Here is a 60,948-nt window from a genome sequence, read left to right on the forward strand (position 1 = left end):
AGAAAATAATTGTAATTCAGGAGAAGAAAAAGATGACTTAATAGACCATGAAGATAATTTTTTAAATAATATTGATGAAATTATTATTCAAAATATATATGATCCAGCACAATGGAAAAATATAAATACCAATTTAATAGATTTATTAGTTGAAAAAGGTCCAATTAGAGAAATCAATATTTCTTTTCCAAATGATGAAAATTCTAGACATTTTTCTATAATTCATTACATTCTAAAATTGCCAAATGGAGAAAAACATGATAGAAAATGATTAATATATTCAAAAGAATTAGATAAAGTATTTTGTTTTTATTGTAAATTATTTAGTCAAAAATCAATTACAGTTCAATTAGCAAATGAAGGATGTCGAGATTGGAAAAATCTTAGTGCCAAACTTAAAAGTCACGAAACAAGCAGTGAACATATTATAAATATGAATATTTGGTTTGATATTGAAATGAGATTGGTTAAAAATAAAACAATTGATCAAAATTTACAAGAAAAAATAAATAAGGAAAAAGAACATTGGAATAATGTATTAATAAGAATTATTGCTATAGTTAAAAATCTTGCAAAAAATAATTTGGCATTTCGTGGTACAAATGAGAAAATTTATCAAGATAACAATGGAAATTTTTTAGGTTTAATTGAAATGATTGCAGAATTTGATCCTATAATGCAAGAATACCTTAAACGTATTCAAAATGATAAAATTCATAATCATTATCTGGGGCATAATATACAAAATGAGTTAATAAATATATTAGGAAAAGAAGTAAATAATATTATAATTAAAAAAATAAAAGAAACAAAATATTTTTCAGTTATACTTGATTGTACTCCTGATGTAAGTCATCAAGAACAAATGTCTCTTATATTAAGATGTGTAGATATTTCAACAAGTCCAATCAAAATAGAAGAATATTTTATAGAATTTTTAAAAGTAGATGATACATCAGGAAAAAGTCTTTTTGATACTCTTATTAATACAATAAAGAAAATTGAACTAGATGTAAATGACATAAGAGGACAAGGATATGATAATGGAGCTAATATGAAAGGTAAACAACAAGGCATACAAAAGAGATTGTTAGATATAAATTCTAGAGCTTTTTATACACCATGTGGTTGTCATAGTCTTAATTTAGTATTATGTGATATGACTAATTCTTGTCCTAGTGCTGTAACATTTTTTGGTGTGATACAACGTATTTACTCATTATTTTCTTCTTCTACAAAAAGATGGAAAATTTTACAAGACCATGTTTCTAATTTAACTCTTAAACCATTATCACAAACACGTTGGGAAAGTCATCTTGAAAGTGTTAAAGCAATAAAATATCAAGCTCCACAGATAAGAGAAGCTTTATATAAACTTAGAGAAACTAGTGATGATCCTAAAACAAAAAGTGAAGCAAATTCTTTAGCAATATATGAGTTTGAAAATTTTGAATTTTTATTAGGTATGGTTATTTGGTATGATATATTATTTGCGGTTAATACTGTCAGTAAATCTTTACAGTATAAAGATATGAATATTACTATTGCATTAGATCAGTTAAAAGGTCTTGTTTCTTTTTTTAATGATTATAGAGAAAATGGATTCATATCTGCTATGATTTCTGCTAAAGAGATTGCAAATGAAATGAATATAGAACAAAAATTTCGTGAAAAACGTGTAATTAGAAGAAATAAACGATTTGATGAGAATAAAATTAATGAGGTGAAGCTTTCACCTGAAGAATCTTTTAAAATTAATTATTTTAATTATATTATTGACCATGCTATTTCTTCACTTCAAAGTAGATTTGAACAATTTAAAATATATGAAGATAATTTTAATTTTTTATATGACATAGAAAATTTAAAATTGCTTGATGATAATTTTTTAAAAATAAAATGTTTAAATCTTGAAACATTTTTAACACATGACATGTTATCTGATATTGATGGTTTAGATTTATTTTTAGAATTAAAAGTTTTAAAAGAAATAATAAATCTAGAATTAAAAACCGCACTTGAGGTATTGAACCTTATAAAAAAATTAAATTCTTTTCCTAATGCATGGATAGCTTATAGAATATTATTAACTATACCGATTAGTGTAGCTTTGGCAGAAAGAAGTTTTTCAAAATTAAAATTAATAAAATCTTATTTACGTTCAACAATGTCTCAAGAAAGATTAAATAATCTAGCAATTTTATCAATTGAAAAAAAATTATTATCAAAACTTGAATATAAAAATTTAATTAATAATTTTGCATCTCAAAAAGTTAGAAAACTAAATTTTATATAAAAAATTACTTTTAAATTAATATTTATTTTTTAAAAAAAAAAATTTTAAACCCGCCATTGTCGGTCCCAAGTCCGAATGAAAAAGGGTGAGGGGAATTTTTTTTAAAAAAAAAATTATTAAAGACCTAATTTTTTTTGGCCTAGGGCCTCATGAAACCTTGAGACGGCCCTGATGAGAAAAGTCAGGAATGTGTATGGTTGAGATCTGTAATATATCACATTCGAGAGACATCTGGTTTACACTTAAATAAGAATGTCGCGACGATATTATATGAGGATAATGTTGCATGCATTGCTCAACTAAAGGAAGACTATATTAAAGGCGATGCAATGAGACACATATCACCAAAATTCTTTTTGACGCATGATCTCCATAAGAGAGGTGATATCTATGTTCAACAAATCTGTTCATCGGATAATTTGGTTGATTTATTGACAAAGGCTTGACTACTTTGATATTTGAAATACTAGTATGTAATATTAGGATGTAGAAATTGAAAGATCTAAAGAGATATGATAAAGAGGGAGAGTAATTGTATTGTACTCCTTTTTCCTTCACCATGATTTTTTTTATTGAGTTTTCTTGGTAAGATTTTTAATAAGACAGTATCATAAATGTCATCTAAGGGGGAGATGTTATGAATATATGTGGATGTCATAAATTTGAATCTATCTTCAACGTTCAATGAATCAAGTGAATGTATCCAAAGTGTAAGACGAATGTATCTAACCAATGTAAGACGAATATATCTCACCAATGCAATGTATATGACTTTTAGAACTGTTAAATTGTATTTAGTTTTAATATTGAACGTATCTACTTACCCTATAAATAGGGAATTGTACACATTATTTTGTTAAGAAACAATAATAAGGATTCCCTCTAGTTTTCCTCTTCTCGTCCTTTTTCTCTTTTTCTAGGGGTTATTATATTACTTTTACGAGAGAAAAGTACTATTTTATGTTTCTAGCACAATGCAAATTATTTGCATCATGTAGTGTTATATTATAAAGTTAAGAAAACACAAGAATTGAAGACAGCGGGTCCCAAGGTGCGGATCACATCTAACGGACGTGATCCTTCCTCGTTGAAAGGGCATAAGACCAATCCTCATTAAAGATACATCCTTCTCGGAACAACAATATTACACTTTAACTAATTAGTACAATTAAAAAAACAATTACTAAAATAGTTGGATGATACTGATACCAAATTATGGTATTATTAAATTTTGGATTTTATCCATCTCCATTAGTGTCATGTACATTGCGTCCCTTGTGAGTCTTTCCCACCGGATGATGACGATCACACTATTGACTCTTCAAAAATATTAAAAGGAAAAAACCAATAACTTGCTCGGTCTGACTTCATGCAATTTCCCATTAATTTCTTTTTCCAAGTGATCATTCTGTTATGCGTTTATTTTATTTGGAAGTCATTTAATTAAAAGCTTCCTGCTGTCAGATCTCCTGATCGGTTCAAGTCTCCGGATCACGAAGTCTCTTTATCAACACGCTGCAGTGACTTTTGATGCAACATAAAACGCCAAACGATGCACAGAAACTTAAATGAATTTAAACGTCAGACGCCAGATAATTGGAATTAAAGTATTTAAGTATGAGAAATTTCCTAGAAAGTTTGTAGCAAGGAAAACTATCAAGTTGAACGTCTTTATTTGAGCTCATCAACCAATCATACGATCGAAGAAATAATGAATACGAGTTGGAAAACTTCTGATTAGACTCATGATGACTTGACAATTGAATGAAGTTCAGATTAATTAAAATTTGATAAAAAAAATCCTAATGAATCAAGGAATTTGATATTAAAAAATTCTTCGATTGGTAAATGGAGATAAATAATTATAGAGGAGAGATTCAGTGAGAAATGTTTTTAGTTGAGTATATAGTAGGTAACGATCCGACTTAGGATTTCAGCGAAACTCAAAGTTAGGACCGGATAGTTCGGAGACTGTCAAATATATTACTCATTTTCATATTATTGTTTATTATGCTAACTTTATGATACAGAAAAGCAAAAGGCTGAAAAAAGGATTCCAAGCGCTCGGATTTAGTCTAAGTGCCCGGAGGTCTGGGTGCCCAGAAGTGGTCCAAGCGTTCGGGCAAGGAGGCGAAGTAGCGGGCGATTGGTTGAGGTGGTGCACACTGGTTGGCCAACACACATCAGGTCCAGGCGTTTGGACTAGTCTGCGTGCCCTGAGATGGATGAAATTTCAGTGATTGAGTTTCGTTGAGGTGCAACCATGTCATCAGCATTCTAGGAGCCTAGGATGGTCTAGGCGCCCGAAAAGAGCCTATAAAAAGGACTTTGACCAGAGTCTTCAGAACAACATTCGCTCTGACTTTCGTTCTTGCGCGCTGCTCCAAGAAGGCTCTGACAACACCGAAAGGCTGCTCCGACAACCGACGATCAAGCAATTGTATTTATACTTCTTTCTTGTCAATAATAATATTTTACAGTTTGTGTACTCAAATTTTGTAACCATATTTTTGAAATGAAAGTGATTACTCTGCAAAAGAACTCAATGAGTGTGGGCCTTGGAGTAGGAGTCATCGAAGGCTCCGAACCATGTAAAAATACTTATTATTAATGTTTATTCTTTGTTCTTTCAGCTTTCTCTTTTTTGCTGTGATTGTTTTAACTCATTATAATTGAAAAAGTGATGAACGATATTCACCTCCCTCTAGTATCTTTTCGATCCTATAAGTAGTATCAGAGCAAGACCGTTCTGAATTGGTGTAATCACTAATCGAGCAGGAGGTGTGTATATATATACACACACACATTGTTTTTGAGTAAAAAATACGTTTTTTTTTCAATTGTGCATTTTTATTTTTTCACTATGAGTTAGAATTGGTGCATCACCTCTTCTGACAAATTTATTATTATTTTATTATTTTTTTCAAAATTAGTATAACACCACTCGAGCCTTATTTCTTTACCTCCCACACTACTTACACCAAGACATAGTCTTGGAATCTTTGTGAGTTTACTTTTTAGTGTTGAAAATAGCGAATAAAGAAATTCTCAGGTGAAATGTTAACGAACTACCATCGTACGATCAAGAAGATTTCAACTACCGGAGGCGAGCAATGGAATGGTTCTTAAGAAGTCTAAATTTTGACAATTTACAAATATTGAAAAAGCCTTCTTAGGACTCATAATTGAACAAAAAGGTAAGTTAATTTGAAATATTTTACCAAACAATGTTATATACAGACTTAAAAGTACCAAGAATTCATATGAGCTTTGGAGCTAGTTGATCAAGATTCACGAGGAGCTATTGAAGCTAGAGGATTAAGTCAAAAATATATACAGACTCGAGTCTAATCCAACGAAGAAACCTACTGAATTAGGGGTTACATTTGAGGTTAGTAATATTTATCAAACTACCTCTATCACTAGTAATTTAAATGACTTACATAATTATGAAAATACCTCTAGTATGGTGCATGCTAGAATAATTCCTTCTTGTAATAACTTAGGTTTGGATGATTTAGTAAATTTGAATACATCAAATTTAATTAAAAATTTAAATTTAAAGAATTAAAATAAATCTGAAAATCTAATTAATAATAATTTAATTGAATCAGAAAATTTAAAATTAAATAAATTAATTATTAAAAATTCAAATGTAATTGATTCATCAAATACATAATTAGATAAATCAATTAATATTTTAGAAAACTCAATTAATAAATCAAATTTTAATTGATAATTCATAAAATAAAATTATTAATTCTAAAAATTTAATTAATTCTGAAACTTCTCAAAATTTAGATTTAATTAATTCAACAAATTCAAATTTAAATAAATTTGTTGATAAAATATTAAAAATTTACAAATAATTAATAATTTAATTAATTCCAACATTAAGATAAATTTAAATTTTAAAAATAATAAAATAGATTTAGATAAAATTAATAAATACCTTAATAAAATAGTTGATAATCTAAGTAATGTCAATATAGAAATTTCTATCCAAAACTGACAATTAATAAAAATTTAAATCTTAAAGATAATAATGTATATAAAACTAATCTAATACATTCAACTAATAATATAAATTTAAAAGGTAAAGAAAATATGAATATAATGATAAATTAAAATACTATCATAAAATCAAAACTAAATCTTATAAATTTGAAATTAAAAAATAATAAAAATGTAAACATTACATATAAACTTTTAAACAAAGATAATTCAAATAATTTAACAAATTAAAAATAAAAAATTATTAAAAACTTAAATATTAAATATAATATTTAAAATAAAGATAATTCAAAAAATTTAACAAATTCAAAATTAAAAATTAATAAAAACTTAAATACTAAATATATTATATTAAACAAAGATAATTCAAATAATTTAATAAATTTAAAATTTAAAATTAATAAAAGGTTAAATATTAAAGTTAATATTTTAAATAGAGATAACAAATTCAAAATTAAAATAAAATTTAAATCTTAAATACACTTTTTAAAGAAATATAATTTAACCAACTCAATTAATTTAAAATTAAAAATAACTTTAAACTACCATTAATTAAACATTAATTAAACTTTAATCAAGTTTAATTGAACTTAAGAAAACAAAATCTACGATTTAGGAGAGACACCAAATTGATTAGCACCTCAAAAATATATTTTAGCCATCTCGGTAGTTAGGACTAGACTAAAATGATACTTTGATTCTTGTCTAACATAGTACCAGGGTAGGGCGAGATGATAGTACGTTTGGAAAATTTGGTCTAGGGAGTCAAGTAGGATAAGACATATCCTACTTGGTCTACATAGCTAAGTGGAACTAACTGAAACTATCTCGCCATATCCTAAACTAGTTAGACTAAGTTTTATCAATAAAAAAATTAAATGTTTAATTTTCTAAAAAGACTTTGTCTAGAAGTGATCATTATTTTGCTATCCAAGAAGACATCTGTGCCTCGCCACAGCCTAGAAGCCGATTTTTTAAATATACATTTAATTAACCCACAGTTAAACATGAATATAACTCAAGGTTAAACTATTTTTAAAATAAAATTTGAAACTAATCATCTTACACAACTGTAGGATACCCTTAGTTGAAAATACAGATCCGGTGAGATGAATAAAGAAAATTAAAAATTAAGTTAAAATTTATTTTTAAAACCTTTTAAAAATTATTTAAAAAATCATTTTAACAATTATTTTAAAAATATTTTTAAAACATTATTTTAAAACTATTTTTAAAATTATTTTAAAAATACTTTCAAAAAATCCTTGAAAAAAATATTTTAAATCCTTTTAAAAACATTTTAAATATTTTTTTAAAAATCCTTTTAACAATTATTTAAAAACCACTTTTAAAAGTATTTTAAAAATATTTTTAAAATTATTTTTAAAAAACTTTTTTACAATTTTTTCAAAAACCCTTTAAAAAAATCTAATTTAAAAATATTTGAAAAAATCCTTTTAAAATTCTTTTAAAAATTCAATCCTAAAATTAATTAAACTTCAATTAAAACGTAAAGATGAAGTAGTTTAAAATTAAATTAAATTAAAATTAATCCTAATTAATTAATTTGAAATTTAAATTTTAATTTACTCAATCTATTAATTCAAAATATATATTAATTTATCCTAACTAACTTAATTGAATTTGAATTAATTAAAGTCATAATTACTAATCAATTAACTTAAATCTTAAATCTCACTATTTTATTAAAAATCTCCCCCTTTACTAACTAACTTCGGTAAAGCCTAAAATAAATTTACGTTAATATCATTTTTTTCTATTTACATTAAAAATAATTCCAAGATTTATTAGTAATTCCACAAGTGAAACAAGAGTTTGAGACTCAGCTGTGGCATATTATTATGAATTTTTCTCATCATTAATTTTCTCTGGTTGTTTTATATAAAAAAAATATAGTTCTCTTTAGTCCCACATCTTGGAATTGGCAATACTATGATTAAATAAGCTTCTATAAATATCTTAGGCCGACAATGTTAAAAAATATATTTTTCTTAGTTTTTTTTACTATTTTACCCTAATGATTCTACTAATGACTCTACTTTAGTATTTAATGCTAAAATGCTTTAATTAATATAATTTCATTATAAAAGGTCAATGTGGTTTTATTATATTACACACGTGTGCACGATCACTAGTCTAAAAAATAACTAAGTATTATTAATCCAAAATAAATAATTAATTTAATTAATTTATAAATTAATTAATTGAATCATACTTAAATTAATTATAATATAATCTTAAATTTAACTTAAATTAAAATGTAATTAAACTTTACTTAATACAATTAAAATTAAATTAATTCAATCAGACTTAAATAAAGTTTAATTAATCTAAATTTAAGTTAATCCAAAATTTATGTTAATTAACTCTAATTCAATTAATCAAATAAGTACTAATTATTAAATTGAGTTATGTAATAATAGTTAATCAATATTGATCATAATCAATCCAATTTAGTTTTTGGTAAAGTATAAATCCAAAAATAAACTTATTTGTTAATCCAAATTAAATGCAATTAATTCGAACACCAGAATTTGAATGCACGAATTTGAAGTTAATTCGAACTTAAAAATTTAAACTTAAGAATTTGAACTTAATTCAAACTTAAAAATTTAAACTTAATTCCAACATAAGAATTTGGACTTAACTTATTCATAACTTAATAAAACATTATTAACCAATTATTTCATTTAGTCTGAAATTTAGTTTTAGTTTAATTAACTTAATCTTAGATTAATTTTTAAGGGATAATGATTAATTTTAATCAAACTTAATGGGTGAATAAAAAAATACTAGTTTTCAAAATAATACATTTTCTGAAAATCTATATCCCCAACACTAAGTCTCTTAGACACTTAGTTAAAGTTCTTTATAGCTAACAAGAATAACTAGAGGTGTTAAGATAAGGGAGAGTGTCAACTGAAGGGGAAGTATTTTGAAAATATGTTAAGAAGGTTAATTAATACACCTTAAACAAACTCAAACCTTAATATAAAATTAAGTGGGAGAAAGTGTTTTAAAAATATGTTGAGAAAGTTAACTAACACATCTTAAACAAATCCAAGTATCAAATTAATGGGCAATGTTAACTAAAAGGGGAGAATATATTAGAAAAGTATTTGCCTAGACAAATATTTTTCTAAGTAAATAATTCTCTTATCTGAAAATTTTATCAAATCTGTTTATCAAAAAATTTTCTACTTGACTACCATTTGCTTAGAAAAGAATTTTCAAAATTCAAACTTTTTAAATTCCCTTACTTAAAATTACTTATTTTGAAAAATACTTTGAAATTTATGTTACAAAATATTTTGAAAATCTTATCTTAAAAGGGATGAAAATTTATATTTATTGAAAATCTTTATTTTGAAAAATGTATTGAAAATACTTTTCCCTAAAACTACTTTTGCAAAGTTAAACATTGAAAATTCATTTGAAAAATTATTTACAAGATTTATATGCCAAATTTTTAATACTTATTTGTAAATTTTTAACATATTTGCAAAACTATATATTACACTCAACTCTCTTATTGGTTTTCTGAATGTAACACTTAAACTCTTTTTGATATGAGAGTAAGTGTAAGGGGTTAAAGTTTAGAAAATCAAATTACATATTTCTTAGACTTAACACATAATATTTTACTTAGAGTTTAGGACTTAATGTATATTTTTTGGACTTAACACATAGTCTTTTACTTAGCCAGAAAAGACTTTATTTCCTAACTTTAACCTAGGTTGTCATTACATCAAAAAGAGAGATTGTTGGTGCAGATTGCACTAATAATCAAACTCAGATTTTGATATATGACAAAAGTCAAAGTTATATTATATTGTGATATGATCCTTTTACCAAGTGTGTAGAGGATCGAAACACCAAGCTAAGTCCAGCTAAGTTGATAGCTAATATGAAGTCCAGATTGGTTGAGATCTAGCAAGAGAAATACCAGTTGGGTTGACAACTAGTTGAAGTCCAGATTGGTTGAGATATGGCAGGAAGTCCTGGTGGATCAATGGACTTGACATCAAGGAAGTCTGCGATGGGTAAGTGGAGGTAAGTAACTGGAGGAGAGATCTAGTGAGGATGCATTCTCGGTTAAGGGAACAGTAGGCGTCGATCCGAACTAAGGTTTCAACGAAACTCAAAGTCAGGACCGGATAGTTCAAAGACTATCAAATATATTACTCATTTTCATATTATTACTTATTATGTTAACTTTATAATACAGGAAAGCAAAAGGCTGAAAAAAGGGTTTCAAACGCTCGGACTTGGTCCAGGCGCTCAGAGGTCTAGGCGCTCGGAGGTGGTCTAGGTGCTCAGGCAAGGAGGCAAAGTAGAGGACAACTAGCTGAGGTGGCTCACATTGGTTGGTCGGCACACTTTAGGTCCAGGCACCCAAACTGGTCTAGGTGCCCGGAGATGGATAAAATTTCAAATATTGAGTTTCGCCGAGGTGCAGCCACCTCGTCAGCATTCCAGGCACTCGGGGGTGGTACAGGGTGCCTGGAAAGAGACTATAAAAAGGACTTCGACCAGAACCTTTAGAACAACATTCGCTCCGACTTTTGTTCTTATGTGCTACTTTGAGAAGATTCTGACAACACCGAAAGGCTTCTCTGACAACAACGATCAAGCAATTGTGTTTACACTTCTTTTTGTCAGTCATCTATTTTATAGTTTGTGTACTCAAATTTTGTAACCATATTTTTGAACTAATAGTGATTTTATAACGAAAGCATTCAGTGAGTGCAGACCTTGGAATAGGCATCGTCGAAAGCTCGGAACCAAGTAAAAATACTTGTGTTAGCACTTGTTCTTTATTCTTTCTCTTTTCCGCTACGTTTGTTTTAACTCGTTATAATTGAAAAAATAATGAACACTATTCACTCCCTCTAGCATCTTTTTTTATCCTACAAGTTGGACCAAATATCAAATAAAAAAAGTCCTGGTTTGTTAATCATACACTAAGCAGAAGAAGAAGTCCAAACATGCCAGCTGGATTGGATGTTTGGCGATTAAGTAAGGTAAGCCCTGGAGAGGCCTTCCAGTTATAAAAGGCAGTGAGAACACATCCCAGTTGGGACAACCTTAAACGTTTATCCGACTAAAGAAACCAACAAAAGTTTCTAAATCGAGATTAGACAGCCTTAACTATCAGTTTGATTCATGCATAATCATCTATTTCTAACTCTATTTTGTAAGTTTATTATTGTTATTCTTGTGATAATTTTATATTGAAGAAAATAAATTATTATGTGATCAAAGAGTTCAGTTGATTGAACAGGAGCACTCAGTAGACCGATGAAAGTAGATAAGAACAAATCAGATTTGGATTGAGACAAGAAGGAAATAAGGGTTCAACTGATCAGGAGAATAGGTCGACCAAACCTATTTGGAATGAACATATCAGATGTGATTGAATAGAATAGTAAAGGAAGTTTTAGAGTTCAGTTGATTGATAAGGGGTATCAGTCAACTAAACAAGCGAATTACATGAGATTGATCTAATCGGATTGGAGAAAGCAAGGAAAGATTAGGGATCCCAGTACAAAAAAAGTTATTTGCAACAAATTTTATAAAAAAAATTGTCACAAAAAAATATTATGATGTATTTTGTGATGAAAAATTTTTCGTCGTGAAAAAGTCGTCACCAAATTCTGCTACGAAATAATATAAATTCGTCATAATTTTGCAACAATTTTTTTTCGTTGCAATTTTGTGACAAAAACAAAATTTCGTTGCACAATTCACATCAAAATTCAACTTGTCCCAAATACAAATCTATGATAAAAAAATGATTTTTATCATAGATTTGTGATGAAATTTGATTTATCATAAATTAGTGATGAAAATGGATTCGTCATAGATGTGCGATGAAACTTATTTTTGCCACAAATATGTGACGAAAACAATTTTCATCACAAATCTATGAAGAAAGTGATTTTGGTCGCAAATTTACTATACAACACTGTATTTATGATAATTCTATGATTAAAATTTTTTGTCGTAAAATTTATTGGAAAACTCAATTTTTTTTCACAGAACTTGCCCATTTATGCATTCTATCGTGTATACAAATAATACAAAAAAACCTGTTTATTTCAAATCAATATATACACAATTACAATTCATACGTTACTACAAATATATACATATAACACAATAACTTTCTCAAGTCATCATATTCATACAACACAAAAATTCAATTTTATCAAAGATACAAATACAAAATAAACAAACTTACATAATCTCAAACACATACAAATTCCAATCTAACATTCTTCAAGTTCAACAAGTCATCATATCCAAAATATCTCATAACAAACGGTCTCAAAATGAGGAAAAGATACAAAAAAAAAAAAAAAGATCATTGTCCTCTTCTTCCTCGACAGACACTTTCTTCTCCTTCCATACTTCCTCTTATTCTTTTCCTACATCAAAAAATAAACAAATAAAAAGTATCATTTTTAATAAGAAAGAAAATCCTATAAACTAACACAAAACTAAATATGTAAAGACTTACTTCTTCCAACATGAATTTTCTATTTCCACCATCTTCCTTGACGTCACCAACCCCACCCTATTCGAAATAAATTAATAATATTAATAAAAAATATAAAAAATAAAGGGTTCACAAACTCAATCAAATAACAAATGTTCAAAAACACTAATTCTGAGACAAATAACATTCATACACAATAAATTTAGGAGGAACCATCACCACCATTATCGTCGTCGTCACCATCATCACCAGAACCAGTTGGAATCTAACTTGGAGCGAAGCCTAACTGAATATGTTTCATTATGAAGTTTTATTGTTAACACAATTCGCTAATTTCCTGATCTGTTTGGCTCATTTCCTGATCCCTTTGCAATATTATCCCCTTCAAAGTACTAACCTATGCAATTAAGTTTTCTTATTTATGGCCTTACTATTGGTGGGGTGGAAGAAGATATACCAGCAACTAGAGTCGTCAATTTGGGTTAGGTCCGTCGGGTTGGCCCGCCCCGCCAAACAATTTAAGTGGGTTGGGTTGGAATTTTATCAACCCAAGCCCGCCACGAGACGACCCGCCTAGGCCCACGACCCGCACGGGTCAGCCCGCGATGGACTTGGGTTGACCCGCGGGTTGAGAAACACATCTAAGCTATGTTTTTTTGCCAATTTATTATCTTTCTTTGTTATAATTTTGAAATAAAAATAGTACTTTTCATCTCACATAACTACTCGTTTGTGTTCATTTATATTTAAAATACATGTTTATGGATACATTTGGTTGATGAAACATTTCCAAAATAAAACGTTGAAAAAATAAAACATTTTTATTTTTTTTTAAAAAAAAATTGATGGGCCCACGGGTTGGCCCGCCAAACCCGCAACCGCCATAGATTGGGTTGGGTTGGAAATTTCTCAACCCGTCAAGTTGACAGGTCGGCCCGCCCCGCCCCGCCCCGCCAAATGGTTGGCCCGTCATGGGTCGACCCGCCCCGCCATGGGTTGACCCGTTTGGCAACTCTACCAGCAACTCTATGGGTTCTGCTAAAGAACTCATTCCTAATATCCTTCTCCCTTTCAACCCACCACTTGCCTCCAGCTATATACTCATATTATTACCAATAGAGGACTTAATTCCATCATTATTATCACTAGCACCCGAACTTCTCTATGCTAGCTCGAGCTCATTATATTTCTCCTGTATTGTCATGAGAAAAATTAAAATATATTATCAATAACAATATAATAGAACGCATATAATCTTGATTAGATATAATAGAAGCACATATAATATAAAGAGAGAGCAAGCACATAACTAATATAATCTAAGTTATAGATTGAGATCCATGATTAATCCCAACCTTAATTACTTTAGCTCTATTCCCGCTCCAAGTCTTCTCTTTTTTTAAAAAAAAATAAAAATATGTAAGCAAAAGTGTCTATGAATAATGGCTCCCTCTCCATTACCTTAGTCTAAAAACACTATTATAAATAATGAAATAGTCTGAAATAGATTAAAAAATTAACGTTTGAAAAAATTTATCAATCTGTGTGTATGCTCATTGATATTTGATTGAGCCTTCCACATATGTCGTAGACAAGTCTTCAGAATTATAAGCTTGATTTGCTTTATTCTATTGATTCCTTTGTTTGCTCTTAGTTTCCTAAAAATTAAAGATTCTGACCTAATTTTCTTCGGTAATGCAATGTTGCTTTTTCCCCCTATTCTTCATATGATTAAGTATATGTCAGATGTTATCGCCGCATTTTTTTCTTAAATTTTTTTCTTATTTCTAACTCTTCATTCATGTCTCAATTGAATGTCCATTGGAATGAAAAAAATAATTAATTATATATTCAATTTAATTTTATGTATAAACTGAAAGGGATATACCTTAAAATCGTTCCACTAGGGCTTTTTGTGGGTGTTGGAGTGCTTGTAAATGTCATTAAAGTCCCTCCCTAATTATTATTCACTATTCTATTAATCTCATGAATAACACGTATAGAATTTATAAATCTATCATAGAATTACAAACAAATAATGTTAAATAATTAAGATAGTTGAAAAAATAAAATATTTTATAGTACCTACGAATCTCCGTAAGGAACTGTAGACTCTTGACTATCTTGCATCACAACAATTGAGTGTTTGGACGAAGGAATTTTTGTGAATACTAGCGAAGATGAATGGGAAGGTACTGACTAAGAATTATGGGAAGGTCATGCAACTGAAGGAGGCATACGTATAGTACCAGGTGTTGAAGCAAACTGGCTAAGAGTACTCCATCTATGGCCATCATGTCGAGACTATCAACTAAAATTGTTAGCATAAAGTAAAATAAAATTTAATACATAATGAAAAATAAGAAAAAAAAACTTACCATATTTAATAACATATCAGAGAGTGTGCGAAACAAAACATTAAGATGTCACCTCTAATGATCTATAGGAAAAAATACAATGCATTAACATATAGAATATATAAATTTAAGAATGAGATAGTATATAGACAACTAATTGAGCTATGAGTTTTAATATCATATTTTTGTTATATTTATACAACAAAACTTATTAATCATCAAAAATCAAAGTCCTCATCGTCATCGTCATCGCTATTATCGTCGTTGTCATCGTCATCATCGTCGTCATTATCATCATCATTATCATCATCATCATCATTATTATCATAAATTTCTCTAGCACCCACATTTATCACTAATCCGCTCGGATCTCGTAACGTTGGAATATTATATTCCTTGGCCTAAAGTGTGTTCGCAACTTCCTCATGTTGATATGCAATGTTTCTCAATTTTTTTCCATGCTTTCATTTTACAAATATCCCACTAATCAATTTTGTCATGTTTCAAACTAAGATACGAAACATAGAATACTTGAATCATTTGTTGTGCCAATACAAATAGTTCATATCTCATATACAATTTCTTATGATTTATTTAAACAAAATTTGCTCATGGATACACCTTCATCCCTCTAACAGGGTCAAACCAACAACACGTAAATTAAATAACTCATATTTTTGGGCCAAGGTATTCTACCTCTATAATTTCATCTAACAAACCATAAAAATCATTACATGCACATCCATCATTGGATGACTGAATACAAACTCTACTATTTTTTGTAGTCTTCCTTATTCTATATTCTTGAGTATGAAAAATTATATCCATTTATGAAATATGTTGGCAAAGTGTGTACCATTGATTTTGGACTCCATGATAGATGGATTAGCATTTCTCGCTCAATGTAAGCTTGATTATCATGAACCTAAAGTCAAATAAATAATATGTTTAAAAGTCAAGATATGTGTAAACCAAATTTTGATTGTCTACTTACATATATTTTGAACCATGGTGTAAATTCTTCATCGCAGAAGCAATCAAACTCTTGTGTCGACATTTCATAATTTAAGTTTTAAAAAATCCTATGATAAAAAAAATTATAACACAAATAATTTATGACATAAGTTTATTCTCATGAATTTCACTTGCATCCACATTATCACGACTCTGCTTAGATCTCGTAACGTTAGTATATTATATTCCTCATTTTGAAATGTGTTTGCAACTTCTTCTTGTTGATATGCAATATTTTCCTAATGTTCCTCAATTTGTTTCAATTATTTCATTTTACAAATAGCCCACCAATCAATTTTGTCACGTTTTAAATTAGGATATGAAATATAGAATACTTGAATTGTTTATTGTCCGAACACAAATGGTTCATATCTCTTATATAATTTCTTATAATTTATTTCAACTAAATTATACTGTGGATGCACCTTCATCTGTCTAACAGGGTAAAACAATGACACATAAATAAAATAGCTGCATTTATGGGCCATAGTATTATACCTCTATAATTTCATCTAACAAACCATAAAAATCATTGCTTGCACCTCTATCCTTGGATTACTGAACACAAATCCCACTATTCATTGTAGCCTTCTCATTCCATATTCTTAAGTATGAAAATTATATCTGTTTATAAAAAATAATGGCCAAGTGTGTACCATTGATTTTGGATCCCATGATAGATGGATTAGCATTTCTTGCTCAACAAGAGCTTGATTATCATGAACCTAAAGTCAAATAAATAATATGTTCAAAAGTTAAGTGTTGGTGTAGGGAGCACCAGAATCAAACCTATATTTTGATGTTGTTAAAAGTTCAAAGTTAGTATTCTTGTGATCTAATCTATTTACCAAGTGTGCAGGACTGAAAGACCTAATAAGGACCAGATACCAGGTTGAAGTTCAGTCAGATTAGGGAGGACTAAATGATTGGTAGGAAGTCCTACTGAGTCAGAGAGGACTAAACAGCTGGCAGAAATTCTAATCGGGTCAGGGAGGATCAGACGACTAACTAAAGTCCGGATGGGACATCTGACAGGAAGACTTGGTGGTCAAGAGTCAAGTAAGTCAGCTGTCACGCACCAGGTAGTCCCTGCCAGAGAAAATTTCGGCAGCATCTCCCCTGTACGGGTGACAATATGAAATTTCCTACAATGCCCTCAGGACCACATATACATCGGCCAACATGGTCAGAACAATAAAAATATATAACAGTACTAATATAGCAAACATCGACGCAGTTTTATAATGAAAACTAAACATAAGCACAGATAAGGAAAACATCGCAAAAATCCTACTCAACTACACTCATAAAGCTGAAAACCGATATCCTACTCAACTACACTCATAAAGCTCAAAATTCGACGAAACAAAATCCACTCACCTCTTCTTCCTTCAGGCAGACATGTAGTAAAGCAAATCCCAATAAAACTCATCGACAACATCCATAAAGTAAAACCATACAATATCCATACAAACAAACTAGTACAAGTCTATAAAGTGCACTAAGATAACCAAAAGACAAAATACATCCTCACGACCTGCAGGGGACTAGCGATTGGAACTCCTCTGGACAGCCTCAACCTGAAAATAGTAATAATGGGGTGTGAGTCCAACACTCAGCGAATACCTAGTTGACATGCATAATAAACTATAACAAATAACAAGAACTATGCATACAGTCTCCTGATATAACATATAGAAAGTGCAAAACTAAAGGATAAGGAGTAACTTTACTAACCAGAACCTGGATATAGGGGTATCAAGGCCATCAGACCTAACATATCATAAATCCTGTATGCATGTCAAACAATGCATCCATCCAATATGCAGCATATAAAGTGCAACAAACACAAGCAATAAATGCAAATAATGCATATGATGCCAATAACATGTCCTAGTCACCCCTGACGCCAGTCAGCCATCTCACACACGATGGTGAGACTGAGTGGGTAGGGCTGTGACAACCGTGCACTCTGTCGTCACTGCTCCTGATGAGTGACCGAGTGGACGGGATGTTGTCGGAGTACACCTATCCTCCTACCTCAAACATAGTGAGGGAGCACAATGCTCTCATCTCCCGGTACGCGATGACGGGGAGGGATCCCTGCCGGCTACCACGCTGCGTCACACTACCCATGAGCGGACCAACGGAGCCAAACAGAGCAACCTGCTGTACACACCCTGCCTGAATAAAAACCACTAACCCTAATCATCCATTAGACTAAAAATTCAAACCTAAATCCAACGTCACATGAACAACTAATCATGTAATCCAAATTATACCATGATCTACCACTAAGATCAATTACCTACTCCTTACCTCAATTCACAGCCGAAAAGGTTGTTGCCTGAAGGAGGTCCTGCCGAAACCAAGGTGAGCTGCTGGATCAAAGAGGAATCCACAACACACAAAATTTCAAATACACAGGACACAATACCTATACCTCACAACTGTGTTTGTTGCTCCACAGCCCTCAACTAGTTGCTATCCATCAACCGGATCAAGAAGAAATTGATCACGAGTTCAACTAATCATTCAAGAAAACAATCGATTTCATCTTACCTCTTCCTCTCCACTGGTCGGAGGTGATCAAGGATCTGGCGACAACGCTAGGGCACGGTGAGGTCGGCTGGTGGAATCTTGGGCAAAGATGCGAGAGGAAGCTCGACACTAGTGGGCTAGCTCTTGTAGCGGCCGGAGGTGGAAGGGACTCGGGCTGTCGGTGAGAAGGAGGCGTCGGCTGGAGACTAGGGCACGGGTAAGAAAGAGGAGAGGAGGGCAGAGCCTAGGGCACGACTTGACGCTTGGTCTCCCGGCGAACTCCTGTTGACCGCGACCAGGAGAGGGAGAGATCAAGTGGTGCTTGGTGGCTAGCACAGAGGAGGCGGCGGTGGTGGCGTCGGCTAGGGCAAATTCGCCATGAGGGCAGAGGGTGAGGGAGAGGGCTTGGAAGGAGGAAAGACCTCGAAGCTTCCTTTGGCTGGCCGTTTTGTACGCGAGGGGAGGAGAGGAATCGACGTGGCGGCAGCGGCGGTTTGGGAAAGAAAAGAAACCACAGTGGCGATGGGTGAGGCGCGGGCGTGGGTCGGGGAAAAGAAACGGGGAAGAAAGAGAGGAAAAGAGAAATAAAATAAATAAACTTTTCCTCGTTAAAATGGAGTAGCCTAAGCAAGCTTTCCCAGGACCCAATTTTTATCCCCGTAACCTAAGTCATACGAGCTCCGAAAAATTTCTAAAATTTCTGGAAAATTTTTTTATGGTTATCCGCCCTTTTTCGGTATTTTACATCAGCAATGGTAAGTAAGGTAAGCAACTTGAGGAGAGATCTAGTGAAGATGCATTCCTGGTTGAGGGAACAGTGTTGGTGCTGGAAGCACTAGCCAATCAAACTTGTGTTTTGATATTGGCAAAGGTTCAAAGTTAAGCTTATTTGTGATTTAACTGTTGGGAATACAATTAAAGTTCCACATTAGAAATACATAGAAAAGATCATGAGTTTATAAGATGAAGATATCTCCATTGGTATTAAACATTTTGGGTAGAGCCCAAAAATAAATCCATGAGGGTTTAGGCCCAAAATGGACAATATCATATTATTATGGAGATATCTAAAATCTTTTGGTCCTAATACTAACAAGTTCACCTGAGTGTGCATGTAAATCCTAATTGAGGCTAGATAAAGACATCCTAGTCAAGATGGTTGGGCACAAAGTCCTGGTCAAGGAATTAAGCATGAAGTCATGGTCAAGGGATTAAGCATGAAGTTCTTATAAAGAACGGAAGAAATTCTAAAATAAAGAAAAAATTATTAATAGGCTCATAATCTAAAATCCCTAAAAGGACTTAAAATATAAAAAGATAGAAATTGCTAAAAATATCTAAAATAATAAAAATACCTTAAATACCAGAAATATGCTAATTATCAAAAATATTAATATAAATCTATAGATCATCTTGCATTAGTCACCTCCGGGTTGAAAGAACTCGTCTTCGAGTTTGGAGTAGTTTCAAGTGGTAGCCCTGGAGAAAGATCGTTTGGTACCAAATCGACAAAATATATTAGCAGCTGCTAGACTTTCGTCTCTTTGTAATCTAAATTATTTGCATGAACACCTTTTACCAATTATTGTCAAAGGTCAAATTGATCTATTTGTGGCATATTCATGATATTTTTATTCATAAAAGATGGGGGCAATTCTCTCTTCTCTTGATTGATGGTTTTATAATTTACTTTAGATTCACTCTCCCTAAATGCATTCAACAGTTCAGAAACCCTTGATGATAACAAACTTGCTCCAGTGTACTTTGTAAATCTTGTTGTCTACTTGATTATTTTGTTAAATTCGATAGAGTAAGTGAAAGAATAATTCTTGAATCCTTAGTGTGTTGTTCCTTTGGAACCTGTTCTAGTGTGCATCTTTCCCCATATTGGTCCACCATACCAACACTGTCAATTTGTCTTCCTTCATAGAGATTATTATCCAATTACATATCACATTTTGTAGAGTTTTCTTGGACTCCATTAGTCGTGACTTGCTCTACTCTTTCCACTATTTTTAGTAGGTATAATTTTCTAACTGCTGTAGCCCATCTGGCTTCTACTTGTTAAATGCCATTTTCATCAACCTCATCGTCTGCTGACTAGTAATCTACAAATATAGGCTCTCTGTAGTAAGTTGGGAGAATTTGTCTGCAGGTATATCCACAGGCATATTATCTTGTGTTTTTGTCATCAGAGCTTGGTACATGCTTTCCCTTTGTCTGTGCTTGACATAGTGTTGATTATAGAGAGATTATTCTCTCCATCAAGGTCTTCCTCCTCTTCGTTATAAACTGGATCACTAAGTATTACTATCTTGTCGCCGTCTCCACCACCTCCTATGATCAGATGATTGGGAGAGTAGGACTGGTTATAATCTGTGTCGTCCAAAATCACGTCACTAATAGATTTATCTAATTCTACCAGTGAATCCTTAGAAATTAACAAACTCTCATGATCGCTTAAAGTATTAGGGTCATCACCATAAAGTACCTCATCAACTTCTTCTTCCAAATCATCTTCAAATCCGTCAAGGTCATCTTGGGTGTCAAAGCTATCGTCCTCTATGGAGAATCGTAATCATCCCTAGAATGAAGTTTGAGTATACCCAAAAGGAAGAAAGTGATATTTCATCTTCTTCTTCATCTTCTCTCCCAATCTTTAATCTTGATTTTGCCATGTCTGTCTTGTAAATGTTGTAAGTGATCCCACCATGCAGATGCTTGATCCTTGAGTCTAATGGCAATCAGTTTCACCTTCATCTGATTAGAAACTTGTTTATAGTCGAAGAACCACTCCACTTTCTTAATTCAATCAACAACATTCTCTATCTGTGACGTACTAGAAAATTTGGGTAGATCAACTCGAATTCTGGGTTCTCCGTGTCAATCCTCTCAACCATGTAGCTCATGAGTTTCAAGATTTTGTGTTGCCTCAGCTAGAGGTTGGGTCAAATTTGTAACTTGCCTTTGTAAATCTACGTTACATAACTGTCTTTCATTGTGATCGACTTCCTCCATTGGAACCTGCCTATCGCGATTATGATCATGATGACCTTCCATTGGATCTAACGCTTGATTTCCTCAATAAAAACCTGTCAGCTCTAATATCAATTGGCACTGGGCAAGATAGCGAAAAAGAATTGAGAAGAAGGCAAGAAGAGAAATCACCAAAAACAAAGAGAAAATCACCATTCTCTAGGTTTTACCCAAAAAGCAAAATTTATTAAAAAGTAGAGGATTGATTCTTCAAATAGCTAAATATATGTTTATATAGACTCTAGACTAGAATACCCAAAGATAGGAAAGAAATCCTAATATATAAACTTCAATTCATATTTTATAAAGAAATAAAGAAATTTTAAAATAAAGGAAAAGTTATTAATAGACTCATAATCTAAAATCCCTAAATAGACTCAAAATATAAATATATAAAAATCTAGAAATTATCAAAAATATCTAAAATATTAAAAATACCTTAAATATCAACAATGTGAAACTTACCAAAAATATTAATAAAAATATGTACATCCTCCTGATACTATGGTCCTTTTTTTCTTGTATTTTATATTGTTATACAATAGTATATGTGTGTGTGTTGTTAGATCCTTAGTTTTTTCCCATCTAGCATCCTTTGATAGTTGGCTCTAGATTCAGAAATCTGATTGATTGAACTTACTAAGAGTTATTATTATTATTATTATTTATTCTCAATCTTATATTTGAGCTATATTCTTCTTCTTTCACATTAAGCATGTAGTACTCAAATCATTATTGAGTTTATTTTGATGGTTTTATTGAAAGTCGCCTTGGATTATATATATCTCTTGCTATTTTCTAGATTAGCATAAACATAAAAGAGAATTATTCAACAAACCAAATTAAGATTATGATGTAGTAATTATTATAATAAATCAATTAACTAATTTTCTTTTATTACTTTGCCAATTGACCAAATACGTAATGCCTCTTTATATATATTGTATATCTCATGGACAATCAAGAAGTTTATTTTATTATCTTTTCTCTCTCGTCTTGTTATCTTAACATGGTATCAGAGTCATATCCTTTTTTCTTCTCTCAACTTCTTGAGAATCTAAGCAATAAGGGGTGAAGTTCTATTTTTTTTAACCTTTTCTTTCTCTCTCCTAATTTTATTTTACGATGAGGGCTATCTTCAATCTCACCATCGTCATTAGGAAGATCATCATTGTTCCGTCTTCTTCAACAACAGTAAGTCCAACAACCTTCCTCCTCCCACGAACTAGATTTCTTCTCTCCCTTCTAATTTTTCTTATCCCTTAATTTCCCAAGTCCTTCCACTGATCTTGTCTTTTTTTTTTGTTTCCTCTCTCTTTTCTTTTCTAATTTACTTTTTAAAAAAACAATGAAGCTCTCACCTTTTTAATCCCACCTCAAAAATGATCCCTTTTTGCCGCTAGCCGCCCTCCTTCCCACATCTTTGTTCCTTTTTTATTTTATTTACGATGTCAGATAATTAACAACATCATGACCAAAGGCAAAATTCAGAACAATGTTAAATCTATCATATCATAAGACATACTAGAAATCAATGCTCCAGAAGATTTGATTGGTCATATACTTAGAGAAAATGTCAAATTTATCTCGGAATCAGACATATTAGTATTCAATGTCCTAGATAATTTGACTCAAATTTCATTGTTAGTCATATAGCTTCAAGACAACCAACTACTCCACAAGTCTATCCTAAAGTCCTATCGTTTGTGCCTACTCGTGGTAAACCCCTAGAGTTTTTATCTACTTAATAGTATATTGACACTGAAGCAACTCATTATGTCACATTAAAATTATAATATCCTTACAGATGTAATGTCATATTATGGCTCAGATACGATTTAAGTAGGCGATGATTCATGTTTACAAATTGTTAATCTTGGAAACACATATATTCATTTATCTAATCGTACTTTTCATATGCGTAATATCTTTCATGTTTCTTCTATTATAAAAAATTTACTCTCTACATGTCATTTTTGTCTTGATAACAATATCATTTTTGAGTTTCATTATAGTCATTATCTTATAAAAGATAGAGGAATAAATACTATTGTGTTTTATGGGAGAATAAAAAATGACCTCTACTATCTTCAAAGTTCTTCAACCAAAGCTTTTGTTAATGAACGCACAAATAAACCAGCTTAGCATTCTCGACTTGGTCATCTTTCTCTTCACATTATTCAATCAATCATCAATAGGTATGACTTACCTACTTCCTTTACCTCCTCTCCATCTCATTCATGTAGAGCCTACATGGAATCTAAAAGTCATAAGCTATCTTTCTCTTTATCTAATCATGTTTCTAATTTTCCACTTGAAATAATTCATTTAGATGTTTAGGTCCCTGCACCTATTTTGTCTAACCAAGCTTTCTAATATTATGTTACCTTCATTGATCATTTTAGTAAATATACTTGGATCTATCCTATGAGAAGGAAATATGATTTATTAGATATATTCTATAATTTTTAAAATCAAGTTGAACGATATTTTAATCATAAAATACTCTCTTTTCATTTTGATTGAGGAGACAAATATCAAGCTCTCCATTGTCATCTTATCTCTTATGGAATTGTTGATCGAGTCTCTTGTTCTCACATTCCAGAACAAAATGGCTCTGTTAAGAGGAAACATAAGCATATAGTTGAAATTGTCTTGGCTCTTCTTCACCATGCATCAGTTCCATATAAATTTTGGGATGAAGTTGTTAACACTACTGTATATCTAATAAATCGACTTCCTACTTCATTGATCAGTCATAAGTGTCCTTTTGAAAACTTTATAATCATACTCCTGATTACACTTTCCTTTGAATTTTTGGTTACGTATATTATCCATGGTTACACCCTACTCTAAACACAAACTTAACTCTTGTTCACTACAATGTGTTTTCCTTAGTTATAGTAATTTGCATCATGGTTATCATTGCTTGTATATACCAATAGGACGAATTTATATTTCATGATATGTTACTTTTGATGAGTCTCTATTCCCTTTTTAGTATCTTCTTCAATCTCTCCTCTAGATACAGGTGACACCTTCTTGATGCCACCTAATATTATCAGAAGTGATGACATCCTAGGTCCTGCTCCGGAGCTCTCTAATAACTCTCATATACCATTATAATCACCTCAAGTTGCTGATCTAATCTCTGAAACTTCACTAGTCAAAGATAATACAAGTCCATCATCAAAATCACCATGTTAGTCTACTTTCTCGTCGCCATCAACAAGTGATTCAAATGATAATCTTCTTCGTCGCATGCTTCCCTTAAGTGACATATATTCACAATGTCCACCAATGGCAACTTGATACCCCCTTCCAGGAGCTCTAGTGGTCTCTTCAAAATCTATTGCACCAACTTGTTTTACACAAGTGAACAAGGATCCAAATTAGAGTAGTGCAATGGCTACAAAATTTGATGCACTTATTCGCAATGGAACATGGAGCTTAGTTTTGCACACTCCCTCCATGAATGTTGTGGGCTCTAAATGGGTATTCCATTTTAAGCATCGAGTTGATGGTTCTCTTGAATGGCACAAAGCTTGACTTGTAGCCAAAGGATTTAGTCAATAACCAAGTATTGACTTCAATGACACTTTTAGCTCAATCATCAAAATTACATCTGTTAGACTATTATTATCGATAGATATTAGTTCTAATTAGTTTGTACGATAATTAGACATTTCAAATGTGTTTCTTCATGGTCATCTTGAGAAAACTGTATTTATAGAGCAACCACCTAAGTTCATTCATCCATAATTTTCATCTCATGTTTGCCAACTCAAGAAATCCTTATATGGTCTTCAACAAGCTCCTCGTATATGGTTTCATTGATATCTAATTGGTTATAAGCTTAAAGATTTTCTAGATCAAAGACTAACTCATCTCTATTCCATAAATATAATGATGAATCTATGATATTTTTTCTTATTTATGTGGATGACATCCTAATAACCAGCAATGATCATAAGGGTATCACAACTTTATTAAGTCTTCTCAATAAAAAATTTCCTACTCAAGATTTGAGTATTGCTTTTTTTTTTTTGGTATTGAACTTATTATACATGATAAAGGTTATCTTCTCTCTTAGAACAAATATATTACTGGGTTTCTCCAAAGAGCCAAATTAAAATGGATGGAGCACGTCCGGTCTCTACACCAATTGCTATAAACAACTCTATAGCTCATCCTCTCTTGCTCTGTCTGATTCATAGATTTATCGAAGTATTGTTAGAGTCATACAATATGTCACTATCACACACCCTGATATTACCTTTTGTAGTAAATCATGCTTGTCAATTCATGCATACTCCAACTAAACAAAATTGAGATAATGTAAAAAAGAATATTTCACTATCTCAAAGGTACTATTCTACATGATCTTCTTTTATATCGCCAATTGTCTCAAGATTTACATGCCTATAGTGATGCGGATTTGACAAGTTCTCCTTAAGATAGACGCTCTACTAGTAGATATGCAATATTTCTTGGACAAAACTTTATCTCATGGAATTCAAAAAAGCAACTTACGATATCTCGTTCAAGTACTGAAGCAGAATAGAAACCTATAGCAAATACAATGTCAGAAATTATTTGGCTTCAATCACTTCTCTCTGAACTTCATCTTGCATCAAATATTGCATCAAAAATTTGGTGTGATTATATTGGAGCAACATATTGAAGGTCCCTTGAAGGGCGGCAAGAGTGGAGAGGTGAATTGTTCTTCACAAACAGACTCAACCATTTCTCGACTTATAGATTAATTAAGAACACTTGTAATAAAAGTTAAGAGACTAATTAAAAAGATAAAGACACAAAAAGAATTACTTGGTTTACAATCAGAAGATTGTTAATCCAAGGAAAATGAAGCGCACTTATGAAGATCTCCTTTCGGCGGAGTAGCCTCTTACACGTTAACAGCTCACAATCAATAGTAGAACAGAAAGAAAGTAATTACAAGTCATTATTATGCTTCTGGACCAAGGTTGTATTTATAGCCTTGGTCGGGGTACCTGAAAGGGTTCCAAGTGCCTGGAGTGGGAAATAATTCTATCCCCAATGCGTCGGTCAACGTCCATGTTGAACATGATAAAAATCAGGTTCTGGGCGCCCGGACCCTAAAAGTCAACATGTTGACTTTTTTTGGTCTGGGCCCTTTGCTCTAGTGCTACTCGCCTCGATCCGGGTCTTCCACTCTAACTCCGCTCACTTGGGTGATTTTGGCCATCCGAAATAGGGCTCATCCAAACCTAACTTCCGGCCTTCTCCTCGAGCAAGCTTCCGCTCCGGCTTCTCGTATCTCGGAATCGTCGCATGCTTCCTTCTCTCAACGTACTCTTCCACAGCTTCGTCCCTCAGATACTCCGAGCCCGTTGGCTCTCTCCCGTACCGACCTTCTTGCTAGCTGCGTCTTTTGCTCCCCGAGCAATCTTCCGCCTCAGCTTCCCGTCCCTCAGAAACATCATACTCTCTCTTCTCGTCCGCCGGTGTACTCTTCCACAACATTGCATCTTTTGCTCGACTTCTTGTGCTCCTAAATTCCTACACATTTAGACGCACAGTATCAAATAACAATAGGATCTAACTTGACTTGGTTGATCACATCAAAACTGTTGGAGCAATTTGGGTACCCTAGGTTTTAATGTTTGGACAAAGGATGAGGAGGCATCCGAAGGACACAAGGTTGATAGAGGAGGCTAGAAGGCTAGATCTAGGTTGGTCGGGTGAGGACAAGTGCTGAGTGAATATACTCGGGGGCTAAATACTAGGGTTAGGGGTTTACTGTAGCAGTACTGTAGTAATACTGTAGCGTTACTATAGCAGTACTGTAGCAGTCGATTGGTGTTTTCATCAGTCGATTGGTGTGGTTGACCGGACAGTTGATTGGGAGCGAACAGAATGCTTCTGTTCGTTCGATTAGTATGGAGCAGTCGACTGATGGAAGTATCAGTCGACTGGTATCGAGTCGTTGGGTTGTAACGGTTGAATCTCCATAGAGGGCAGTCGACTGATGATTTTGGCAGTCGACTGGTAGGCAGGGTTTTCTAACTTGTGGCCTATATAACCAAGAATTGGAAGCTTGGTTAAGGTTGACAAAATTAGTGGTGGTTAACCCTAATTAGAGTCTCCAAGTACTCAAGTGATCTAGCGTGCTTGTACGAGGTTGTGGCGAGGTTTCTCCACTCACAAGGAGCTACGCAAGCTAGCCAGAAGTTCTCCGGAGAATCATTCACCGACGGATTGGGATCATCCACCTTACGGACAATCGTGGAGTAGGAGCTTTATCTCTGAACCACGTTAAATCAACATATTAGGTTTTCTTTCTATTGTTAGTATTTATTTTTGTATTCCGCTGTGCGTGCTAATCATTGTAGGAAGCGAAGTTTTGGGTGAGACATTATTCACCCCCCTCTAGCAGACGTCAAGGTCCTAACAAGTGGTATTAGAGTGGGTCACTCTTCTACGGACTAATCGCCGAGGGAGCAAAGCGCTAGAGGAAGATGGAGTCCGAAGTGCCTCTAGGATGGGATATCCGAATCCCACCTCCATACGATCGAGATTATTTTGAGTATTGGAGGAAGCGGTTGGAGATTTGATTCCAAATGGATTGGAACCAATGGATTGTGTTGGAGGAACCGTTTGAAGCTCCAACAGACAAGAAGGGAAAGCGCCTCCGACCTCGATATTGGACAGAGGAGCAAAGGGAGCAATCGAAGGCGGACAAGGAGGTAACTAGAATTTTGATTAATTTATTACCTCTTAATTTGGTATTGAATGTAGGTGAATATAAGAATGCAAGCGACCTTTGGAAAAAAGGTAATTGCACTTCATGAGGATCCTATAAAACTCCAAGTAGTGGAGGAGCCTAAGGAGAAGGGTTCATTGGTCCAAGAGGAGAAGAACCAATCAAATGTTGACACGTGCTCAACATCCGAGGAGGAGAAGGAAGATGAGGAGGTATCATCCACATCTTCAAGGGAGGAAGAAGTGCAATCATCCACATCTTCAAGTGAAGAGAAAGAAGAGCAATCCAAGGAAGAGGAGATCTTGGAAGCTCAACCCTCCACCTCAACTACCAAGAACAACACAAAGGACCACATCAAATGCTTTGAGTGTGGTAAGATGAGGCACTACAAGAGTAGGTGTCCTTCGCTCAAGAAGGTAAAGGAGGTAAACCCTAAACTCACTAAAGTTAATTTAGAAATTAATGTGAGTTGTAGAAAGAAGAAGGAGAAGAAGCACATTAGGTGCTTTACATGTGGTGAGTGGGGTTACTACCACACAAAGTGCCCAAGGAGAGGAGAGCTCAAGAAATTGGCGCACTTGAAGAAATGGGAAAAGAAGAGGAGCACAAGTCAAGGGGGAGCTTCAAAGGTAAAAGGGAAGGTAATCCCTATTTTGAAATTTAATCCAAGCTCTAATTCTTATATGCTTGTTAGAAATAATGTAGATTATTTACCCTAGCATAATCATGGATTTAGGTATAATGATAGGAATAGGGTTAACACGGTAGATAACCCTAAGAAATCATACACTAAGGGTATACCTAATAAGACCCAAACTACTTTGCCTAAGGGAAGGAAAGTGGATGAAAACCTAAGCATTAATCCTAAGAAAGGGAGACATATGCCTAGGAAGGTGGGTAGGTTTAGGGATGTACAAGGTGGACATGTTGATTCTAGAGTTAGAAACCTAGAATTGGGAAATTAAGCCTTGAAGTCAAGACTTGAGAAAATGGAGAAAGTCCTAGGTAGATTCATTGTTGGATCTCAAGGACTTAATAATGTTATGGGTTGCCTAAGACCCAAAAATGATAGATTGGGTTTGAGATACCAATCTAGTCTCTTCAAGGCCAAGAAGAAATCATATGCTAGGGTGATAAATGATAATGGAAAAGGAGAGTCATCCAAGGCTAATAAGAAGGAATATGCTAGGGTAGCATATAATTATGGCAAGGATGAGGTGTCTAAGGTGAAGGACAAGAAGAAATTAACCAAAGATAATGTGTCTAAGGTTAAGAAAGTCAAGTTTGTAGGCCAAGTGTCACCTATGGTACACCATGTGGGTGTAGCTATAGTGGATGAGTCACCAAGGGAGGTGACTAAGGTTAAGATTCCTAAGGTTAGGAAGAGCCTTTGGGACCCATGGTAGATGGGTTATCAAATATGCCAAGTGGTTAGGAGACGAACTTAAGTCTCTAACCTAGTGAGTTGGCACAATTAGGATGGTATCATGCATGAAAATATAATATTGGGTTCATATTGCATGAAAATTAGTTTTTGATGTATAGATGTCATATAAACTAATGCAAGAGATGCATTATGGTTTAGTATAGGCAGATACATCAAGAGGAAGTCAAAATTAGGACTTTAGGTCAAGGTTTAATTGAATCATTTAGCTAGTTTTGAATTTTATGTCAATCTTAGGATCTATGATCTGGAATTTTTGGCACATTTCTGAAGTTGGGTCAAAAGGCTGATTTTTGTTGAAATAGTGTATCGGTCGACTAGAACAGTTACCAGTCGACTGGTAACAATATTTTTTAGCACAGAAGGTCTCTGTGAGCTCATTTTGACGAGGGCAGTCGACTGGAGTTTATACCAATCAACTGTTAACACTGTTCATGAGCACAGAATATCTCTGTAAGCTCATTTTGATGATGTCAGTCGACTGAGACTTATGTTAGTCGACTGATACAATCTGAAAATATTTTTCAACATTAAAAAATGACCAAAAGAGTAGTGAATATGTATGTAATCTTATGGGGGATTAATACATGATGTTTATGGTCATTAGAAGTCAAAGAGTCTAATAATTAGGATATTGTTGGAGCTCTTTTTGATGTATGACAAAGAGGGAGAAATTTAGATTTAAGTGGGAAACCTACACACCTTTGCAAGAAATCCTAGCTCAAGGGGGAGCTTAGGTGAAGGGAGAGCGATTGCTCATTTATTAGCAAAGGGGGAGAAGTTTACCTTTGCAAGAAATCCTAACTCAAGGGGGAGCTTAGGTGAAGGGGGAGCCTAGGATTAGGTTCCATGATTTATGCATGTATAGATTGCATGTTTATTTGCATTATTATTGATATATTATTTCCCTAACTTAAACATGTTGTCAAACATCAAAAAAGGGAAGATTGTTGGAGCAATCTGAGTACCCTAGGTTTTGATATTTGGGCAAAGGTTTAAGTTAGGTTTAGTGTTGTATTTGATATGCATTGTGAGTGCGTAGGGTATAGGTACAACAAGGAAAGTCCAAGGGTGATCTTGGTAAAGGAGGAAAGTCCAAGGATGAGTCTTGGTAGTGTAAGTCCAAGCATGTAGTCTTGGCAACGTAAGTCCAAGTGTGACTTGGCAATGGATGAAGTCTCGGAGGCACGACCTCTTGGCAAAGGAAGACCTGACAACAATGACAAGGCCGATGGAAGCTCCACAAGGCAAGAGGTGAAGGCTGAGGAGGCATCCGAGGGACGCAAGGCTGATAAGGGAGGCTAGAAGGCTAGGTCTAGGTTGGTCGGGCGAGGACGAGTGCTGAGTGAATGTACTCGGGGGTTAAATCCTAGGATTAGGGTTTTACTGTAACAGTACTGTAGTAGTATTGTAGTATTACTGTAGCAGTCGACTAGTGTTTTCATTAGTCGACTGGTGTCGTTGACCGGACAATCGACTGGTGCGGTCGACCGGACAGTCGACTGGGAGCGAACAAAATACTTCTGTTCGTTCGGTTAGTATGGAGCAGTCGACTTATGGAAGTATTAGTCGACTAGTATCGAGCCGTTGGGTTGTAACGGTGGAATCTCTATAGAGGGTAGTCGACTAATGGTTTTGGCAGTCGACTGGTAGGCGGGGTTTCTAACTCGTGGCCTATATAACCACGCATTGGAAGCTTGGTTAAGGTTGATGAAATTAGTGGTGGTTAACCCTAATTAGAGTCTCTAAGTGCCCAAGTGATATAGCGTGCTTGTACGAGGTTGTGGCAAGATTTCTCCACCCACAAGGAGCTACGCGAGCTAGCCATTTGGAATCAGACTCATTCAAAAATAGAGATAAAATTATAGGGAAACAACTTTAAGTGGTAAATAATTTTGAGGTTTTTAAAAAAAATTAAGTTAAATTGATTTTTAACTTAAATTAATTTTTAAGTGAAAATAAAATTTAAGTAGTTGTGCAGAAAAATTAAACTTTCAAAAGCTTAGTGATCGAGAAAAATAAAAATTGGCATGTGTATAAATAATTCATAAAATTTTAAAATTATTTTTCTTGGATGGAGAGTATGACATTTTTTTAAAAAAAATGAATTTTGCAAAAATAGTACAGAAAAATATTTTTAAGTTGAAGAATATGATTTTTGTTCAGAAATTCATAGAAAAAGTATAAAATAACTTTAAATTTATCGATGTTGTGTAATGAAATCTTATTTCTCAGAAAATTAAATTATAATTAAATTCTAATAGAACACATGCTAAGAAATTTATTTGATAGTATTAAACAAAAAAAAGCATGTGAATAATTTAATTTAGGCATGATTTCGGGACCCAATATAGGTTTCTTCCTACTGGGGTAATTAAGTATTTTATAGGGATATAAGTTTTTGTCACTTTCTAATTTGACCTTTGTGAAATCTATAGTACCAGTTTAATCCTTTATAGTTTCTACCATTTAAAACAGAAACATTTGAACATGCAGAATTTTTTAAGTTTTTCTATTTGTTCCTTTAATTTAGCATTTTCAAGTTTTACGTTTTCAAAATCTTCTATTAGACATGATTTTGCTAAAATTCTTTTTATTTCTAAGTTTCATTTTTTAGTTTATCATTTTTACTTTTTAACTTGCACATTGATTTTACCATAGATTTAATACCATAATAGAGTTGATCTCCTCACTTACCATATCAGACTTTAAGCCTAAGTCTCCCCTTGCTTCGCTGCATTCATCTGAAGTCGCTCCCCCTTCATCGATGTTGGCTTATGAGGTGCTTTGCTCTTCATGGCTCTCCATCAGTGCTAGTCCGGCATATTCTTCTATTTCTGACTCAGATGATGAGCTTTCGTCCCAAGTAGCCTTTAGATTCTTGCGCTTGTTTTGCTTGGGCATCTTGTCTTTTTCCTTTTTGAGTTCTGGGCAGCCCTCTTTTATATGTCCTTCCTTTTGACACTGGTAGTATCGAACCCTTCTTCTATTTCTTGGATTTTTCCTGTTCTGCGCGCCTTTCTTTAAATTTATTAGATCTAAAGAATTTTCTGAACTTCCTTATCATATAAGCTTCTTGATCTCCTTCTAAGTTTGACTTGGGTTCATCCTTCTTGGTTGCATTTAGTGCCAGAATCTGGCTTGACTCTTTTGTTGTACCTGCACATCTGGTTTCATGTAATTCTAAAGTAGAGAAAAGTTCCTCTAGGGTACTTACCTCCAGGTTCTTTGAGATGTAGTAAACGTCGATTATCATGGTCCATTCTAGAGTCCTGGGAAAGGCATTGAGTGCGTAGTGTATCGAGTCCCAGTTGGTTATCGTTTCACCGAGGTTTTCGAGTCCGGTGATTAGTTCTTTTACCTTCGCATGTAGTTTGGGTACCTTCTCACCTCTTTCCAGACGGATATTTGTGAGTTTATTTCGAAGTATGTCTCGTCTTGTGAGCTTGGCTTCGGATGTGCCTTCGTGGAGTTCCAGGAATTTTTCCCAGAGATCTTTGGCCGACGAGTAGCTCCCGATACGGTTGACTTCTTGAGGCGGCAGCACACTCAGCAAGTGATATTCCGCTCTGTTATTTGCCATGGAATCATTTTGTTTTTTCTTTGTCTAAATACTCTCCTCCTTCTCCTCTCTATTTTGATTCATAGGAACTACAAAACCATACTTAATTATTAAATGAATCTCAAAGTCAGTTTTTAGAAATACCTCCATTCGGTGTTTCCAGTGTGCGAATTCTCCCTCAAATTTTGGTGGAACGATGCTTGGTCCGGCCATTGGTTTCTTTGCTTTGGTCGACGGTTAGTCCTTCTGAAGCGTCCTTGCTCTGATACCAATTGAAGGTCCCTTGAAGGCCAGCAAGAGGGGAGGGGTGAATTGTCCTTCACAAATAGACTCAACCCTTTTTCGACTTATAGCTTAATTAAGAACACTTGTAATAAAAGTTAAGAGACTAATTAAACAGACAAAGATACAAAAAGAATTACTTGGTTTACAATCAGAAGATTCCTAATCCAAGGAAAATGAAGCGCACTTATGAAGATCTCCTTTGGGCAGAGTAGCCTCTTACACGTTAACAGCTCACAATTAATAGTAGAATAAAAATAAAGGAATTACAAGTCGTTATTAAGTTTCTGGACCAAGACTGTATTTATAGCCTTCGTCGGGGCGCTTGGAAGGGTTTCAGGTGCCTGGAGTGGGATAGAATTCTATCCCCAACGCGTCAATCAACGTACACGTCGAACATGATAAAAATCAGGTTCCGGGCGCCCAGAATGGGTTCGAGCGCCCGAACCCTAAAAGTCAACATGGTTGACCTTTTTCGATCCAGGCGCCCGGATCCTAAAAGTCAATATGGTTGACTTTTTCCAATCCGGGCCCTCTGCTCCGGTGCTGCTCGCCTCCATCCAGGTCTTCCGCTCTGGCTCCGCTCGCTTGGGTGATTTTGGCCATCCGGAATAGGGCTCACCTGAACCTAACTTCCGGCCTTCTCCTCGAGCAAGCTTCCGCTCCGGCTTCTCGTACCTCAGAATCGTCGCATGCTTCCTTCTCATCCGCTAGCGTACTCTTCCGCAGCTTCGTCCCTCAGACGCACCGAGCCCGTCATCTCTCTCTCGTGCCGACCTTCTCGTTAATTGCGTCTTTTGCTCCCCGAGTAATCTTCCGCCTCAGCTTCTCGTCCCTCGGAAACATCGCACTCTCCTTTCTCGTCCACCGGTGTACTCTTCCGAAATATTGCGTCCTTTGCTCTACTTCTTGTGCTCCTAAGTTCCTGCACACTTAGACACAATGTATCAAATAACAACAGAACCTAACTTAATTTGGTTGATCACATCAAAACCTTCACGGGTACTTACACATATTTCACAGCAAATTCAATCTTTCATGTTCGTACAAAATATGTGAAAATTGATTTCCATTTTATTCAAAAACGTGTAGTGACTCAATAATTATCGATTTTTTATATTTCTATGAAACATCAAATTACTGATATCTTTACTAAGTCATTATCCAAACAACGTTTGAGAACAGCTAGTAAACAAATTCAACGTTAGAGATCTCTCGTTGAATTTATCGGAGGGGGGAGGGGTAAAAGAGAATTATGTAACAAACCAAATCAAGATTAGAATGTAGTAATTATTAGAATAAATCAATTAACTAATTTTCTTTTATTACTTTATCAATTGATCAAGTATATAATGCCTTTATATATATTGTATATCTCATGGACAAATCAATCAAGAAATTTATTTTATTATCTATATTAGTTATCTTAACAAAACAATGTTATTTGGCATGCCAACTGCATAATTCAATGATCAATGGCATATTGATCACCAATGGAATTATTATTTTGCTTGGTGAACACAGCTTGTGCAAAAGGAAAGAGTTGACTTTAGGGGTGAAATAAGATAATTATGATACAGAAACACAAATTAGACATATCTACATGAATATAATAACTATTTCACGAATTATGTTACGATATGAGATCCAGGATTTATCTACATAAATATATGAGCTATGTCCCTAATTATGTCATGATGATCAAGTTTAATTTACCTTCAACAATGTGATCATCCTTCAGATCCATTGAGATTTATGAGCATCTATGCAAATGAAACATTGATATTCTCACTCTTTCAAGTATTGTCATCGTCAACATGGTTTGGTGGGAGATTGATATCTATTGTGATTTCGTTTTGTCCATGGATCGTCCCTTCTCGAGAGGATATTGGAAACACCTTTTCTTCTTTTGCCCTTTGTTTCATGGTCATTGTCCAAACCATCTTAAAACTTCGTCTCATGGACCCAAACAATACATTTGATAGTCTTCTCCCATTTTGAAGCATTAAGTGCCTTGTGAAGAGTATTAACATTATCGTTGAGATGGAACCAGTGAAGGCAAAGAGAACCCAAAAGGGCTCTATGCTTAGGCTATCCTTTCTCCTCTCATTGTCTGGGCTTGGAGTATTGGACAAGGTGAAAGAGAATTCATCTTTTTGAAGTTTCTTGAATGTTCCATCCTGTGCCAATTTTAATATGGCTTCCGAGAAATCATCCGCTAGAGGAGAACCTTTGGGGAACACCTAATTTAAATTAAAAAATATATATATATTTAAATAATTAGAACCATGTGCAAATAGTAATTAAGTCTGTAAGTATACTCCAGTGGTAAATTCAAAGGTAAAGTGAATTATACTCACAAATCCAAATCCCCCAAGCATGTATGTCTCACCAATGGCAGTGTACTTATCATATCTAGAGAGGAAAACCCTAAGGTACGGTGTCTCCAAGTATGCTGCCGAGATGTTTCCACTCTTGAACGCATCAATGTAGGCCTCTGATTTTCCAATTGTCATAATATTCTGAGCCTTAAAATTCAACACATTCTGCAAGTACTTCAAGACAAAGGAATCCCCATCACAGCCAACTCTACTCCCTTCTGGCACTGGTTCAATTTTCTCAACAGTCAAAATGGAACTGAGATTGGCTGTGAAGCTAGTGGTCAGGATTAACACCACTATAAGCCAAGCAATAACAACTGTTTTTGTATAGAAACTATAGACCTTTCCTGTGGAGAGAAAATGTTAATTAATTACACAAACTATATATTTAAGTTTTGATATTTTTAATATTCTTGAGTAGCTGCTTACCATGGGCATTAAAGAGGGTAGAAAAAGTGAGCCAGAGTGCAGCTCCGAGCTGTTGGCACCAATTGCCATGGAACTGGGGGTTGTCCTTGCGCTCCAAGTACCACACGACGACACAAGTGTAAATTAAGGTGGCAAGAAATAGAAACCAAACCTCTTTTGTGAATGGCCTTACGAGCATCCATGGAGTGTGATTAGGTCTGATAGGAACTAGCACAGAAAGGCCAGATGACAAGAATGGTACCGTGAATGAGACATTCACTGCTCTCTCGGCTAGGATTGTAATGTCTCCCACCGCCACATCAAATTTCTATGCACAAGTATGAATTTTTCCATCAACTCTACCGCTGATTATTATTTCACTAAAAAATATATAGTATATAATTAAAGACTTTTAGTATACTATATACATGCATGTGTACCTTCAAGGAGACTTGATTGACAAGATCATCATAAGAGCCATTGAACGGAGCCCATTCATATAAAAGATCATAATTTAAGTTCTTCAGAATCTCCTTGAAGACTTCGATACAAAATCCTTGAGGCTCCTTTAGCTTCCCACTATCATCGTATTCCACCTTCACAAATTTTTCAAAAGTTGTATGATTTGGCACTCCGATCTTCAATCTGCCCCACCCTCCTGGAATCTTCTCCATATGCCCTGGCCACAATACTGGACGTAACATAGGAACCATTGTAGGTCCAAATTGGCTCATCTCTTCCTCATCTTCATAAAATCCATATCCCTTGGACCAATACCCTATTTCCTTATAGCTCTTTCCTACTACGTTAAGAACACGAAATGCAGAGAAGCCCCGAACTTGAGGAAGGTTAGTGCCAATAGTACTGAAGTTTATGAAGCCACTTAAACCCAAAAAGTTGCTTGTAAGGATTCCCTCCCACAGTGTTGTACTTTTATTCCTATCCCTAGCTGCCACTGCATTAGCTATGACGTGAATTGCATCGTATGCTCGGACTACCAACCTTCTTGGTTCAATATTATTATTTGATAGATTGTTTTGAAAATCAATGGAGAAATTTTGATAGAATGTGGTGGTTTGGTTTAAGTACGTACGAATTCCTATTACACCTTGCATATAGGAGGAGATGAATGATTGATTAAAATTCGAGTCAAGGAGATCAGTAATATCATCACTCACAATCCACACGTGATCGGCTGTCATTAAATCTTGTTCTTTGGCCTCCATGAACAGATGGTTGGCAAGTTGGGGAGAGGACCTAAGGATGACAAACACCTTGGATAGTTGCGGAGGAATGTTGTGTAGTTTTTGCTTGATTAGCTCAGATGCATTAGAGACTGTGTGCATGGGTGGAAATGCGATGTGGTGGTCAATTTTAGAACCATTTGCTTGGAGTGCATCAGAAAAGAGTGTGGCAATAGAGGAAATGCTGCCATATATGTCATCCTCATAAATAACTATGACTCTTCTCCAATTATATGAACTTATGATGTTAGCCAGACAAAGCAGCTCATCAGAAGTTGGGTAAGACATTTGAACTAAGAAAGGCATGGTTGAAAGTGAGTTTGATGTTGTTGTTGTTGTCGTCTCTGCGAGAGAGAGAACGGGAACCCCAGAAGTATTCCCTACTCTTGCCAAGGTCACCACCTCTGGCCATGTCCCTATGCCAATGATTACTTCTGCTCCCCAGTCAATCATATCTTTAGCTGCAACAACATGCAAGAACTTATAATATATCTATTTACTATTATCCCGTGCTAGAAGTGAATCAAAGTGTGATTAAATAATGAAGTTACCAGTTGTTGACGTTTCAACGGGATCATCATTGGTTTCGTTGAATCGTAGAACGAGTGGCGAAGAAGAATTGAAGTGTCGTGCTGCAATCCTGATGGCTGCTTCTTGCTCTCTTCGAGTAGGTAGGTAAGGGTTAACCATCACACCGATTTTAACTGCCTTCGCAGAAAAAGCTAATAAGATGGAAGAAACGATCAAGAAATCAAAAGAAACACTCAAGATTTTCACTGTCATGGGCCTCATTTGGAGCAGGAAGGTAATGAGCTACGATCAGTACGCAATTCAATTATGATCACCTTTAGCTTTCTCTAACTGATTTATATAGCTGACAAGAAGCAAGCGATATAGTTGACCTGTGCAGCAGGAAGATGAGAGGAAACAACGGGAATGTGTATATATTTGGTTCATGTACCCTTCACACACTATGACTCTTCAAAAATATTAGGAGGAAAAAATCAATAACTTGTTCGTTCTGACTTCATGCAATTTCCCATTAATTTCTGTTTCCAGGTCGTTATTCTGTTATGAGTTTATTTTATTTGGAAATCATTTAATCAAAAGATTCCTGCTGTCAGATCTTATCCTTTCCCAGTGCAAAACCCCATATGCTGAAGTCTGTTTCTCAACACGCTGCAGCGACTTTTGATGCAACATAAAACGCCAAACGAAGTAGAGAAACTAGAATGAAAGGTCGGTAAGATACTTGGAATTAAAGTAATCAATAAGTTTGAGAAATTTCCTAGAAAGTGATTACTCACAGAAAGTTTGGTATCAAGGAATACTTCAATGATCAAAATGAATGTCTTTATTTGAGCTCATTAACCAATCAGACGACCGAAGACATAAGGAATACGAGTTAGGTTGGAAAACTTCTGTCTATGACTGGTTCATAATGTGATGTAATTGTCAAGAGTTCTATCAATTAACACCGATTAGACTCGTGAATCTATAAAGACCAAGAGATACGTAACATGAGTCAATAACAGCAAATTTCACGAATAATTGTCCAAAGTTCTGCCTGTTTTTTCCAGCCAATTTGCATATATAATTTTTATTGTATACGATGATGGTCAAAGATTATTAGAACGGCAAAAAGAACTACAATAGAGCTGTTGTTATTATTATTTTTATTATTAATGACTATAAATTTTGACGGTAAAAATGATTGTGGGGTGATAATTTTAAATTATTTTATTACATAAAAAAATTTAGTCTCCTTTACTAATTTGACTAGCTCAAAATTATGACTTTTCTAATTTGACTAAACGAAATTTACTAAGAATTCAACTCAGCCCTACGATTGGAAAAGGAAGAGTCTGTGGCGAAACTACACTCTAGACTCGAGGAGATACCGACTGCAGGACTGAACAGCCGGTGACATAATTATTGAAAATGTGAATTAAAATTGAATGAAAAAATAGACTCTGAATATCTGAATGACTATGGGAGTTTATACCCATATTGAAAGTTTTGCACTATAAAGGTTGATTTAATTAGAATCACAATTGGGAATGTTGTTAATAGGGGTGGAAACAAATTGAACATGTTCGCTAACTTTTTGAGTTGATTCAAAAAATATTTGATTTGTATTTAAAATTATCGAATTCGAGTCAAACTCGAACGTGTCCACTTGCGAGCCTAACTCAAATCAAACTCTGATTATTTTTACATTATTTTAATTTGACTATGTCTTGAATTTAACCCATTTCTAACTATAGTTCGATTCTATTCAAATTGAGGTTCGAACAATTCAAACTGAACTACTTGAGCTTGAATTTTATTTCGAACTAAACTTGAGCTAAAATTATTTGTATTTTCGAGCTTCAAATCGAATTTGAATATCACTTATATTTTTCAAGCTCGAACTCAAATATTAATATTTTCATATTTCGGCTCGATTCAATTCGTTTGCACCCTTAGTTGTGTACATGAACACACATACTGTAGGGGTACAAATCTAGAGCCCAAATTGAATTTAACTCAGGTGACTCATGTGCAAGCTCTACCTGCGTGCTTCTCGTAGTTAGACCAATCTGTGCAAAGTTTGCCCAAGTGAATCAGTTTACGTGTTTTGCCACCTGAATCAATTTTTCTTACCTATTCAAGAGTGTAATAGAAGCATTAATGATCGATCTGAAATGGATAAATGATTATGGCGGATTCATAACTGCTCAGACTGAAACGACTAGCCACTAATAGTCAACTGCTCGCATTTCAAGCTAGGCATTAGAAGGTAAATAATGGTCTTTATTTAGTCATTAATTAGCAAATTTAATCCTGTCATGAATTAAAGTCTATATAAGAAGCTTCTACCTTAGGCAGAAGTAGAAGACGTCTGAAAAATTCCATCCACATTTGTCCCTCTCTTCCCATTTAGGTACAAGTTATGTTTACCACGAATAATCAGTGCTTAATTATGATCTTATTGTTGCACTCGATAGCTCATACACTCAACTACCTCAGTACTCTACTAGCTCAAGCACTTGGCCAGCTCGACTAACTCAAACACTCAACAACTCGGCTTACTCAACACTCGACAGATCAGCTCAGCTTAGCTCAGTCATACCAAGCAACTCAGCCTTTTCAAGAATCTCAATCATCCTAAGTAGCTCATCCTTCCCAATTTGACAACATGAGTTAAGAACATCTAGGTCATCTTGACAGATATAGATACGTATGAATTTTGTATCCAATAATTTTAATTCTCCAAATTTTAAATATCTCTAGAATTATTTACAATAATCTTGAAGTTGATTCATTATGTTGAGATGATCATCGAAAGCATTGAGAAGCAGGATGCACATCACGTGCAGGCCTCCTCTACCCCAGCTATGACTATTCTAGTCAACCATGTAAAATACCAAAAAAATGACGAATCATGATAAGGGAATTTTCCGAAATTTTTAAAAAAATTTCTGGGAATTTTTCGAAAACCGTATGACTTCGGTTACGGGGATAAAAACTGGGCCCCGGGAAAGCCTGTTTAGGCTACCCCATTTAAGTGAGGAAATGTTTATATTTATATTTCTTTTTTCCTTTATTTTCTTTTATTTCTTCGTTTCCTTTCTTCCCTGCCGAAGCTCTCACCCGACGCCACTTCTCGCGCACCGAGCCTCCTCTCACGCCCGTGCCCTAACCGCTTCTAACCGGCACCGCACGCGACCTCTTCTCCCCGCATACAAGACCCCAAAGGCCAAGGGAAGCCTCGCATCGCTCTCTTCTCCTTCCCTCCTCTCTGATCTCCTCACGCGCGCCACCGCCGTTCCGACGCCACTTATTTGGTATCAAAGCCAAGTTGGCGATACTTTTTTGTTTTTCGTGTTACGGATTTTCGAGATTTATCTGATACCAATTTATTGGTATCAGAGCGGGTTACGATACCTGCTTTTGGTGTTCTGGATTTTAGGGTTAACCCAAGTTTACTAGTTAACTTGGGTATTTATTTTCGGATTTGTACGGATTTCCGTCGAGTTTCTCGTTCAGAATTTTTATGTAAATTGGGGACTGGATAGCGAAGGAACATCTCCAGACGGCAAATAGGTATAAAGGTAAATTTTATAATTTTTATACTTGTAGTGATATTTGTGTTATAACTTAACAGATATGGAGTGATATACATGCTTATGTGATTCTAGATCCATGTTTAGATTTATAGAAAATGATGATGAGTTAGTAGATCTATTTATTGAGGATATGCTACTTGAGAATAGATTGATTCAGATTAAGTAACCAAAGAAAAAAATATTTCTGTTCATAATCTAGTAAACCGGAAATAATAATGATAATAATAATAATAATAATAATAATAATAATAATAATAATAATAATAACTATAAATTAAACTCTTCCTAACATGTTAATTGGTTACTAATTAATTCTATTGTAATTTATTGCTTAATAGAGTAAGATTGATTTAAGCTAGTAAACCTATATGATAAAGTTGTATAGAATGTTAGCTAAATCTTACTAGGCATGATTGTCGTATTCATGAACCTGCTAAGGTTCCTCGAACCTTTATGCAGGAGATTGGTAGATTACCCACTTTCAAACCGCAGTGACTGACCGTCTATCTACCGTCCGATGATTCATTGGACGTCACTCAGGAGTTCAGAGGTTGCCCATTAGATTTTGACAACATGATACTTACGGTAGATCTTTTAATATTAGAAATGGTCGACTTTGATATTATTCTTGGCATGGACTATTTGTCAGCATATCATGCCACTGTTGATTGTCAGACGAGGGTGGTCATATTTCGGCCTCCGAACCAACCCTTGTGGGATTTCGCTGGCATCAAAGACGATGGCATATCGACCATTTCGGCAATTCAGGCGCAGAAGCTACTGTCACATGGCTGTCAGGGTTTTCTGTTATCATTGATTCATAATGAAGATGACAGTAGTTCTCAACTCTTCGTCGTTCCAGTAGTCCGAGAGTATCTGGATGTATTTCCAGAGGAGCTACTAGGTTTGCCTCCAAGAAGGCAAGTGGAGTTTGCTATTGAGTTGATTCCTGGGACCACGCCGACATCGAAAGCTCCTTATCGTATGACACCAAAAGAGTTGAACGAACTGAAGGTTCAACTCCAGGAGCTTTTTGACATGGGATTTATACGCCCTAGTGCTTCTCCATGGGGTTCTCCGGTATTATTTGTCAAGAAAAAAAGATGGTACACTGAGGTTGTGCATTGACTACAGACAGCTGAATGCAGTGACCGTCAGAAATAAGTACCCTTTACCGTGGATCGAGGATTTGTTTGATTAGCTCAGAGGTACATCAGTGTATTCTAAGATTGGTCTGCGATCCGGATATCATCAGATGAGAGCCAGAGAATCTAATATTCAGAAGACAGTATTCCGTACCGGATACAACCATTATGAGTTTTTGGTAATTCCATTTGGACTTACCAATGTTCCAGCGGTATTTATGGATTTGTTGAACCGCATTTTCTTGGAGTATCTTGATCAGTTTGTTATCGTTTTCATCGATGACATATTGGTCTACTCACGTTCCGAGGAGGAACATGCGCAGCATCTTCGTACAATCTTGGAGACTCTTCGACGACATCAGCTATACGCGAAGTTCAGCAAGTGTACTTTCTGGCTATCCTCAGTTGGTTTTCTTGAACATCTGGTCTCTAGCAGAGGTATTTCAGTAGACCCTCAGAAGATCAAGGCTGTCACCAGTTGGGAGCAGCCGAAATTAGTTCAGGAGATCCGCAGTCTTCTAGGACTAGCAGGATATTACAGACGGTTCGTCGAAGGTTTCTCGCGTATTGCTATGTCGTTGACACGCCTGACCAGGAAAGGCGTGAAGTTCACTTGGACTGAAGACTGCGAGACCAGCTTCCAGGAGCTGAAGCGGAGATTAGTGTCGGCTCCAGTTTTGATTTTACCCTCCGGAGAGGACGGATTTGTACTCTACACCGACGTGTCTCTTCAGGGTTTGGGCGTTGTTCTGATGCAGCACGGCAAGGTAGTCTCCTATGCTTCTCGTCAGTTGAAGGAGCATGAGAAGAACTACCCAGTACATGATTTGGAGCTAGCCGCCATCATCTTTGCTCTGAAGATTTGGCAGCATCATCTGTACGATATTACATTAGAGATTCTCACTGATCATAAGAGTGTCAAATATATTTTCACCGAGAAGGAGCTTAATCTCCAACAGAGGAGATGGATGGAGTTCCTGAAGGATTATGATTGTACCATTAGCTACCACCCGGGGAAAGCTAATGTGGTTGCCGATGCACTCAGCAGGAAGTCCAGAGGGACTTTGGCTTGCCATCGAGTTTCAGTTACAGACTTGGTTCAAGGTTTCTCCGAGTTGGGCCTTCAGGAGCAGGGACAGACAGAGCAGGGTATTCTGGTTACCATAGTTGCTCAGTCATCGATCAGGATGAGGATCCGAGAGGCCTAGGCCAGTGACCAACATTTGCAGTTTATTGGCAGTCAGATAACTTCCGGCCAGCAGACCGAGTTTACACGAGATGAGGAGGGTATTATATACTTCAAAGGCAGATTATGCGTACCTCAGTCTCACCCGGTCTTACAGGAGCTACTTCAGGAGGCTCATCGCTCTTGATTTACGATCCATCTAGGTGGGACCCACATGTATCGAGATTTGAGGCGTTCCTATTAGTGGAATGTAGGATTACTTCAGCGGATTCCTATTCCTGAGTGGAAATGGGAACACATTACCATGGATTTTGTGGTGGATTTGCCTAGGACACGACGAGGTCATGACGTGATTTGGGTAATCGTTCATCGATTAACCAAATCAGCGCACTTCTTAGCGATCCGGAAGACTGATTCCCTGGATCGATTGGCAGATCTGTATTGCCGGAAGATCATCAGATTACATGGTGTCCCTTTGACTATTATTTCAGATAGAGACTCCCAGTTCACTTCTCGTTTCTGACAGAGTCTGCAGCAGGCCTTGGGCACTCAGCTCCATTTCAGTACAGCTTTCCATCCGCAGATAGATGAACAGTCAGAGTGGACCATTTAGACTCTAGAGGACTTGCTGAGGTCATGTGTATTAGATTTTGGAGGCAGTTGGGAGGACCATTTGCCATTGGTAGAGTTCGCCTACAACAACAGCTTTCATTCGGCTATCCAGATGGCACCGTTTGAAGCATTGTATGGTAGGCATTGTCGGACACCCACCCTCTGGGATGAGGTTGGGGAGGCCCAGCTGTTGGGACCTCATAGAGCTCAGCATGAGGCAGAGTTGGTCCGTACTATCAGACGGAGAATGTCAGAGGCGCAGGACCGCCAGAAGAGTTATGCTGATCGGAGACGCAGACCCCTAGAGTTCTCTACTGGCGACCATGTATTTCTGTGAGTTTCACCCATGAAAGGGGTGAAGAGATTTGACCTCAGAGGTAAGCTAGCTCCACGTTACATTGGCCCTTTCCAGATCCTAGAGAGAATTGGAGCAGTAGCTTATCGGCCGGCACTACCACCGCCCCTGCAGGCGCTCACGACGTATTCCATGTATCTATGCTGAGAAGATATGTACCCAACCCGACACATGTGCTGACAGATATCTCAGTTTCCCTTCAGCCTGATGCTACTTACGAGGAGGTTCCGGTACGAATTATGGACCGGAAGGAGCGTCAGCTGCGGAACAAGACTATCCGACTGGTTAAAGTCGGATGGCAGCATCATTCGGACGAGGAGGCTACCTGGGAGCTCGAGGATACGATCCGAGCTTGATACCCCCATCTTTTCACTTGAGGATTGTGATTCAATTTACCGTTCAGCATTTATACTTTCTGTCTATTGTTAGTACTTGCTGATGGTAGATAACGAAATTTGGGGGACTAAATTTTTATTAGTGGGGGAGAATGTAAAATATCGAAAAAATGGCGAATCATGATAAGGGAATTTTCTAAAATTTTTAGAAATTTTCTGAGAATTTTTTGGAGACCGTATGACTTCGGTTACGGGGATAAAAATTGGGCCCCGGGAAAGCCTGTTTAGGCTACCCCATTTAAGCGAGGAAATGTTTATATTTATATTTCTTTTTCCTTTATTTTCTTTTATTTCTTCATTTCCTTTCTTCCCTGCCGAAGCTCTCACCCGACGCCACTTCTCGCGTGCCGAGCCTCCTCTCACGCCCGTGCCCTAACCGCTTCTAACCGGCGCCTCATGTGATCTCTTCTCTTTTCATTCATGACTTCAAAGGCGCTATTCACCCCCGCTCTAGCGCAACTCTACGATCCAACAGTTATGGTGTTAAGTGAAACCTTCTAGGCGACTGCCATCGAGAAATTGTCATCCGCTTGGAAGGACTTCAAGAACTATCTAAAACACTGGTGGAAGAAGATGAATGTCAAGGAACTCATTGTCAAACTCTGCATTGAGGAAGACAATAAAAGTTTAGAGAAGAAATTATTGTCTCAGACTATTGTGAAAGCTAACATAGTCGAGCAAGATCAAAAATTGAAATGGAAGAATCCTAGATCTTCCAAAGTGGCTAAAATGAGACCTAGAGGAAGCATTATAAAGGAAATTATGTATGACTGAGTCAATCACAAGTCCTCGGAATACAAGAAGCCAAGAAAAAAGTGTGAGGTCAACCTGGTGGACCAAACTGAAGTTAGATATGAACCTTTGTGTTGTGTCTCAGAAGTGAATTTGGTGGCTTCTTACCCAAGATAATGGTGAATTGATACTGGTACCACCAGACATATGTGTTCCAACAAAGAGATACTCTACAACTTTGAAGAATTCAAAGATGAGAAAAAGTTATTCATGGGGAACTCGGCAACCTCGGATATCAAAGATCAAGGTAAAGTGGTTCTGAAGATGACCCCTAAAAAGGAGCTAACCACAACAATATATTATATGTTCCAAAAATTAGATAGAATTTGGTGTCCATATCACTTTTCAGTAAGTATGACTTTTGTTGGTGCAATATTCCCTAGGTCAAGGTTGACCTGTTTGACTGGGCTTGAAGTGAGTCAAGCTCGAGTCTTGATGATTTGGTTTCAATGTTTGACAATACTTGTAGACAACACATGAACATTGCAGGTGCAATTGTTCATGTGGGGAGATTGTGAAGGAGAGTCAAGTAGGTCAAGGTTGACTGGATACTTGACTAAAAATCCTAGTGAGTGAAGCTAGGTGAAAGTCCTGGTGAGTGAAGCCAGGCAGATGAGAAGACCTAGTGAGTGAAGCTAGGCAGAAGGGAAATCCTGGTGAGTGAAGCCAGGTGAAAGTCCTAGTGAGTGAAGCTAGGCAGAAGGGAAGTCCTGGTGAGTGAAGCCAGGCACAGTGAAATCCAGATGGGTCAAGGTTGACCAGACATATGGTGAAAGTCCAAGTAGGTCAAAGGAATTGACCAGATACTTGGCAAGAGGAGAAAAGTCCAAGTGGGTCAAAGAGATTGACCAGACACTTGGTGAGAGAGTCCTAGCTGGTCAAAGGTGACCGGATACTAGGTTTTATGTACCAACAAGTCATGGTTGACTAGATGTTGGTTTAGGGGGCTTTGGACTTGCTTTTGGGCAGAAACCAAGATTTGGATTGATCAGCTGATTGATCCAGCAAATCTGGATCGATCAGCCGATCGATCCAGCAGATCTGTATCAATCAGCCGATCGATCCAGCAGATCTGGATCGATCAGCCGATCGATTGAATCATGCCCAATCGATCAGCTGATCGATCGGGTGAGTCCCCACGAACAGAACCCCTTTGGATCGATCCGTGGATCGATCCAGGGGTCCCAATCGATCAGTGGATCGATTGAGAGCTGTTGTTTGTGCGCGATAAGCCCTGGATCGATCAGCCGATCGATCCAGGCTATTCCAGAGAGCACAGAGGCACTCTGGATCGATCGATTAATGGATCCAAAGCCTCCCTGATCGATTGGGCGCAATCCAATCGATCGGGATCCGACCGTTGGCGTCGTATTTAGCTGCAGGCGAGCGTTTCCTTCAGTAGTGCTTACACGATTCATCTCCGATCTTCACCAGCAACTCCACAGCTCTCTCTCAAGTTCAGATCGCCAGTTCTTGAAGATTCTTGGAGGTTATTCCAAGTCAAGAGGCGGATCAAAAGCAAGAAGAGAAGTTAGGGTTAGGGTTTATTGTAAGCTTTTTCTTGTATTTCATATCCTTTCCTTTCTTCTTGTATTGAGAGTTTGTAAAGACTTCTCCGCCTTCGATAGTTACCGTAGAGGAGTGTGTTTCATAGTGGAGGGTGCGTGAGTGTGTGGATCCTTGGATTAGTCACCTCTTGTGAGGTGGATACCAAGTAAAATCTATTTGTTAGCGTTGTATTTTGTTTCTTATACATTTCCGCTGCACATCTTTGAAGAAACATGCAACGCCAACCACGAAGCACGCGACAAGCTATTCACCCCCCCCCCCTCTAGCTACTTTTCGGTCCCAACAAGTGGTATCAGAGCGAGGCCGCTCTTCACCGGAATCATTACCAGAAGGGGCAAACAAAACAAGCAAAGCTAGAGGGTGAAGAAGTTGGAGCAAATTCATCAAAGTCAAAGAATTCAAGAAGCTCATCTTCAAGATGCAATTCCAAGATGGACTTGGATTTGACACAAGGGTAGCTCCACCGTACACATCTACTAGTTTCGATCTTTGGAAATCAAGGATCGAAAACTTCTTAATGGTGGAGATAGAGCAATGGTTTGCTTTAATGGAAGGCTTCGAGGCTCCAAGAAATTCAAAGGGCAGAGTCCTCAAGAAAAGCAATTGGAGCCAAGAGCAAATCCAAAGATGTGAGGCAAATGATAAAGTGACCAAGCTTTTGGTCAATCTATTGCCTAGCCACATTCTTGAAAAAATTGGAGAGGTCAAGGATGCCAAGGAGCTTTGGAGCAAATTGGCATCAATCCATGAGATTCCCTCCACTGTACCGAATCGAGAGGAATCCAAAGAGGGCGACTCATTGGATCAAGACCAAGAGGAGGACTTTGAAGTTGAGAGATGCTCAACTTCCGAAGAAGAAGTCCAAGAAGAAGCTTCATCTTCAAAGGGATGCAATGAAGATAGCAAGGAGGGAGCATACTCCTTGTTCCATGTACAAGATGAAGATGAAGAAATCTCCACCTCTAGGATTGAGGGGGAGTAATTTTTGGTGACACCGAATCAAGTAGAATGAGAAGTCTCCACATCCGGGTCAAGAAGAGAAGATGATGAAGAAGCATCCACCTCCACAAATCAAGACATATATATTGGAGGAGAATCATCATCGGATCAAGAGGAAGCCTCCGCATCCGGATCCAAAGGAGAAGAAGCCACCCCTACACAAGAATGTATAAATAGTTCATTTAATAATAAAAATCATATAATATGCTTTGAATGTAGGGAACATGGGTATTACAAGAGCAAATGCCCTAAATTGGCCAAGAATAAGGGCCAAGTGGCACAAAAGGGGAAGGAGAAGCCCAAGGAGACCGCTCCCGGAACAAAAATGAGCAAGGAGCACATTGTGTGCTTTTTGTGCAATCAAAAGGGACATTACCGGAGCCAATGTCCCAAGGGGAAGAAAGTGGTCAAGGATCAAGGAGGGAGCTCGACTCAAGGGGGAGCCTCCAAGGTAAAAAGGAATGTATCATTCATTGAGCATATCCCCCTAAATAATGATAAAAAGCATTATAGTTCTAACTTATATCATTTTAATGCTATTTACCATAAGAATAGAGAGCATGGTAACATTAAAGAAAAACATATGGCTCTCCATGCTAAGACTACCACACCTAGGGTTAGGAAGGTAGGTAAAAGTCTAGGCAAGAACTCTAAGGATTTTACCTACAAGCCTAGAAACAAAAATGTTCATGGATTTAATGGAAAACCAAAAACTAAGGACTTAGTGATGGAAAATCAAGTCTTGAGGTCAAGACTTGACAAACTAGAAAAGACCCTAAAAAGGATGGAAAATATCCTTAAAGGGCCAAATGAGTAAAATCTAGGTTTAGGACAACAAGGGTCATCCAAGGGCCATAGAGATTTGAGATACAAACCTAAAATCAAAAAGGATGTACCTACTTACCATAGGGTTCCATATAGCTATGGAACCAACCCTAAGTCTAGTGGTCAAGTAAAGAATACTAGGGAGGTCATCCCTAAGAGTATTTTTGCAACAAATGTGACTAAGACTTCTAAGAAGTCCAAAAAAGTCATAAAAAAGGTCACAAGGGAAGCAATTCCTAGGGTTGACCTAGAAAATGTGACAAAGGTTTCTAAGAAACCAAACAAGGTCACTAGGAAGGTATCTAGGGAGGTTATCCCTAGTGAGTACCTAGAGCATCCAAGGAGCACCAATAGGTTTTGGGTTCCTAGGAGCATCTTCTCTACCCCATAGATGGGTTAGAGAGTGTCAACTCTAAGTGAAAGAGTAGTTAACCTAATCATGTTGAAGTTGACACTCAAGGAGCATTTTCAAGGTTATTATTAACCTTTGAAAATGAAATAGATATATCATTTACTCCTTGGAAGAGTGAAATGTGCCAAATTTTAGAAATAGTTATTTTAATCTTAATTTGCACAATTTAGGAAAATCATAAGAACTACCAAGTTGGGAGTTTGGTATATTCTTAAGAGATTAAAGGCAATCCGGGCCTTAATTTAAAGTGCTACTCTTGTGGAAAAATGAAATATGCCAACACTTGAGGAATATGATTAATTTCAATTGGCATAAATTAATCAAGAGAATTAGAAATGCCAATTTAGACTTTAGCATTGTCTTGAAGCACTTTGGGCAATCTAGGTTATATTTAAAATTAGTTATGGGGTTAAGAATACTTAGGTAGGTAATCTAGGTATTTTATCTATGCTAATTTGTCATGCTTTGTATTGCCCATCAAATGTCATGACATCATATTTATTTATTTGTATTTGCACTCATGCCTTATCATGAAAATACAAAAATATCATGTCATGTCATACATACATCATGTAGTTATAGGAAAATTTTCTTTTGAAAATTATTTCTTTTTGATGTATGCCATAACATTATCATACATTATGTTTATTTCCTTAAAATTAAAAACAAAAGGCATTTATAAACAAGTGGAATCAACAAGTAACATCCTTGATGGATGTTTACCACTCAAAATACCTAGATAGATCTGCATGATCCCTAGATTAGGGCAAAACTAAAATTTACATCTCACAAAGACCTATAAGATGACTTGTATGTGTTTTGTGCACAATAGATACAAGTGAGATGTTAGGATGATGAACAAAACTCAAGATGTTGATTTAGTGCATTCTTTTGAGTTTTTAAGTTCATCAAAACACATAGTTATGTGTTTTCCCATCATTGGGAAAGCTAATGTACAAGTCATGTGCATTAAGCCCAAGGAACATGGTGGGATATTGGTTTTGAAAATGTTTTTAAAATAATTTTGGAAAATCTTGGTGAAGGCTATCTCTTGATAGTAATCACCATTGAATAGTTAGACACAAACTTGAAGAAAACACTAAAGTTTTTGCAAGTTTTCAAGTTTGTGTCAATCTTTAAAAATATGAAGTATTTTCTCAGAAAACTATTTTTTTATGATAAAGTATACCCTAAATAATGTCTACACAAATCTTTACGATTTTTGGAATTTTGTAGATTTTTCTAGGGGTTTCTGAAATTCACTGAAAGTGAATTTCAGAAATATCAGGGTCTCAATCGATCACCCAATCGATTGAAGGGTCTCAATCGATCGGGCGATCGATTGAGAGCAAGCTTCTCGCAAACAGAAGTCGTCTGGATCGATCCACCGATCGATCCAGCCCTCCTGAATCGATTAGTGGATCGATTCAGCATGGTCCGATCGATTGGGACCCAACTCCAATCGATCGAAGTTGCTGATTTTGGCTGGTAAAGCCTAATTTCAGTATTTTTTTTACCCATGGTTAGTCTAGGTAACCATTCCAAACCCTTAAAAATACATTTGTATACATAAAAAGGGTGTTTTCGTGTTGAAAACAAGGATGGATTGGTTAAGGAAGACTAAATTGAAGTTTAAGTTGAGGTTTGTTTCAATATTGAATTTTTTAACCTCAAAACTTCTAAATTTGGGTTTCCTAAAGGTTTAGGGATTCCAAGTCATTGTTGGTGCAATGATAGAAGTTACCACCATGTCTTTAGGGGGAGGGACTCTTTAAAGACATGAAAACTATTTTTTTCATGAACCTTGGAAGGTGGTTAACCTTCTTTTTAGAACATGCTCAAAGTTGAGCGTTTGAACTTTAATGGAGAGTGGATATCCTCATTGTTCAAGTGGTTTAAGTTAACAAAAAAAAAACTCACGGATGAGCATTTGACTACATTAATGGGAGAATGTAGGGTTAAGGATAATGAAGGGTATGAGACTTTCAATTATCATGTTGATCACAACGAGTGAAGTTGTGAACAACGATGAACAATCTCCCCCTTCAGGGGGAGAGTCTCAAAAGGGAGAGTTTTCAACAAGTGAATTTGTTGATGTGTGCCCAAGGATGGAGCATGTTGTTGATGTGTGCCAATAGGGGGAGAATGAAGGGTTTAAGTTAGGACTTCATTACCTAGAGGGAGTTTGCCCTCTAAGGAGGAAAATGAAGGGTTTAACTTATGCCTTCATTACCTAGTGGCATGAAGGAGGTTTAGACTATGGGATTAGTTTAACTTACAAGTGGTATTGTCAAACATCAAAAAGGGGGAGATTGTTGGTGCAATATTCCCTAGGTCAAGGTTGACCTGTTTGACTGGGCTTGAAGTGAGTCAAGCTCGAGTCTTGATGATTTGGTTTCAATGTTTGACAATACTTGTAAACAACACATGAACATTACAGGTGCAATTGTTCATGTAGGGAGATTGTGAAGGAGAGTCAAGTAGGTCAAGATTGACTAGATACTTGACTAAAAATTCTAGTGAGTGAAGCTAGGTGAAAGTCCTGGTGAGTGAAGCCAGGCAGATGAGAAGACCTAGTGAGTGAAGCTAGGCAGAAGGGAAATCTTGGTGAGTGAAGCCAGGTGAAAGTCCTAGTGAGTGAAGCTAGGCAGAAGGGAAGTCCTGGTGAGTGAAGCCAGGCACGGTGAAATCCAGATGGGTTAAGGTTGACCAGACATCTGGTGAAAGTCCAAGTAGGTCAAAGGAATTGACCGGATACTTGGCAAGAGGAGAAAAATCCAAGTGGGTCAAAGGGATTGACCAGACACTTGGTGAGAGAGTCCTAGCTGGTCAAAGGTGACCGGATGCTAGGTTTTATGTACCAACAAGTCATGGTTGACTGGATGTTGGTTTAGGGGGCTTTGGACTTGCTTTTGGGCAAAAACCAAGATCTGGATTGATCAACTGATTGATCCAGCAAATCTGGATCGATCAGCCGATCGATCCAGCAGATCTGGATCGATCAGCTGATCGATCGGGTGAGTCCCCACGAACAGAACCCCTTTGGATCGATCCGTGGATCGATTGGGAGCTGCTGTTTATGCGCGATAAACCCTGGATCGATCAGCCGATCGATCCAGGCTATTCCAGAGAGCACAGAGGCACTCTGGATCGATCGGTTGATTGATCCAAAGCCTCCCCGATCGATTGGGAGCAATCCAATCGATCGGGATCCGACCGTTGGTGTCGTATTTAGCTACAGGCGAGCGTTTCCTTCAGTAGTGCTTATACAATTCATCTCCGATCTTCACCAGCAACTCCACAGCTCTCTCTCAAGTTCAGATCGCCAGTTCTTGAAGATTCTTGGAGGTTCTTCCAAGTCAAGAGGCGGATCAAAAGCAAGAAGAGAAGTTAGGGTTAGGGTTTATTGTAAGCTTTTGCTTATATTTCATATCCTTTCCTTTCTTCTTGTATTGAGAGTTTGTAAAGACTTCTCCGCCTTCGGTAGTTACCGTAGAGGAGTGTGTTTCATAGTGGAGGGTGCGTGAGTGTGTGGATCCTTGGATTAGTCACCTCTTGTGAGGTGGATATCAAGTAAAATCTATTTGTTAGCGTTGTATTTTGTTTCTTGTACATTTCCGCTGCACATCTTTGAAGAAACAAGCAACGCTAACCACGAAGCACGCGACAAGCTATTCACCCCCCCCCTCTAGCTACTTTTCAGTCCTAACAACTTTGGCATTATTTTTTAGTTAGACAAAATTATTCGGTCTAAAATTAGAATGTTTGTGGGAAAAGGTTATGTGGGTGATAGGTTATTTAAACTTAGTGTAATGTCCACTAGGTTTAAAATTAATAAAAGTGGAAGCTTTTTTTTTATATACTTGAGCCTTCCAATTAATGGCATGGTAGACTATGGCAGATTAGTTATGATACTTTGCGTAGATTAATTACGAAACGTACCAACATTCTAGATTGACCCGAAAGACAAGTGCAACACTTGTGTTGAGGCAAAATTAAAAATGTCATCCTTTCAATATGTGGAAAGAAGTAATGAACCACTCGATCTAATCTACACCGACATGTGTAACCTAAAAGGGATATCAACACATGGTAGAAATAAGTACTTCATCATTTTTGTTAATGATAACACAAAATTTTATTATATGTATCTTCTCAAAAGCAAAGATGAAGCTATAGAGAAATTTATTTTTATAAAAAAAAGAGGTTGAAAATCAACATAATAAAAAAAATTAAGGTGGTACGAAGTGACCGATTAGGTAAATACGTATCGCCATTCACTAAGTTTTATGTTGAACATAGAATCATACACAAAAGAGCAACTCCCTATACTCCTCAACAAAATGATATTGTCAAGCGAAAGAATCACACTTTGAAAGAGATGACGAATACTCTTCTATTAAGCACTAGACTGTCAGAGTACATGTGGGGGAAAGTTGTATTAACAATTAATTACCTTTTAAATAAGGTCTCTAGAAGAAAATGGATAAGATAGCTTATGAGTTGGGGAACATAAGAAAGTCATCCTTCAAATACTTATGAGTATGGGGTGTCTTACTAAAGTTTGGGTTCCTAATACAAAAAGGGTAAAGATAGAATCAAATATTATTGATTGCATATTCATTGGATAAGCTCATAACAATAGTGCTCACTAGTTCCTTGTGTATACATTTTATATACTTGATATACACAAGAATTCGATAATTGAATTGAGAAATTTCTCTTTCTTTAAACATGTGTTTCCATGAAAACCCCTAGAGGAAGTTGTAGGATCGAAAAGAATATAGATATCTCCACAATGGCATGATATTGTTCACTTTGGGCCTAGACCCTCATGGCTTTGCTCTTGGGCTCTCTCCAAAAGGCCTCATGCCAATGGAGATATCTTTTCTCTTATAAACCCATGATCTTTCCCATGTGTTTCCAATATGGGACTATGTTTCAACCTTGTAACCCCAGCAATCCCCCCCCCCTCAAACAAAGGACCATAGGCTTCCCACGTCCTCGACCCACCAGGTCTTCCTGCCCCTCGGTCCACCCGACCTACTAGGACTTCCTGCCTGGTGTCTGGTCCTCTTGATCCAAACATAGGAGCTCCCACTTTCTTTGTTCAAGGTCAATATTGTACCCACATGGCTCAATCAGACCATAGCTCTTGTGCACAGTCGGCGGTTAAACCTTCTGGCAGTCCGGGCTCTGATACCAATTGTAGGATCGAAAAGAATTTAGATATCTCCACAATGACATGATATTGTCCACTTTGGGACTAGGCCCTCATGGCTTTGCTCTTGGGCTCTCCCCAAAAGGCCTCATTCCAATGGAGATATCTTTTCTCTTATAAACTCATGATCTTTCCCATATGTTTCCAATATGGGACTATGTTTGCAACCTTACAACCCCAACAGAAGTGAGTTGCTCAAAATGAGCATATGAAACACAAAAAGAAGAAGATGAACTGGATGTGGTTAAGCTCAGATGACCAAATATCTCATGTCTCTTGTATGCTTGTCAATTATATGCAACCATCAAAATGCAGCAATCACAAGCAATAAATGCAATCCATGTATATGATGCAAATGGCATGGTCACCCCTGACGCCAGTCAGCCACCTCACACGCGATGGTGAGGTCGAGTGGGTAGGGTTATGACAACTGTACACTCTGTCATCACTACTTCTGAGTGACCGAGTGGACAGGATACTGTCGGAGTACACCTATCCCCTACCACAAACATAGTGGGGGAGCCTAAGCTCTCATCTCCCTGTGTTATAATCAAAAGGAGGGATCTCTGCTCGCTACCACGCTGTAATCACACTACCCATGAGCGGGTCAGTGGAGCCCTGACATAGCAAACTGCACACACCCTGCCTGATGTACCACTAACCCATGAGTAGTTGTATGTGCAGATTATGTAACTGGTAATTGCTCAACTATAAAGGAGCCGACAATTGCTCAACATGTCACTCATGTTGAATCGGCCCTGCCAAAAAAATAAAAAACAAAAAAAAAATACATACAAGCTTAGGCCCATGGGTTAATCTGGTGCTCTTCTTCAAGTTTGATTCAACTTCGGAGTAGACGTTACACATGGCTCCATGGTGGCACTACTCTTTGATCACCTTTCTAACAAACATGAAAAGATTTTGGTTTATCAGCAATCTTTTTCTTTTGATATTTGATGTAAATTAAATACGTACTCATTTATTAATTAGATTTGAAAGAGATTAATTGGAAAAATAAAGAGAGATTATTTATATAATAAAAATTTAAGAGATTAAATCAAAAATTAATTAGAGATTATATATGAAGGAAAATATATTATGTATTGTTGGATGTCTTATTAAAATATAATGAAAAATATTTTCTTATATTTGGTGGACATAGAGGAAAATAATTTTTCTGTGGGATTGATCAAACAATTTGGTCCAGCTAAGCATATTTTTGAGAGAGCCAAGGACTTACCGAAAAGATTTTTACTTTTTCCTTAAAAAAAAGATTATTTTTTAAAAAGAAAATACATATTACAAAAATATAGTTTTCTATTGAAAAAAAACATTGCTTAAGCTTTCCTTACACTAAACATACAAAAAAGTAAAAATATTTTCATAAAATATAATTTGAGTGAAACAAATTGATCTTCCATGCCTCAATCATGATACTAAATGTTGTCATCCAAGACATTTTGTCCTTTTCTTTCAAAAAAAAAAAACCAAACAAACTCTCAAAAAGGTTGCCACACTCTAAAGAAACAAAATAGATAACTCCATTAAAAAAGATTCCCCTCACTAGTTCGTTTTTAATCACATCTCATTCCCTTCTTTAGGGGTTTGATCAGGAGTCAAACAGATACACTTTAATTTAGAAGACAGCAGTTACTCGAAGCCACTACTAAAATATATATAAATATAGCTAAAGACAGCAGACAATTTTGATACGCCAAAAACCATGGTGATAAGGAAGTTGATTGAGTGATGCGGTTGCAAATCCAATGATGTTGCTTGGAAGCATTATTCTTTAAAGGAGTAAGCATCCGATTAAATCCGGAGATATATCATCCTCTTTCTTGCCATTAGATTTATATTCTCCAGCTCTGTTTTTAATGTATGCAAGCTGATCATAACTAATTCATTATATTTAAAATAAAAAAAAATTGACAAAAAAACACAATTTAAATCACTAGGCAAATTTTGACTTGATATTCCATAATAATATCTCTCATCCTTATGAATCATTTTTAGTTTTTACTATATGCAAAGGACATTTTTTGAAGCTATTGTCAATGTGAAGTTTGCACTCAAAGTTTCAAATGTTCCTGGAAAGGAGCGTGAATGGAAATGAGCAATTGACGCGTCTGATGTGACTAATTGAAATTACACACAGAATTTCTTTTATTAAGAAGACAAATGCACAGGTAAATAATATGTTTTACAATTTAAAAATAAACTTAACTAATTCCATTTGGATAAACTTTTTATGAGATACCGATTGCATAAGCATCCGTGAGTAATTAAAAAAAAAACCACTGAATCAAAACTCTCTTGCTTGCAATTGGTGCCGCACGGATCATCCTCCCCCCAGAGTAAGCAATCCTTGAAAGATAAATCTTTTGACGTCTCCTTCCATGCTTCATGGAGGAACAGTTGCACAAAATCTAGCCTTTTTCTACGCAAAGTTGGCTCGCTAGCTCAAATCTCAAGCATCATGCTTGCCAGTTGCCATGATCGCAAACTCGATAGCTATAAATTAAAAGCCAATTGTTCGATTGCCTTCTCGTTCGGAATTCAAACCTGATCGAATTAATTGCCTTGGTAATTTCTTCAATGGAGCAAAGCAGTGCCAGAGATGAGGAGCCGCCGAGCGTTCGCCTCCGGATCATCGAGCAGGGAAGCGGCGGGAGCGCCACCTTCTTCGAGCCGCAGCGAGAGTCGAATGAGTCGGCCAAGAACGCGCACCATTGCGACGACGATAAATGTGTTCGCGAATGCAGAATCGTCGCCGGCCTGGACGTCGAGGGGCCGGAGAAGAAGCTGACTCTGTTCGCTCTCCAGCTCGCCGTTCTTGAGAAGGCGGCCAGCGGGCTCGGTACGCTGGGCTTCATCTGGGCCACCGTGGTTCTCCTCGGAGGCTTCGCCATTGCGCTCGAGAGGAAGGACTTCTGGTGCATCACCATCATCCTCCTAATCGAAGGCGCTCGCATCTTTAGCCGGAGCCACGAGCTGGAGTGGCAGCACCAGGCCACTTGGTCCCTCGCCGACGCCGGCCGTTCCAGCTTCCGCGCTCTCAAGTCCAGCTCTCGGATTCTCCTGCGCTCGCTCAAGCTCATCCTCCGCCCGTTCTCCATCCACACCACTACAATCCCCGGCGACGTCGAGGTGTTCCGCGATAAGATGACAATGTCGTCGCAATCCAATTCTCAAGTGCCATCGCAGAGTGCCGCCGACTGGTTGTTCCTCTCCAAGAACATCAGCCGCGTTCTCTACTGGCTGCAACTGCTGTCGGCCGCCTCTTGCGTGTCGCTGGCGCTCATGCGACTGATGCAGCAGGACTTCGGCGAGCTGCCCCCTCATGACCCGGACAAGAAGAACCGCAAGCCGGCGCTTAACATTTTCTACGGCCTCGCGCTGGCGGAGGCGCTGTTTTTCCTGGCGGAAAGAGCCTACTGGGAGTGGACGGTGAGCCACCACCGGTTGCTGGAGGAGGTGAACAGGGAGTGCCACCTCGGCGCCGCCGGCTTGGTATCCATCAAGCGGTTTTTCTACGACGCCTACTCCAAGTGCGTGGAGGGTAGCATCTTCGACGGCCTGAAGATGGACCTGGTGACCTTCGCGGCTGAGCTCCTCGCCTCGACCTCCCTCCACGAGCAGCTCATCGGCGCCCGCATCCTCCTAAAGTTCTCCACCAACCATCGCTTCGCCCACTCCACCCTGCGTAAGATCGGCAATTCCACTCCGGCCATCGAGCGCCTCATCGAGATGCTAAGTTGGAAGAACCCGGCCGAGGAGGAGATCCGGAGGTCGGCCGCCGTCATCGTCTCCAAGCTCGCCGGGAAGGATCAAAACTCTCTGCGCCTGGCCGGAATTCCAGGCGCCATGGAATCGATCTCTTCTTTACTGTACACGGAGCAGAGCAGCCCCCATTCGAGACCCGACGAGGTCGGCCACCTCTGCGCCGCCGGAGATCGGGAAGACTACTCGATGCTGAATCTATTAGGCCTTCTAATACTCAAGAAGCTAGCGAACGACCACGATAACTGCGAAAAGATCGGCAACGCCAGAGGACTGCTAGCCAAGATCATAGATTTCACCGGCGGCGGGGAAAGGCTGCGGAGGTTAGAGAGCGAGAAGGAAACGAGAGTGAAGGCAGTGAAACGGTCCCTCCAAGTGGTCAAGATGCTCGCTAGCACGACGGGGCATACCGGAAAGGTGCTGCGGCAGGGGATTTCCGAGATCGTGTTCACCATCAGCAACATCAGGGAGATCTTACAGCACGGGGAGCGGCACATGCCCTTGCAGAAGCTGGGGATCGAGGCGCTAACGAGCCTCGCCATGGACGAGGACGCCAGGGAGAGGATCGGCGCCACCGGAGCGATGGTCAAGGACCTGCTCTGCATCTTCTTAACGGAAGGCTTCACGGCGCAGCAGAACGGGCTGCGGGTGGAAGCAGGGGAGGCGCTATCGATGTTGGCATTGGAGAGCAAGAGCAACTGCTGCCGGATTCTTCACGAAAGCGGCGGCGTCGGGAGGCTGATCGAGGCCCTGGGTGATCCGGTGCTGCGAGTGCACTCCGCTAGAATTCTTCGCAATTTGTGCGTGTACGCCGGCGAAGACCACTTCCCCCACCTGAAAGGAGTTACCGCCGGTGCCGGCATGGTTCTGGCTGCTATTATGACAGCGGAGGCGAAGCTGCTCGAGGTTTCTCTAGGTCTTGCCACGCAGATATTCAAATTCATGAATGCTGAAGAATTCACGCATCAGCTCCACAAGTCGATCATCAGGGAGGAGGATTTGGCGGAGAGGCTGGTGAATACTTTGCACAGGTACGATTACCCAAGCACGAAAGTGCCCAGAATAAGGAGATTCGCAGTAGAAGTGAGCACTTGGATGATGCGGCGGGGAGCAAAACACATTAAAATTTTCCGCGATCTGGGGATGGAAAAGGAGCTGCGAAGTGTGTTAGAAACCACGTCGGAGCTGGAATGCTTCAATGTCTTCTCCGGCAGCGTGGGAATCGGCAGGCACAGTACGGCGCTTGGCTCTGTCGTGGACGCTGCATTGGAGTTGATGGGCTCCAGCTTGCAGTGATTTAAATTTATTCTTTGGAGGAGGGGGGGATATTTATTCTTTGATATATAAAAATTGAGATAAATAAACTTGTAAATGTCTACACGGTGACGAATGAATTTGTGAACATCTGCAATATAATTATTGTGAGCGTGTATATTATTTTAAAATTAAATTTCTGATTTATTTTCTTGAATTGCTACAAAATTATTATCTCATACAGCGGTTAAGAGTCTCTAATGATTATTCAGAGTTCTATTCGACACACTCGAGAAACTAATTTGGCAGATAAAAAAAATGTATGAAAAACGGAGAAGGGAACTCGATGCGTTTCAAACTGTTTGTCGTCGTCGTGGTGGTGGTGCAAGATGCCGAAGGATGTTTGAGAAGTCCGCCTGGCGAGATCGTTGCATACCT

At 36.8% G+C, this 60,948-nt stretch overlaps 2 protein-coding genes across 2 annotated transcripts; one reads left to right on the plus strand and one right to left on the minus strand.

Annotated features, from left to right (window-relative positions):
* Positions 1-15,408: 15,408 nt before the first annotated feature.
* Positions 15,409-38,667, minus strand: LOC122048747 (glutamate receptor 2.7-like). The gene is made up of 5 exons (XM_042610277.1): positions 38,402-38,667; positions 37,047-38,311; positions 36,628-36,934; positions 36,178-36,545; positions 15,409-15,591 (listed from the first exon to the last, which is right to left on the minus strand). The coding sequence occupies exons 1-5, from the start codon at positions 38,640-38,642 to the stop codon at positions 15,409-15,411; spliced, it is 2,364 nt and encodes a 787-aa protein (XP_042466211.1). The 5' UTR covers positions 38,643-38,667.
* Positions 38,668-58,036: 19,369 nt separating this feature from the next.
* Positions 58,037-60,678, plus strand: LOC122047377. Its single transcript, XM_042608622.1, has one exon. It carries the CDS (start codon positions 58,072-58,074, stop codon positions 60,550-60,552), a length of 2,481 nt encoding a protein of 826 aa, XP_042464556.1. The 5' UTR covers positions 58,037-58,071; the 3' UTR covers positions 60,553-60,678.
* Positions 60,679-60,948: the final 270 nt, after the last annotated feature.

This window comes from Zingiber officinale, chromosome 2B, assembly GCF_018446385.1.
Source record: "Zingiber officinale cultivar Zhangliang chromosome 2B, Zo_v1.1, whole genome shotgun sequence".
Lineage (NCBI taxonomy): Eukaryota > Viridiplantae > Streptophyta > Magnoliopsida > Zingiberales > Zingiberaceae > Zingiber > Zingiber officinale.

Coding starts and splice junctions, on each gene's coding strand:
- LOC122048747 (XM_042610277.1), bottom strand. CDS start 38,642: ATGAGGCCCATGACAGTGAAAATCTTGAGTGTTTCTTTTGATTTCTTG. Junction 38,312..38,401: donor CGTTGAAACGTCAACAACTG/GTAACTTCATTA, acceptor ATGTTGTTGCAG/CTAAAGATATGATTGACTGG. Junction 36,935..37,046: donor TCAATCAAGTCTCCTTGAAG/GTACACATGCAT, acceptor ACTTGTGCATAG/AAATTTGATGTGGCGGTGGG.
- LOC122047377 (XM_042608622.1), top strand. CDS start 58,072: ATGGAGCAAAGCAGTGCCAGAGATGAGGAGCCGCCGAGCGTTCGCCTC.